Source organism: Hemitrygon akajei, chromosome 25 (assembly GCF_048418815.1).
Source record: "Hemitrygon akajei chromosome 25, sHemAka1.3, whole genome shotgun sequence".
In the NCBI taxonomy this organism is placed as follows: Eukaryota; Metazoa; Chordata; class Chondrichthyes; order Myliobatiformes; family Dasyatidae; genus Hemitrygon; species Hemitrygon akajei.
This window is the reverse complement of record NC_133148.1, coordinates 17,122,023-17,194,111: the sequence shown is the minus strand read 5'-3', so window position 1 is coordinate 17,194,111 and position 72,089 is coordinate 17,122,023. Positions and strand designations below refer to the sequence as shown.

General features: G+C 42.6%; 1 gene segment (V, D, J or C); it reads right to left on the bottom strand.

The window, feature by feature from the left end:
• Positions 1-36,683: 36,683 nt before the first annotated feature.
• On the bottom strand, positions 36,684-54,218 carry LOC140716385 (Ig heavy chain C region-like). The segment is given in 6 exon segments: positions 36,684-37,388; positions 37,561-37,881; positions 41,785-42,102; positions 43,793-44,095; positions 45,122-45,442; positions 54,112-54,218. Coding segments are annotated over 5 exon segments (1,557 nt in total).
• Positions 54,219-72,089: the final 17,871 nt, after the last annotated feature.

Sequence of the window (72,089 nt, the reverse complement as noted above, 5' to 3'; positions counted from 1 at the left end):
GCACACGTCCACCTTCCTCGGCTTCCTCTTCCCGACTCCCTCAAAAGACCGCGACAACCCCCCCCCCACCAGCTCCCAGACCCACAAGACAAAATAACATTCCCCATTGGTTAACAAATGAATACAATCCCGATATCACCAAGTCTAAAGCTAAACAACTGCGAGAGAAAGAACTTATTATAACAAATAAGCATTCCTACTCGTAACAAAAAAAAAGAATCCATTTTGATTAACATACACAGTACATTGTACACTCAAACAACCCCGCTTGGCACCAGCAATTAAATGCCACGGTCAAATTAATTTAGATGACTTTGGCCCTGACCTTGGCCCTGAGATTCATTGCGTTATTGAGACTCAATAAGGGACAAGCTACAGGCAATGGAATCTGTTCTGAGTGAAGTTACAGAAACAATGAGGCAGGTAATCTCGTGCTGACAAACCCGGACTCATCGGGAGGATTAACCCTAGCCACAACGGTTGAACAGCTCACCATAGACAATCGGAATCAGGTGTCTGCGATTTGCGCTCTCACGGCCGCCGTCCACGAGCTCACTGTGGACATCCAGCGTCAGATGACAGCCGTTAACATTCAATGCAATTCAGCAGCCTCTGCCCGCTCAGTCCTTCTCCCAACATCTTGCAGGTCCTCCCTTTTCTGCTGCCCCGACAACCTTCGCGACTAATGCTCACGTTCCCGCGCCGGGACCGGAACCGAGTTCTTTCAGACTCCACGGATTCCCGCGTCCTTACAGGAACCGAGTATTCCACAAGCAGGCAGATATTCTGGTGATCCCGATTGATACAGGAATTTTATTACTCAATGTGAGCTGACATTCCAATCCCAGTCAGGTCGTTTTGGTAAAGATTTACGAAAACTGGCGTACATGGTCAATCTTCCAGATGGATCTATTCTCAATCTGTTCAACGCTTTACAGGAGTAAGGATACCCCGCAGCCCAATCGTTCCGACATTTCGTGGCAGAGTTAAGAAGGGTTTTTGACCTTCCAAGACTGGGTCAGGAGGCTGCCCTCCGACTCTTGGACCTGCGCCAAGGCAGAGGAGCGGTGAGTGCCTACGCAGTCAAATTCTACACTCTTGACGGGTTGGAATGAGAGATCACTCATCACTATCTTTCAGCGTGGACTGAACGCTGGGTCCGGGACGAGCAGGATGGTCTGGATGATCTGATTAATCAGGCTATACGAGTTGACGACCGAGTCACCGAGTGGCACAGTGAAAGAATTTTTCAAGCTTCCTACGCCCTGTCTGATCACCGTCTTTCCTCGCCCTCTCTCCGTCCGTCACCTCCAGCACCCAGTCCACAGAGGAGCCTATGCAAGCTGGGCAAATGCGCCTCTAATGCGGTGATCAAAGGCACTTCCAAGTTGCAGGTTTCAAGCGTCCGGAAAAATAAGACACGCGTCAGCAGGGAGGGAAATCCTGACGCGTGGGTTCTCTCTTCATTCAGCCTTCCCTAATTGTGTAATGTTCGCAGCTACTCTGTCGTGGAGGTCTCAGACCCATGAACATAAGGCGTTTAGTGCAGCTGGGAATCCTATGGCCATCTCTGTAGCTCAAAGACGGGGAGTTCCGACTCAGGAATTAAGAGAAAAGCCCAACGTCAAGACGCTGGATGGTCGACCTCTGGGCACCGGCTCCTCCAACGTGTGCTCGAAGTCAACCATCATGAACAACCCTTTCTATCTGGTTAATTTGCCTGAACTGCCACTGGTACTGATTACAGCTGAATATGCTGTTCTCCTTGAGGTCTTCAGTTAAAGGAAGGCCACCTGCTTGCCCCCACACCGGCCATACAACTGTGTCATCGACCTCCTCTCTAGCACGAGTCCTCTCTGGCTATTTTCCCTTTCTCGCCCAGAAATGGTAGCCATGGAGGAATACATCAAGGAGGCATTGGCTATGGGGTTTATCCGTCCGTCAACCTCGCCGGCAGGAGCAAGCTTTCTTTTTGTGAGCAAGAAAGATGGCAAGCTCTGTCCGTGCATCGATTATCGGTCCCTGAGCCGCTACCCTCTTCCCATGCTGGCGTCTGTGCTTGAATATCTCCAGGGAGCAACCATGTTTTCCAAAATTGATCTACGCAATACTTACAATCAGGTTCGCAGAAGATAAGGGGTTAAATGGAAGACAGCTTTCAACACCTCTAATGGCCATTGTGAGTACCTGGTGATGCCTTTTGGTCTGTATTCCAGGCCTTGATTAACGATGTGCTCAAGGGCATTTTGAACAAGTTTGTGTTTGAGCTTTTAGATGACATCATTATCTATACTCGCTCTCATCGGGAACACGTCCGATATATCCAGAGAGTTCTCAGACAGCATTGAAAATAACCTGTCCGGCATGCCTGAAAATGTGACTTCTAATAAGACAAGGTATCGTTTTTGGGCTATATACGTACCCCACCCAGTGTTCATATCGACCATAATAAAGGTCAGGCAATTCAAGAATGGCCCAAACCATCTACAATAAAAACAGTTACGGCGCTTCATGGGGTCTGTGATCTATTATCGCCGCTTCATCCAGAATATCGGCTAACCTCAAGACATAGTGTCTGATCATGGATCACAGTTCACTTAACGCTTGTAGAAGGCTTTCCTTTCTCTTGTAGGAGCCACGATCAGCCTCTCGTCTGGTTTCCATCCCCAATCCAATAACCAGATAGTGAACCAGGAGTAGGAGGCAACCCTGCTCTGCCTTGCCTCTTCTAAGCCCACGTCCTGCTGCTCCCAGTTGGTTTGGAGAGAGATCACCCCGATAACTCCCCAGTTGTCCTCCACGGGTAGGTCCCCCTTGGTATGCCAGAAGGGATTCCAGCCGTCGCTCTTCGCTGAGCAGGATATCGACGTCGTAGTTAATCTGCTGAACAGCTGATCCAGCGCTACAAGCGCACCTGCACACAAGCAAGGACTTCTCTGCTGCGTGCCCGGAAACAACATGCCCGGCAGGCTAATCAGCCCCGGCCGACAGATAAGGCAATTCAAACCAAGGTAGGATGTCTGGTTGGCATCAAGGGATCTTCCCCTGAAAGTCGAAAGCCGCAACTTTGCACCGCACTGTGTTGCACCGTTTGTAGTGGAAAATGCTTTTAACAAGGTGTCGTACAGATTGCGTTTTCCAGCATCACTGAAAATCCACCCAGCATTCCATGTTTCCCAGCTCAAGCCGTTAATTACCTCTTCCCTGGCCTCAGTCCCCACACCTCGCCCTCCTCCCCGCTAGGTATATGGTTCCTGGTCTTTACAGTGCGGCGCCTCCTGAGATCTTGCCAGGTACGTTGTAAGGTCCAGTGTCTTGTGGACAGCGAACGGTGATTAACAATGCAGAAGAATGTTCTTGTATACCGGCGGAGGACATTTTGGACAATTTCCTCATCCGGGACCTCCAGCGGACACAGGTCTGTGGGGTCTCAGGGTCTGTGCCTAGAGAGGGGTGCCCTGTTACAACCATAGATTCGGCAGCGCTGAAATACAGCAATTGCGCTCCTGAATATGCACTTTTCAGCTAATTACTATTTCATGGTGATAGTATTTAACTTCATTCTTTTCGTCGTAGTGCTTATCGAGCCTTGCGCAAAGCACAGCAACATTTTGGTGTCTGCTTGCATTCGGCCTTGCCTGAGAAATTGGCGAAATTGGACTGTCGGGTCAACTAACTCGAAAGACTAGCAATATTCATTTTATGTTTAGTTAATCCTTTCAGCCGCAGTATTGGTTTTGTTTGCTATTCCAGAGTTTTAGTTAACGGCCCAGTTTGGCCTAGCGTTTATTGGTTTCTTTTCCCTCAAACTCTGTTGGCATTAAAGTCTGTGGACTATCGACCTGCTTCAGTATCTCTCGTTTCGCAGCTGGGCAATATCCGAACGTAGTGACGCAGTGGGTGTTTGACGGTCTTGTCTTGTGCCTTTCTTTGTTTCATCGCTGTCTCTTAGGAGACGAATCCTAAGGCTGTAAAATGTATACGTAGTTTGATAATGAATGTACTTTGAAGATTTGAATTTTAGATTGATTTCAAAGATTTAGATAGATTTGCATGGGAGAGCATCCAGCAGGCAGAGAAAATAACTACAGGACTGGAATGCTTTTATTTGAACTCAACAAGTCTAACTCGCAAGGTAAATGAACTGATGTCTTTATCTCAACAAGATTCTCAACTCTGAAGCGCGACATTATCAGTAATTTACACAATTTAGCTCACAACGCTGCCCTTTCACTTTAATGAAAATAAAGTTAATTTTATGTCGTGCATTTTTATTGCAATATCTGTGAGGACAGTTGCCGATTATATTTCTTTGTTAGTAAATAATGAATACATTACTCAAACTGATTAACTTTGTTGCAAAGGCACAGTAGCAGCTATCCTTTTGTAATAATCATCATTCAAATTTATTTCAACGGTGCAATATTTTTGGTTACTTCAGCGGCATGCCCAATTCTTGGCAAGATGATTCGATTGATCCTTAGTCTTTAGGATGTTAGTTTTACTGTTGCATGCATGAATTAAATTGCCGATTTTACTCATGTTACTGCACTGACGGGATGTGCTCTCCACCAAACACATCTGCAGGATGTGTTTTCTCCAGTCACTATGTAATTCTGGAAATTGAAAGAGTGAACAAAGAAGAGAAAAAGCCATGTTTTTACTGCTAGATGTTAATTACAATGTGTGTTGGTATGTAATTCTGGAGTCACGGTAATGTCTTTTATTACCCACGGGGGAACACCACAACCTATGCCCATCATGTGATTCTGACTGTTATCAATATCCGGAAAAAAGCTTGAAGCTTTTGAGTCCAGGACGGTCGAGAAGCATGGTGGGACTATTTCCATTGAAAGCCTCAGTAACATCCTGATAACAGTTTTCGTAGAGAAAACACTATGCAATGTAACGCGTTGTGAAATGTATCACAATATATCCGTTGCTAATCTTTTGCCATCATCTGCTTATGCTCTACCAAGGCACACGTGGATCTCGTCTATTTAATCTACAATTTCTCAGCATATATTTTACATTGGAATTACTTTAAAATACAACTTATTCTACATTGACCAACTTCTTCATAAGTCAGCGAAGCATTTAGGTTTCATGTAGAAAATTTTTTCACAACTGGAGAATGGAAGTCGCAGCTGGGATGTGTTACTCGAGGTCTTTTATAGAAATGATGTGATTCTGTAATACCTTGTGCGTGAGTGCGAGAAAAGTTTTGGGAAGTGTCAGTAACACCGACACTCACAAATTGCTGCTAAGAACAAAGAAAAGGAACAATTAATACATTTTTTTCTAAAATACCACGCCAGAGAAGGGCTTAAATGGGATCATGTGGTTACTTCACAGGAAAACTAAGAATTCCTGAAATTACCTTCGCGTATCAAACTCTATTTTCATAAGTAATTACAGATGCAAAAATAAAACTAACTAACGGAAGAACACATTAAAACTCGATGACTAGTCATTTCTAAAGATTACTTGTTCTGTGTCTTTGAATATTAAGAGAGGTAGCCTTTCAAACATGGGCTTTCTTTCAGAGTGCGAAATTACAATGCTGTACTTAAAGGATCATTGACGTCCTTCACAATAGAAACAGTTTCCAATATGTTCCACGAAAATTTCCAGTCAACTTTTCTTATTATAAAGGACATATTTTGCTGTTATTGACTTAGCACTGTTATTGTAAAAGTCGATCCAACAGCAATTGACAATGCCATATCAAAAGTTTGGGAGAAAGTGAATCAAAGTCGTTATAGGTTTGCAGAAGCGATGTTTCAGTGTTTAGCATCTCTTCTGGTTTAGCATCCAGTAGTTCACCTGCAATGAAAGAATACCACCTGTGAATCACAGTCTGAGGTAAAGAGACAACCAGGCGGAATGGTCAAAAGCATGAATTAACTCATAATTTTTGTTTGTAAATCATTGGGTTCTTTCTCAGTTGCAGACATTTCTGTTGTGGTATGCACAATTGTCGAACCATTACATAGATACAGTGGCATGCAAATGTTTGGGAATCCCTTGTCCAAATTTCTGTTACTGTGAATAGCTAAGCGAGTAAAAGATTAACTGATTTCCAAAAGGAATAAAGTTAAAGATTTTAATATTTTCTTTAATATTTTAGCAAGGTTACTTTTTTTATTTCCACATTTTACAGTTTCAAAATAACAACAAAGGAAAAGGGCCCGGAGCAAAAGTTTGAACATCCTGCATGGCAGTACTTAGTAACACCCACTTTGGCAACTATCACAGCTTGTAAATGCTTTTTGTAGCAAGCTAAGAGTCTTTTAATTCTTGTTTCGGGAATTTTCGGCCATTCTTCCTTGCGAAAGGTTTCTAGTTCTGTGAGATTCTTGGGTCGTCTTGCATGTTTCTACTTTAACTTCATCAGTCCACAGGACTTGTTTCCAAAATGCATCAGGCTTGTTTCGATGTTCCTTTGAACCTTTTGAATAGAACTCCTTGGCCGCAATGAGCAGAGGTATGTTTGGAGAAAAAAGGGTGCAGAATTTCATGAAAAAAACACTTCTCGAACTGCTAAGCACGGGGGTGGATCGATCATGCGTTGGGCTTGTGTTGCTGCCAGTGGCATGGGAAACATTTACTGGCAGAGGGAAGAATGAATTCAATTAAATGCCTAAAAATTCTGGAAGTAAACATCACACCGTCTGTAAAAAATCCGAAGATAAACAGAGGAGGGCTTCTACAACTGGATAATGATCCTAAACACACCTCAGAATCCACAATGGTCTACCTCAAGAGGCACAAGCTGAAGGTTTTGCCATGGTCCTTACAGTCCCCTGACCTAAACTTCATGAAGAATCTGTGGATAGACCACAAAACAGCAGTGTATGCAAGAGCACCCAAGAACTTCACAGAAATAGAAGCCTTTTGCAAGGAAGAATGGGCGAAAATCCCCCAAACAGGAACTGAAAGACTCGTAGCTGGCTACGAAAAGCGTTTACAAGCTGTTACACTTGCCAACGGAAGTGTTACTAAGTACTGCCATGCAGAGAGCACAAACATTCGCTGCTTCAGGCCCTTCTCCTTTTTTTGTTATTTTGAAACTGTGAAAGATGGAAATAAAAAGTTTTCTTGCTTAAAATATTAAAGAAATGTGTCATCTTTAACTTTATGCCTTTTGGAAATCAATTCATCTTTTACTCTCCTAGCTATTCACAGTAACAGAAATTTAGACCGGGGTACCCAAACCTTTGCATGCCACTGTATGCAATTGCAATAATACAGGGAGATGCAAGGGCTTTATTCTGCAATAACTCCTGCGTGAGCGTGAGAAACATTTTGGGAAGAATTTTGGGAACGTACTTTGTACGTTTTCAATCAGCATCTGATCATTATATCTCAGGTATAAAGGAGCTGATGTATTTATCACTTCATCTGAATGTCGTGTCATTTGATGTAATGTTAACCTGGAGTTTTACTGTCACTTCACATCATTTCTATTTAATCATATTCAGGCAACACTTAACCTAAAATCAGATTATCATCATCCATATATGTTCTGAACAGAAGGGAACAAGTCCGTCACCATCAAACCTGACAGTCTCCAGTGCACCTGAATCTACAGACATCAAGACGGGTGTAAGATCAGTCTTCCTGGTATTGTCCCTAAACCTGTCCCGAGATCTTATGAGGATCAACTGGTCGGCATACTTTCAAACATTTTAACCCCTCCCTGTTCCAGGTTGTGGTTCCCTCCTGCTTTAAGAAGACACTATCATGCTAGTAACCCACCTCTGCAAATAAAAAAAAACCAAAACAAAAACCCCCAAAAATCAGCTTAACGGACCTTAACAACTGTTATCGATGAGGTCTGACCATTACACGTTTGAGTGGCTTCTCAGGCCACCCAACATCTCCGAATTTGACAGTCAACCTCGACTCACTGTAATTTGCCTACTAAGCTACATCAAACACCACCACCCTGGACCTAAACTAATCCCTGGAGCATCTGTACAATGCACATACCTACGTCAGACTAAGTTTATTATGAACAGCTTGTCTTCCATGCTATTATTCCAAAGAAATTCAACACCAGACTCTAGACCCTGGAAGTCAGAGCTTCGCTCTGGTCTGAGACTGGATACTTAGAATTCTAACCAACAGACCACAGCTGTAAGGATAGGCAGCCACATCTCCGCCATGATTATTCTAAACACGGGTGGCCAACAATGTTGTGACCTCAGCTGCTTATTGTATTCCGTGACTGCTTAGCCAGATTCTGTTCTAACTACATCTACACGTTTGTAGATGTTACCACTGTGGTGGGTCGCATCTCAAATAACGATGAGTAAGAGTCCAGAAATCTGAATCAAAGTCAGAATTTCGTTTATTAACATTACCATATGTCGTGAAATTTGTTGTTTAGTGGCAACGGAGTTGTACAAAACATAAGAAACTAAAAGTGCAAAAGAGACATAGTAAGACAATGTTTTTAAGTTAATGGGCTGTTCAGAAATCGGATTGAGGAGTGTACAAATCTGTTCTTAAAACCTTGAGTGTGCATCTTTAGGTTCGTGTACTTCACCCTGATGTTAGTAATGAGAAGATGTCATGCCTCGACGATTAGAGTTGACAGATGGAGTCTTCTCGAGATAGTCTTTTGGAGATGATCTCAATGGCAGGCAAGCTTTTTCCAATGATAGAGCTGACTGCATCTACAAACATCTGCAGCCTCTTTCGATCTTGTGCATTGGAGCCTTCATCGCACCCGGTGATGCAACCAGTCCTAATGCTCTCCACAGTACAAATGTAGAAATTTGCTCGAGTCTTTGGCAACTTTACAAATCTCCCGAAACTCCTAATGAAGTATGGCCGCTGGTGTGCTTTCTTTCTGATTGCAATACTATGTCGAGACCCAGAATAGATCGTTGGTGATGCTGACGGTCAGGAACTTGAAGCGGCACTCTGAGATTTTGACGTCCTAGAACATGAAGGAGATAGACAGCATAGTGGCATGGAATCATGACAACATTTCCCTCAATAACAACAAAACAAACGAATTGGTTATTTACTTAAGAAAGGGAGAAGGGACATGCTCCTCTGTACATTAACTGCTCATGAGACAGTTGAGAGGTTTAGATTCCGAAAGGATTACATTTCCAATAGACTTCCTGGTCTAACTGCCTAAACGCCAGGCCAAGAAAGCTCAGCAACACCTCTACTTCCTCCGGAGGAGAGAGGAATTTGGTATCTCCACGTTCATTTTGCCAACTTTTATTGAAGCATTATAGAGAGCATGCTGGCTGGATGTAATGCGGCTTGGAATGGCAACGCTCTACATGTGACCTCAAGAAACTGTCGAGTCCTGGACACAACTCAGCACTTGACGTTAATCAGCCTCCCCTCTTTGGACTCAGTCCATACGTCTCACTCTCTTAGTAAAGCAACCAACGTAATCAAAGAATCTACTCCATTCCCGCCCCCCCCTCCCCCCACCATTCAGACATGCTATCATCTCCGTTTTCCCACTGGGCAGCATATACCAGGTTCAAGAAGAACTTCTACCTCGCTGTTATACAACTGCTGAATAAGATGGACTCTAGATCTCACTATCTGCATCTTTGCGACTTTGCACCTTATTTATTATAGACGTTCTGTGTCTTGCAACACTTTTTCCTGCACCCCTTATGTTTTACTTTGTATTGGCTCAACACACTGTTGCAATGAATTAATCTGTATGGACGGTATGCTCCACAAGGTTTGTACTGTACCTTAGTATATGTGGCAGTAATAAATCAACTTTTCGTTTTACCAATTTAATACGATGAATTATACTGTACAGTGCTTCACGCGTTCCTAGGGCAAGCAAGTGCTATCATCCATGTGTCTAAATACCAAGCTTGAATCGTGCTTTGAAATTATCTAAACTGTTGTTTTCTCGTTCAGAAATCTGAATGTGGAGGGGTAGGAGCTGTTCTTAAAAAGGGGAGTACAGGTGTACAGTCGAATGGACCTCCTAGCCTACGCACGAGGTGTGATTAATAAGTTGGAGGCCTAAGGTAGAAGGAGATGGGTTATACAGCTCTCTTTACATGCAGATGCAGTGCAGCTCTTTGAGTGGTGAAGCAGAAAGTTTGTTGTAAACTCATAAGGCGTGATTGAAAAGTCCATGTCCTAAGGTAGAAGGATATGCGTTATGAACTTCAAACTTTCTGCAAAATCACCCGAAGAGTTGAGTTGCATGTATATGTTATGAACGCTGTATAACTCATTTCCTTCTACCTTCGGCCACGAACCTATCAATCACCAACCTGTGGTCACTTTCTGGACGTCCAAGATCCGTATGCTCCACGACCTCTGAACTAACTGTGTAAATGTAGAGGGGACTATGCTGAAAAATAAACGTGCTAGGTTTTCTAAAATTGCCTTAGGCTAGAAAATATCAATACCCCCTCGTAACACATACAAAATGCTGGAGGACATCAGCAGGTCCTTTATCTTGTCCACCTATCACTTCTTCGTTTCTTACTCCTCTTCTTTTACCTTCCTGTCCACCGTAGCCCTCATCTGTTTTCGGCTATAACCTGCCAGCTTGTACTCCTTCTCTTTTCCAACTTCGTTATTCTGGCTTCTTTCCTCCGTCGGTTTGAAATATCTATCTTGAACGCTGTCCGGCTTGCTGAATTCCTTCAGCATTCCGTGTGCACTGTTGGAAAATTGTTTTTCTTTCTCATCACAGAAAACCACTGAGGTCAAACGTAACATTTTGGAGATCTGTTACAAGGTTATAAAACTGGAATGTGATTCATACGACCGGACTTCAGTGTTTAGGAAGATGTTGGAGGCCATAATTAAGGATGAGGTTCGGGTATTGTAGGCACATGATAATATAATGCCAAAGTCAGCATGGTTTTTGAAAGGGAAAGCTTCCCTGCCAAACTGTTAGAAAGCTGCACCGCACTCTAAGAGAAAGCTGTATAGCAGGTGCTGCAAACCTGTCCAGGCACTCCTTGTTAACTGGATGACATCATTGTTACCGGTAAAGGTGACAAGGAACATCTCCAAAATCTCAAGAATGTGTTATAAAAATTAGCCTCAGAGTACAATGCTACAAGTGTGAATTCTTTAAACCAAGCATCTCTTTCTGTGGTCACACCATCAATGCAGAATTAATACGCAAATGTGCTAATAAAATTCAAGCAGCTTTGGAAACCCCAGGGCCAAAGGAGCTGTGACGGTTGTTAATTACTGTAATTAACTACCAAACATGGCTACTGAGCTCCATCCGTTGAACTCATTACTACCGATCAAAGAGTGGCAATGAACAAAGCAATGTGAGGTGGCTTTCCAGGGGGCCAAGCTAAATGGTGACGTTAAGAACAGTACTCACATATTACGGTCCACATCGTCCAGTGAAGTTTGTTTATGATGCCTCGCCTTATGGTATAGGTTACGAGTGATGGAAGTGAACGCCCCATAGCTATTGCATTATCTTCTCTGCCGCAGCAGACTAACAGAGAAGCCTTGAGTCTGGTTTAAGGTGTAAAACTTTTCAAATGTTAGCCGTAAGGGAGAATGTTTACTCGCATTGCTGCTGATCAATTACTGGTGTCATTTTCAATACAAAAAAGGGCGTTCCACTAACAGCAACAAGCAACAGCACGAATGCAGAGATGGTGTCTGTTTCCTGGAGGACATGATTACAAGATCGAATTCAAGAGGACAACTTATCAGGGAAATGCATTGTCCCGTTTACACTTGGAAAAGGAAATATTTGAAAATTTTACAAAGGAGGACACTCCCCTTGATATCTTCTCCCAGATACAAATCGAAAGTCTCTCCATTATGGCAGAGATGATCCAAAGGGTGACCACAAAAGACCTCACGTTGTCTCAGGGAAACTTAAAATGATTGAAATGTGCCCCAGAAATTTCAATTCCCCCATTTTGTGCTGGATGAACTATATACTATTAATCAAAATTAGATTGTTGGCTTGAAGCTTTTATCTGGTGGCCTGTGATTGATGAGTAGATCAAGCAGCTAGCCACACACTATCCGGAATGTAACACATCCAAAGATACCCAGGGTAGCTCAACTCCATCCCTGGTAATGGCCTGCATTGCCCTGGGAGAGGATTCATATGAGGTCTTCCAAAGTGCCCAAAAGTTCTCCTAATAGCCTCCATTACAACCTCGAATTGTTCACAAGTTGAACTCTTCTCAAGAACTGGTGCTCTAGAGCCCTTTGTCATTGTCGATGAAGCACAGTTTGTTGCAGAACATTTTCAGCCGTTCCAGAAAATGATTGGAATAAGACATACAGGTATTACATCTGTGCCCATCCACAAATTGCTTGGCAGAAAGCTTTAGCCAGAGACTAAAGAACGACCTGCGAGCAGTGTCAGCAGAACACAGTATACTGTATCAGCAGCTTGCCAATTTCCCCTTTGCATATCGCAACTCTATACTGTTCCTTGGTTGTCCTTGCTCTTACACTTGGATCTCCTCAAACACAATCTCAGAAGGAGTACGCAAGACAAACAGCTGAGATAAATTGAGGGCTCCTCAAACAAGGAGCCCAGAACCTGAGATTCTTTATATATAAGCTAATATATGTAATATAATATGTAAGGTGACTGGAGAGCAATACGTTACACATTTGAGTTCAGATGCATTCTATATCATGTTCGAGTTTATAGCTAGGCAGGGATGAATGTAGTGTATTTAATATTTCACTAATATTAGAGTAATATTGTAAATATATTGATTAATTGAGCATTCTTTCTTTGTTCACATAATTCAATCTGTCATATGTGAAAGCCTCGCAAAAATGTTTAAAAAAAATATAAGTAGACAAGTATCCTTGCCCTTGTATTTTCCTTTCAATTATGATTGTGCAGTACAGAGCATAATATCTGCCAATTCTTTGTCCCACCCAAACCTTAAGCCCAGCAGATAAAGAGATCGAGAGAAAATGTGGATTTGCTTTGTCACATGGAGTTTAATTTTGAAAAGTACTGGAAAAAAATAATTATATGTTAGAGAAAAGTGAACCTGAGTCCTTAACTCCTGATTTCAGTAACTATGGAACCAAAACCATATTGAGGTATCCATTTTCAGAAATAAATAAACACTTGTTGGAAGATATATATAAATACATACATCGCAAAGTTACAGGTGGAGGTCGTGGTAGTGTCAAGTTTGGACATATAAAGTATTGGCAGACAGGTATTACTTGTGTCGAGTTTTAGGTGAATGAACAATAGCACATTTGTATCCAATTTAGCATATTGTAATAGGTGCTCATGGTATAGTCTCCTGTGCATTTGCAAGCTAAATGCTAATTGTGTAATCGTTTGGCAGAGCAGATGGTGTTTGCTGGAATGATCACGAGCTTCCACTCGCCTAACGGATAATTCCATATAAGTCACATTCAGAGCTCCGCTTGCACACTGTTTTGAAGATCGGCAGCTCAGCTTTAGGCTTGAAATTGAGCAATTTCAGGTTCCGTCCCAATATTCCAGCTCAAATTTCAGCTTTTTTTTTTCTCTCCCTCTAATCCACTGTACCTTCATCTGGCATGCCCTAATTTCAATAAGACATAAGACCATTAGACATAGAAGCAGAATTAGGCCATTCAGACTGTCGAATCTGCTCAGGCTTACATCAGGGCTGATTCCAGATCCATCTGCAACCCACACACCTACCTTCTTGCAATATCCTTTGATGTACTTTGATTGGGAAAAGATCAACTTCCGCCTTAAACAAGATATTAAAAGGAATAGGTAGAGTGGACAGCCAGCGCCTGTTCCCCAGGGCACCACTGCTCAATACAAGAGGACATGGCTTTAAGGTAAAGGGTTGGACGTTCAAGGAGGATACTCAGAGAGTGGTTGGTGCGTGGAATGCACTGCCTGAATCAGTGGGGGAGGCAGATACACTAGTGAAATTTAAGAGACTACTAGACAGCTAAATGGAGGAATTTATGGCGGGGGGCGGGTTATATGGGAGGTAGGGTTTAAGGGTCGGCACAACATTGTGGGCTGAAGGGCCTTTACTGTGCTGTACTATTCTATGTTCTATGTTAAATATATGCCCTGACTTGGTCTCCACCGCAGTCTGTTACACAGCATTCTACAGATTAGCTACTCTCTGGCTAAAATAATTCCTTCTTAATTCTGTTCTAAAGGGTCGTCCCTCAATTTTGAGGCTGTGCTCTCTGGTTCTGGATATCCCCACCAGAGAAAACATCCTCTCCACATCCACCCTATCTGGTCCTTTCAGCATTCGGTAGGTTTCAATGAAATCGCCCCACATTCTTCTAAATTCCAGTGCGTACAGGCCCAAAGCTGCCACACGCACCTCATTGTTAACTGCTTCATTCCTGGATTCATCCCGTGAAACTCCTCTGAACTCCTCCTAATGACAGCACATACTTTCTGAAATATGGTGCCCAAATCTGTTGATAATAGACTAAGTGCGTTTTGCCTAGTATCTTAAAAAAGGCTCAGCATTTTCTCCCTGTTTTATATTCTATTCCCCTTGAAATGATCGCCAACATTGCATTTGCCTTCTTTACACCAAGCTCAACCTGAGAATTGATCCTCTGGAAGCTTTGCACCAGGACTCCTAAATCCTTTTGCACCTGTGATGTTTGAACCTTCTCGCACTATTGTTCCTTTTACCAAACTGCACTATCATAAATTTCCGAACACTGTACCCCATCTGCCACTTTTTGCCCATACTTCAATTTGTCTATGTCTTGCTGCAGTCGCATTGCTTTCTCAGCATTACCTACCCGCCCACCTATTTACGTATCATCCGCAAACTTTGCCACAAAGCTATCAATTCCATCATCGAAGTCATCGACAAACAATGTGCAAAGCAGTGGTCCCAATACTGACCCCTGAGGAACACCACTAGTCACTGGCAGCCAACCAGAAAAGACCTCTGTTATTCCTACTCGCTGCCTCCTGCCTGTATCCGCTAACCATGCCAGTATCTTTCGTGTAATGCCATGGTATTTTATCCTGTTAAGCAGCCTCATGTGCAGCACATCATTAAACGCCTTCTGAAAATCAAATAAATGACATCCCCTGCCTCTCCTTTGTCCACCCTGCTTGTTACTTCCTCGATGAACTCTAACAGATTTGTCAGGAAAGATTTCCCGTTTAAGAATGGGACTTCCTGTAACCCATGAAGATTCTGAATTTTTTTAAAATCATTAGTCTCCAAGTAATGCAAAACCTCATCCTTAACAAAAGACTCCAAACGTTTCCTAACCACTCAAGTTAGGCTAACTGGCCTGTAATTTCCTTGCATTTGCCCCTCCCTCCCCACCTTCTTAGAGGAGTGACACTTGCCATCTTTCAAGTCCTCTGGGACCATGCCAGAATCTGGTGATTCCTGAAAGATCGTGACTAATGCATCCGTTATCTCTTCAGCAACCTCTCTGAAGACCATCTGGCCCAGGTGACTTATCCACCTTAAAACCTTTGAGCTTGCTCAGCACTTTTTCCTTAGTAATAGCAATTACACTCACCCCTGCTCCCTGATACTCACGGACTACAGGTACACTGCTAGTGTTGTCCATAGTGAAGACACATGCAAAGTACCCATTAAGTTCATCTGCCATTTCTTTGACTCCATTACTACCTTACCAGCACAATTTTCCAGTGGTCCAATATTAGCTCTCACTTCCTTTTTACTTTTTATTTAACTGATATCTCCTGCCCAGCATTCCTCTGCTAGATGCATCTTTACCATCAAGTTTCTACTGCTAATATCTTTCAAGGTGTCATTGTGTCCATCCAGTCTACGCAATTTCACTTAGCTTACTTTGTTACTTGCCCTTTCTTGGCAATGTACGAAATTAAAGCAATAGCACGCTCTACCATTCAGTAGGGTCATAGCTGATTCTTTTCCTCTAGAGCATATTCGTGATTACTATCAATTTAGTCTGGAATATTCCCATCACCTGAACCTCAACGACTCGTTTGGACGGAGAATTCCAAGTAATCCCTACCAGTTGTTTGAAACGCATTCGATATTTTTTAAACAGAAGCATCATCAAGTCCTAATTATTCCGTGAAGCCCCACGTGGTTTCTTGTACCACCAACGCTGTGCGTCACATTTTCTTTTATTTTAGAGAGAGTTTTTCTAGTATCTTATCAGTCGACTCCCAACGTCGCCTCGCCAACTAGCGACTGATGCTGAGAAAAGACATGATGTACACCAATTATCCAGGAAATTGACAGAATGCTACAGTTTATTATCGAGAAATTTGAAACAAAATAAAGGAGATTTGCTACAGTTTTATTGGACGTTGTTGAGATAACACCTGGAAATCTGTTTACAGTCATATATTGCTTCTTTGGAAATAAAGGCTCGCTGAATTGATAGATGTAACGGGGCGGTTGGGTAACCTGTCTTAAAATGGAATTTTGAACAGGTTGCGAATGCATTCTCTGGGGTTAGGGTTACGGTGAGATTATGCGGGCAGTGGGCGAATCAGCCCTCTTGTGCTTTTTGATCTCGTCACTTGAGATTCAGTTTCACGCGACCCTGCCACTTTGATCTGGCCCACGCTTCATTAACCAGGTCCAACACTTGCCTTTGTTGAATCTTGCCCCTCTTGACATAGGATATCCGGTTTGTGGGGTTTAGCAAGGGTTAATCGGGGTGTGCTTAGGGTTTGTGGGGCTGAAGCCAGGGTTAATCGGGGAGTGCCTAGGGTTTGTGGGGATGTGTGTCCCTTTTGGACTTTAGGATTAGGTTTGAGTGTTGGACTGGTGGATGTATATGCTTGGCTGGGTTAGGTTGAGATTATGCGGGCAATGGGCAAATCAGCCCTCTTGTGCTTTTTGAGCTCGTCACTTGAGATTCAGTTTCAAGCGACCCTGCCACTTTGAACTGGCCCACACCTTCATTAACCAGGTCCAACACTTGCCTTTGTTGAATTTTGCCCCTGCTGACATAGGACTTCGGGTTTGTGGGGGTTTAGCAAGGGTTAATCAGGGTGTGCTTTATCTCAACCTAACCTTACAGTGACACGCTCTTCATTCTCCCGGTCCACGAAGTGCCAATAAGAAAGCCCAGATACACACAAGGCGAGGGAGAACCAGCAAATTAAACCCAAGACGGGGCTCAGAAAAGAAGTCATTGCTATAGGAAGCAACAATTGAAAAAAAAAGTAAGATCCCGATGATATTTGACAATATGTTCGTGAGCATGCCGTGTCCTGTAGGAGTTGGATGTAAATAAAGATTGCTGCTTAAATTCGAGAATTGGTAAATTGACATCCCCCCCCATTCCTCTCTCTGTCAGTCTGTCCCCCTTTCACTGCTTCTTTCTGCCTGTTTGTCCCTGTTTCTCACACAAATACGCAGTCACACAGATCGTCTGCCTCTCTCTCATCTCTCTCGCTCTCTCTCTCTCTCTCTCACACACACACACACACACACACACACACACACACACACACACACACACACACACACACACACACACACACACACACACACACACACACACACACACACACACACACACACACACACACACTCCAAAACAATCTTTCATTGTTAGCGTTCACATTTCTAATTCGAGGTTATCAAATTCAAGTGTTAACATTGAATCTTTCCTACAGATGCAGCGAGCTGCTGATTATTTCCAGCGTTTTCTGCTTTTGAGTTCAGTTGTATCTTACAAATCCCAACTGTAGGAAAGTTTCATTGCTCACCACAGTTAATACAGCAAGCATTCACAAATGCTGAATTTCACGGATGCTGGTAAACATAACCCTTCGCAAAGTAACAGACATGTATGTCTGTAACACAAAACATGTCAGATGGTACTGCGCCTGGAAGAGGCACAAAGTTTTTTTGTGAACCATGGTTCTTCTGAGCTGTGCTTTTATTTATGACAACATATTCCTTGGGCATTCGGTGCTGAATTGGTGAAATGATATCGGTACCCAAATATGTAGGAAACGGAGAGGTCCATTGTCTTCTCTGCTCTTCATTAGAATAAGAGTGATTGCATTGAAGTGTGAAGTGTGAATAAAATTTATGCTAAAACAAAGGCTGGTGTGGGATTCTATAAAAGGATATGAATAAAATGAATGAGATATGAGTAAAACATCCTATTTTTTCCCCTCACAAGTTTAAACAAATATTGCGTAAATGTTACCTGTGAAATTTTGGGTAGGCTGAGGCCTATAGCTTTTAGTTTTTTTAGATGGACGTGTTGATATTCATGAGATAAGGCGGATAAATGGATTTAGAACACATAAATTTTGAACATGATGAATGCTTAAATCTTGTCTTGGTATACCAACAATGATCACAAGGTGGCAGTTATGGGGTCTACCTGAACTGAAATATATTCCAGTCCATAAGGTAGAACTGGAGATTTCAAATTCAAATTCTTATGGCATTTATTTTTTTAATGTCTGGTTTCAATTACAATGGATTATTATCTTTCTAAAGAAGAGGATCCTAAATGTTTCGTGATTATGGTCAAGAAGTTCAGTTCGTGACACTGGAGCCAGCTGGGGAAGGAGAAGAGATATTCTTTCCTACAGAGCATGTGCGAGCAAAATTAATTTTCTTCCTGTGTTCTTAGCTCATGCCTTGTGATGTGCCAAAGCTAACTTTAAAATAAAGCCATTTATTTTTAATGAGATGATGATCTCAAATTCTCGAGTTGTCGTGGTTGGATTCTAACTCATATTGCTGGCTCTAAGTCTAATGGCATATAGGTTTTGAAATTAACCATCCGTTCTATCAAAGCTCACTCATTTTTCTTTCCTTCACCCACTTTTACAGCAACATGCCCGAACTTTATACCGGCAATACCGACTGAATGCTGAAGGAACTCAGCAAACTCGGCAGCATCTGTTGAAGGGAAATATCTACACGCTTTTCTTTTTCCTTTTCCTGGTGCAGCCCGTCTTCCTAAATCCATTTCTATTCTCTTTTCCATGCTTTGCGACCATACAGCATGCTAGACCATGGACTCATCTGTCTAACGAGGGCGACGACATCTAATTAGATGTTATTGCCGCGACTTTCACTCATTGAAGGAAATAAATTCAAGTATTCAAGAATCCCCCCCCCCCATTAAATTCACTCTCAGTTCCAGCATGTGTATTTTCCTTGTTACCTTTTCCCATGTGATACTGGGTGTTAATATTGCCCAAATGCATCACATCCTGCTGTCCCCATTCTGTAACCAGCAACTTTCTGAGAACCCTTTACTTTCACATAGACGAATCGAGACTGATCTCAATAATTCAAAAACATCTTTTTATGGAGTTAAGTCGTGGATGAATTTACAACCTTTTGGTAAGGATGATCGCAGAGAAACGGGACTCTACTTGGATGTTCATATGGCAACGTGCATTCACCTGGAAGAGAAAAAGGGAGTACATCGGTTGGCAGAGCTGATGGGTTATTTGCAGATTTTCTAGTCTCTGTTGAAGTTGTCAAGTGTTTTTATTTTCTCCTGGTCGTTTTTGACATTTCCACGCTTGAATGCTTGAAACCTCATTGAGCAAAAAAATTCATAATTCATTTTCTGCTTATTTCTCGCCAAATATCAGTGATATTTATGGACGCAAACACACACAACAGACGCTATTAATACCTATTGGCTTTAAGCACGACGCTGTGTTAAGCGGCCATTTCCCCATCCAGCTCTTTGGAGCTTACGACAATGTTTTACATCATTCAAACCACCAGTGTTCGTGCCTTCTGCAAACTTACTACCCAAGTGATGCACCATCAATAACTCACGCTGAGACTTAGGAAGTGAGATATCGGCTTCTATTGACTGGAAGAATAAACAGCACTACATCCTGGGGAAAATGACGGAGAGCAGCAGCCCACAGTCGCCTTTATACAGGGGTCTGTGGGAGGAGCCACAGGAGCAGTCAGACAGGTATATCTAGTTCACCACACCAAGCCTTCCAGTTCCTTATCAGAATCATCTGCAAATTTACTAACTCACCCTTCCTCTTCCTCATCCTGATTAATGATAAAAATCACAAAAAAATAGGCGGTCACAACAATCCTGTCTTCTATGGGAAAACCGATTTGAGTCAACGCAGTCAAGTTTCCAAAGATCTCACCCCTCACGTCTGTGCGGAAAAGCCTGTCATTGGTAACCTTGCCAAACACGAATCTAAAAACACGTGCACCACGCTACCTAGCTTCATCAATTTGTTTGGTCACATTCTCTAAACACCGAGTAATGCTCAGGAGGCGCGATCTACCCCGTACAAAGTCATCAAGATTTCGTGAGCTAAATTCTAGTGCATCTTGGTGTGAGCAAACCTGTGAATCGCAACAGGAACATTTTAAATGTCAGTTTATTCGCTCATGTTAAAATTTTGTAACTTGAATTATACGATACTATTTGATAATCGTTTCAATGAAAGAAAACTATTTTGACGAAAGTCTTCCGATATCAAATAGTACGAGTATATTACGAAGCACATCGCCTTCAGCAATGTATACTTGCATTATTTATTTCCCAACTGCTACTCGTACACTTTAAGTATGTTTAAATTTGACTTAGTTGTTCTTGAAATGATTTAAAACATTTGTTTGGAAAGTTAAGTGAACAATTAATTAATATTATTAATGTTAATGCTAACATAGAATAATTGAAATATCTTTGTACTAGTTATAATTAAAATTAATTACACCAGTTTAATCATTTCCTTTTGATTTGCAACACGGCAAATTTTCCAGAAGATTATCTGATTGATCCTCAGCCTCAAAGTACGTTGCTTGTCTGAGTTAAATCTTCCTTATTTTCTTTACTCAACACGTAGGTTTAATTGATTTTGTGGTTCAGTTTTATCAATAGTCAGTAGATCATAGTAAAAAAATAGAATATTTTAAAAAGAACTCGTAGGCATGTGCAATTTAAATCAGAGATCCCAGTGGCAATAAAGCAATCAATGCGCATTTTATATTGTATTGCATTCTCTTTGACGTTATTCTGACAAAAAAGTCATATAATGTTGAAATGTCTCACAAATAAGAAGCACATAGTATTGGCCAACACAGCGATAAGCATAAAATCTTTTAAGGATATTATGTAATTTCCCTGTGATATTAGGATTTTGAGTGATTCAACCCGTTCTGAATTGATCGCCAGAAACATCAGATTTTGGCGTTTTCCAGCTTTCTCCAAGGATGTAAGGCTTAGATCCTGACATAAAGGAAATGGGATTTCAGTCCCGTTACTGTGGCGAGAATATGCGTTCTCCATCGGGTGATCTTATTGTTACACTCCAAGCGCCCACGCAATGTCTCCTTTCACGGTCAATTGAACAATCTCAATGTTGTCACACTTCCGTTAAATTTGCAAATCAAAGTTTGCTACCAATGTAAGTCAAGAACCGAGTAATGCATGCATTTACAGCTCCATTGTTTTTCAAATGTGAGCAGACATGCACCTTCCGAATTCCGGTAAAGCAACTTTCTGCCCTCAGTGAAGTAGCAGAACTCGGTGATTCCCATCTGTGATGACATTTCAACAAGGAAGATTGCAGCCTTTGTTTTCAGCCCAGCAGCTTGGTAGGATTCTTTCAATTTCCATGCTCACTGATAGGAACTGCAGAGGCACAGTCTCCCGGATACCTCCTCTCGTGATAGAGAATCACTAAGCAGAAACATAATAGTAATCAATATCTATCCTTTGTAAAATTCTACTCCGAGAGAAACACGTAAATGGTATAATGTCACTCCTCCAAATGCAAATGGTTAAGATTGGTTATTCGCAGAATTTCTTCATAATAGTTCCACAAGGCTTGCTAATAATGATCATGCGCTCTCCACCCCAACTTTTTAAGGCAAGGCAACTGATTAGGATACAGGACACAGAGAATTATAGTTTAGTTAATTCAATTGCACTTTCTTAGTGCCGAGTCTTGAGTATCAAACCTTATTTTTGAGCTTGGTCAACGGAGGAAGATACGAAGACTGATTTCTACACAACTTATTGTTTGTCGGTGCATATGGATATTAGGAGTGGGCGCCCCTCATGATGTCAAACTAAGTTAATTGTTTCGTTCAAGTTCAAAATTAGAATGCTAGATTACAAGAATTGGGAAATATGACAGTTCACTGTTCTCTTTCTTTTTGTTCTTTCTCTCTCCCCCCTCATCCCTCTCTCTATCTCTCTTTTACTGCTTCTTTCTCAGTCTGTTTGTCTCTGTTTCTCACACAAATACGCACTCATACACACCGTCTGCCTCTCATCTCGCGCGAATTGATCAGTGAAGGCGTGATGGAAACGGGGAGAAGGCAGGACAATGGGGTTCAGAGCGAAATGTACCAGACATGATGAAATGGTCGATCAGACTCGGCTTTTAATGGTAATGATGAACATGTGTTCGTCTTTCGCTGTCTCCTACACACACACACATACACACACACACACACACACACACACACACACACACACACTCTCACTCTCTCTCTCTCTCTCTCTCTCTCTCTCTCTCTCTCTCTCTCTCTCTCTCTCTCTCTCTCTCTCTAAAACAATGTTTCATTTATTCCACACTTCTAATTCGAGGTTATCAAATTCAAATGTAACATTGAATCTTTCCTACAGATGCAGCGAGCTGCTGATTATTTCCAGCGTTTCTTGCTTTTGAGTTCAGTTGCATCCTATGGAACCCAACTGTAGAAAAGTTTTATTGCTGACCACAGTTAATGCAGCAAGCACGTAATTCAGCAAGAATTCACAAATGCTGAATTTCACGGATGCTTGTAACTCTTCGCAAAGTAACAGACGCGTATGTCTGCAGCACAAAACGGGCCAGATGGCACTACGTCCGGAAGAGGCAGAAAGGGATTTTATTGTGAACTATGGTTCTTCTGAGCTATGGTTTTATTTATAAGAATATATTCTCTGGGCATTGAGTGTTGAATTGGTGAAGTGATATCGGTGGCCAAATGTGTACAAAACAGAGAGGTCCATTGTCTTTTCTATACTTTATAAGAATAAGAGTGATTGCATTGAAGTGTGAAGTGTGAATAAAATTTATGCAAAAACTAAGGTTCGTTGTTGGATTCTATAAAAGGATATGAATAAAATGGTGAGATATGAGTAAAACTTCCTATTTTGGGAAATTTTGGGTAGGCTGAGACCAATAACTTTTAGTTTTGTAGATGAACGTATTGATATTCATGAGATAAGGCGTATAAACAGATTCAGAACACAGAAATTTTTAAAATGATGAATAATTAAATCTTGTCTTAGTATACCAACAATAATCACAGGATGGCAGTAAAATGGTCTACCTGAAATGAAATATACTCCGGTGCATATGGTAGAATTGGAGATATTACATTCAAATTCTTATGGTATTCCAGTTTTTAAAAATGTTTGGATTCAATTACGGTGGATTATTATCTTTCTAAAGACGAGGATCCTAAATGTTTCCTGATTATGGTCAAGAAGTTCAGTTCGTGACACTGGAGCCAACTGGGGAAGAAGAGATATTATTTCCTACACAGCATGGGCGAGCAAAATTAATTTACTTCCCTTTTTTTAGCTCATGCCTTGCGATCTGCCAAAGCTAACTTTAAAATAAATCCATTTATTTTTAATGAGATGATGATCTCAAGTTCTCGAGTTGCCGTGGTTGAATTCTAACTCATATTGCTGGCTCTCAGTCTAGTGGCACTTAGGTTTTGAAATTAACCATCCATTCTACCAAAGCTCACTCATTTTTCTTTCCTTCACCCACTTTCAAAGCAACATGCCCGAACCTTAAACTGACAATACGGACTAAACGCTGAAGGAACTCAGCTAGCCAGGAAGCATTTATTGAGTGGAAATATCTACACTCCTTTTCCTTTTCCTGGTGCAGCCCTTCTCCCAAAATCCTTTTCTATTCTCTTTTCCATGTTTTGCGACCATACAACATGCTATATTGCCATGGACTCATCTGTCTAACGAGAGCGACGACGTCCAATTAGATATAACTGCCGAGTCATTCACTCATTGGAGGAAATAAATTCTAGTGTTCCAGAATCACACCCCACTCCCCATGAAACTCACCCTCAGTTCCAGCACGTGAATTATCCACACTGTCTCTTGTTACCTTTTCCCATGTGATACTGGGTGTTAATATTGCCCAAATGAATCTCATCCTGCTGTCCCAATTCTGTAACCAGCAAACTGTCGATAAATCCTTATTTTCACATAGACTAATTGCGACTGACCGCAATAGTTGAAAATCATCTTTTTTTATGGAGTTAAGTCCTGGATGAACTTGCAAACCTGATAAGGATGATCGCTGAGAAACGGAACCCTACTTGGATGCTCATATGGCAATGTGCATTCATCTCGAAGAGAAAAAGTGAGTACATCGGTTAGCAGAGCTGATGGGTTATTTGCAGCTTTTCTCGTCTCCGTTGAAGTTGTCAAGCGGTTTTATTTTCACTCCTGGTCGTTTATGACATCTCCACGCTTGAATGCTTGAAAACTCATTGAACAAAAGAATTCAGAATTATTTTTCTGCTTATTTCTCGCCAAATATCAGTGATCTTTATGGACACAAACACACACAACAGACGCTATTAAAACCTATTCGCTTTATTACTGTTATAATAGTTCCACAAGGCTTGTTAATAATGATCATGGGCTCTCCACCCCGACTTTTTAAAGCAAGGCAACTGATTAAGATACAGGACACAGAGGACTATAGTTTGCACTTTCATAGTGCGGAGCCTTGACTAACAAACCATATTTTGGAGCTTGGTCAATGGAGGAAGGTACGAAGACACATTTCTAAACAACTTATTGCTTTGTCGGTGTATAAAAATACTCGGAGAGGGCACCCCTCATGAAGTCACACTAAATTAATTGCTTCGTTCAAGTTCAAAAAACAAGAATGTCAGATTGCAAGGCGTATTGATTTTTTTTCACATTTGTGGTAGACTCCAATCTCTCACTGTTCGACAATATTTTAATCCCTGTTTATTTTACAATATTTAGAGGAATATGCTTGGCAATCTTTCTGTGAATTTCTAACTAAAACAGATACTTCACAAAGCAGAAATCAGAATCAAATTGATGGAAGAAAGGGAAACAAAGTTGCAATTTCACAAGCACCGTATCGCAATTAACACAAATGATACAGAGAGTAGTGGTCTATTATCATCTACACAAGAGATTCTGCAGATTGTGGAAATCCAGAACAACACCCCAAAAGCTGGAAGAACTCAGCAGGTCAGGCAGCATCTATAGAGCAGATAAAATTCGACGCTACAGGCTGAGATGCTTCATCAGGATGGTCAACATTCGTCAACATTTAACTTCGGGTCCATTAAAACAAAAGCTGGAGCTGCGTCTGCTTCAGTATTCTCTATTTCACCTGTAATGACAGAACACGAACAGAGAATCCAGTGAGCAGCTGAGAGAGGCAAACAGACAAAGCGACCGAATGGTCGAAAGAGCAAAGTAACAAAATAAAATTTTCTTATATTTTCCTTATAAATTGTTAGATTTGTTATCAGCTCCAGGCTGCATCGCCAGCCTATATTTCTGTATGCCCCATTAAAGGTACTTATAAGTCGTAATTATACAGGGAAATGATTGGTCGACTGGTTTATTTCCAACCAACATCTGATTCCGCATATGTCAGATATGAAGGAGTTGATGCATTTTGCAGCTTTCTACTTGATCTGTTACCTCATGTCGCGTGGTGTACTTTCGGACGAAGTCTGACCTTACGTATTTTCTTATCCCGTTGCAGTGAGCGGATATTCTAAAATACACTGTGCGTAATTTTACGTATTATTTCGGCCAACAAGAAGCACCATCCATGTTAAACACCAAGAATAAATTCTTCTTTGCCCTGGTCTGAACTGTTGTGTTGTTGGTCATAGTCCCTGGAGGTAAAAGTGAGAATGCTGCCGAGCAAGGTTGCAGATCATCAGGGTGTTTTATGGCTCGTCCAGCTTTATTGCACAATAAGTGGAAGTCGAAAAGTACAACGTCAGGCTAAGGGCACTCTTGGAATTCTATCGATATTTCTAGTCTGCATACTAAATGTCAGAAATTTGTATTGAACGCACTACAGTAAAGGTTTGTAGTTTATTCGTTTATATGAATAGCTTGTCTCAGGAACGGAAGTTGGAAAAGAAATGCAAGTATACATAATAGAATTGAGAATCACGTGCGTTGATGCTTTGAAACAAAGAAAAATCGCATTGTGAATAGTAATCATAAATACTTTGAAAGTTTCCACGTATGTGACATAGAACTAAGAGAAATAGAAACAACATGATGGCGGAACTCACAGACTGGTCAGTATCTGTGAGGAGGAATTAGTAGTTGCCGTCCAAAATGGCGACTCTTCATTCCTCTCCATAAATTCTGCCTGGCCTGCTGAGTTCGGTGAGGATTTATTGTGCGTTGCACTGGATTTCCAACATGTGCAGAATGATCTGCAGCTAAGAGATATAGTTTCAGTAGAAAGAGCAATGAAGTAAAGATGGTGATAGGGAGGAATATTTAAGACCGTTTTACAGAATACATAAAATATTGCATCTTTATCGATAATATTGCGCCGAGTGATTAGATTGGCCGGGTCGAGGCGAGTACGTTGCCTGTGTAGAATACAGACAGGAAGACTGTGTGTGAGGCCGGTGTTCTGTGCTCACTGTCAGATGTGGGAAATCCGGAAGACGCCCAGCCTCCCAAACGGCCACATCTACGCCAGGTGAGTCGAGTTGCAGCTCCTTATGGACCGCGTGAGGGATCTGGAGATGCAGCTCGATGACCTTCGTCTGATCAGGGAAAATGAGGAGGTGATAGAGAGGAGATAGAGGCAGATAGTCACACTGGGGCCTCGGGAGACAGAAAAGTGGGAAACAGTCAGGAGAGGGAAGAGCAGGAGTCAGATGCTAGAGAGCACCCCTGAGTCGGTACCGCTTGACAATAAGTGTTCCTGTTTGAGTACTGCTGGGGGCACGGCCTACTTGGGGAAAGGAGCAGAGGCTGCGCCTCTGGCACAGCCTCTCGCCCTGTGACTCAGAAGGTTAGGGAAAGGAACAGGACGGCAGCACTGATAGGGGATTCTATAGTTAGGGGGTTAGACTGGCGATTCTTTGGACGCGGGAAAGAAGCACGGATGGTAGCTTGCCTCCCAGGTGCCAGGATCTGGGACGTTTCTGATCGCGTCCTCGATATCCTGAAGTGGGGAGGAGAACAGCCGGATGTCGTGGTACATATTGGTACCAACGACATAGGCAGGAAAAGGTAGCGTGTCCTGAAAGCAGACTGCAGGGAGTTAGGAAGGAAGTTGAGAAGCAAGACAACAAAGCTATTAATCTCGGAATTACTGCCTGTGCCACGTGACATTGAGTATCGGAATCGAGTGAGGTGGAGGATAAATGCGTGGCTGAGGGATTGGAGCAGGGAGCAGGGAGCAGGGATTCAGATTTCTCGATCACTGGGACCTCTTTTGGGCCAGGATTCACCTGTACAAAAAGGACGGGCTGCACTTGAATCCCAAGGGGACCAATATTCTGGCGAAGGCTATTCGGGAGAGGATTACTAGGGGGTTGGAACCATACTGAAGGGACGGAGGAAGAGACGGTTGGCTCACAGAGAGAGATTGGAGACAGAACGAGAGGGAGTATAGGCAGGTGATAGAGAAGGGACGCGCTCAGACCGATAATTTGAGACGTGTCTATTTTAATGCCAGGAGAATTATAGACAAAGTGGATGAGCTTAGAGCGTGGATCAGTACTTGGAGCTGTGATGTTGTGGCTATTACAGAGACTTGAATGACTCAGCGGCTGGAATGGTTGCTTCGAGTGCCAGGCTTTAGATGTTTCAGGAAAAACACAGGGAGGGAGGCAAAATAGGTGGAGGAGTGACACTGTTGATCAGAGATAGGGTCACGGCTGCAGAAAAGGAGGAAGACATGGACTGGTTTGGAGACTCTGTGGGATGAAGTTAGGAACAGGAAGGGTCAATATCTCTACTGGGTGTTTTTATGGAGCACCCAATAGTAACAGGGGTATCGAGGAGCAGATAGTGAGACAGATAGTGGGAAAGGGTAATAATAACAGGGTTGTCGTCGTAGGAGAATTTAATTTCCCAAATATCGATTGACATGTGCCTAGAGCGAGGGGTTTCGATAGGGTGGAGTTTGCTAGCTGTGTTCAGGAAGGTTTCTTGACACAATAAGTAGATAACCCTACAAGAGGAGAGGCTGTACTTGATCTGGTATTGGGCAATGAATCTGGTCAGGTGTCAGATCTCTCAGTGAGAGAGCGTTTTGGAGATAGTGATCACATTTCTATCTCCTTTACCATAGCATTGGAGAGGGATAAGAACAGACAAGTTAGGAAAACGTTTAATTGGAGTAAGGGGAAATATGAGGTTATTAGGAAGGAACTTGGAAGCATAGCTTGGGAACAGATGTTCTCAGGGAAATAAACGGAAGAAATGTTCAGGGTAAAAATGCGTTGAGTTCTGGATCGGTACGTTCCAGTGAGACAGAGAAAGGATGATAGGGTACAGGAGCCGTGCTGTACAAAGGCTGTTGTAAATCTAGTCAAGAAGAAAAGAAGAGCTTGCGAAACGTTCAAAAAGCTAGGTAATGATAGAGATCGAGGAGATTATAAGGCTAGCAGGAAGGAGTTTAAGAAAGAAATTAGGAGAGCCCGAATGAGCTATGTGAAGTCCTTAGCGGACAGGATTAAGGAAACCACAAGGCATTCTACAAATATGTGAAGAGTAAGACGATAAGACATGGGAGAATAGGACCAATCAAGTCTAACAGTGGAAAGGTGTGTATGGAACCGAAGGAGGTAACAGAGGTACTTAATGAGTACTTTGTTTCGGTATTCACTATGGAAAAGGATCTTGGCAATTGTAGGGATGACTTACAGTGGACTGAAAAGCTTGATCATGTAGATATTAAGACAACTGGAGCTTTTGGAAAGCATCAAGTTGGATAAGTCACCAGGACCGGGCGATATGTACCCCGAGCTACTGCGAGAGGAGATGGAGGAGATTGCTGAGACTCTGGCGATGATCTTTGCATCGTCATTTGGGACGGGAGAGGTTCCGGAGGATTGGAGGGTTGCTGATGATATTCCATTATTCAAGAAAGGGAATAGAGATAGCCCAGGAAATTATAGCCCAGGGTGTCTTACATCAGTGGTTGGTAAGTTGATGAAGAAGATCCTGAGAGGAAAGATTCATAAACATCTGGAGAGGTATGATATGATTAGGAATAGTCAGCCTGGCTTTGTGAAAGGCAGGTCGTGCCATATGAGCCTGTTTGAATTTTCTGAGGATGTGACTAAACACATTGAGGAAGGAAGAGCAGTAGATATAGTGTACATGAATTTCAGCACGGCATTTGATTAGGTTCCCCATTCAAGGCTTATTGAGAAAGTAAGGGGGCATGGGATCCAAGGAGGCATTGCTTTGTGGATCCAGAACTGGCTTGCCCACAGAAGGCAAAGAGTTGTTGTAGACAGGTCACATTCTGCATGGAGGGTGGTGACCAATGGTGAGCCTCAGGGATCTGTTCTGGGACCAGTCCTCTTCGTGATTTTTATAAATGACCTGGATGAAGTACTGGTTAGTAAATTTGTTGATGACACAAATGTTGGGGGTGTTGCCGATATTGTGGAGGGCTTCAGAAGTTACAGCAGGGCATTGACACGATGGAAAACTTGGGTGAGAAGTAGCAGATGGAGTTCAACCAGATAAGTGTGAGGTGGTTCATTTTTGTACATCAAATATGATGACAGAATATAGTATTAATGGTAAGACTCATGGCAGTATGGAGGATCAGAGGGATCTTGTGGTCCAAGTCCATAGGACTCTAAAATCTACTACGCAGGTTGACTCTGTCGTTAAGAAAGCATAGGGTATATTGGCTTTCATCAATCGTGGGATTGAGTTTAGGAGCCCAGAGGTAATGTTGCCGTTATATAGAACTCTGGTCAGACCACACTTGGAGTACTGTGCTCTGTTCTGGTCGCCTCACTACAGGAAGGATATAGAAACCAGAGAAAGGGTGCAGAGGAGATTTACAACTATATTGCCTGGATTGGGGAGCATGCCGTATGAGAATAGGTTGAGTGATCGCGGCCTCTTTTTCCTTGGAGTGACGGAGGATGAAAGGTGACCTTATAGAGGTGTGCAAAGTGATGAGAAGTATTGATCGTGTGGATAGTCAGAGCCTTTTCTCCAGAGCTGAAATAGCTAGCATGTGAGGGCACAGTTTTAAGATGCATGGAAGAAGGTACAGAGGAGATGTCAAGGATATTTTTTTTATGCAGTGAATGGTGAGTACATGGAATGGGCTGCCGCCGATGGTGGTGGACACGGATACGATCGGTTCTTTTAAGAGACCCCAGGTCAGGTACATGGAGCTCATGATAATAGAGGGCTACGGGTAATCCTAGGTAATTTCTAAGGTAAGAACATGTTCTGTATTGTGCTGTAGGTTTTATATATTTCGATGTTTCTAACCGATCATGAGTTCACCTGTGATCTCAGTGAATAACATTTCGGCGGTCTGAATAGTCTACCCCTTTTTCTATCTTGTCTGCTCCTTTTTTTTCTCTTCTAAGATATTTGGTTGTATTCAGTTTCTGAGCCTTCTGGTGAATGTTTCAACATATAATTCATAAAGGCGTAGTGGTTAGAAAAATGCTTTACAGTAGTAGCTAGCGGGTTTAATTTCTGGCGCTGTCCTGTATGGTTTTTTTTTACATTCTCCTCAGTGACTGCATGGGTTTTCTCCGTGTGCTCAGGTTTCTACGTGCAGTTCGGTTAGCAGATTGATCGACTCCACACGCAATTCCGTTGGTAGATCAATTGGTCATTGTAAATTGTCGCGTGTTTTGGCCACGTGTTACGGGGCGTTGCAGCTGGAAGACTGATTTAAATTTAATGAATCAGGTTCCGAGGTTTAGATAATAACTTCTCTTTAGAAATAATAGAACTAAATACCAAAATATGCCAACATCACAGTGAACCTGAAGTATACTCCAGCTGCCTTGCGTACAATTGGAAGAGCTGTGGGGTCTGTGATGAGACCCACAGAATCAAAGTGACTGGCTGCTACGATGATGGGAATCTATATTTTGGTGCGAATTGGAAAATGTAAATAAAGACAATAATGAAACCTAATTCCTGTACTTCCTTAGAAGGTTGGCGTCATTCAATGTTTGTAGTGAGATGCTGAAGATGTTCTATAGGTCAGTTGTGGAGAGCGCCCTCTTCTTTGTGGTGGCGTGTTGGGGAGGCAGCGTTAAGGAGAGGGACGCCTCACGTCTTAATAAGCTGGTAAGAAAGGCGGGCTCTGTCGTGGGCAAAGTACTGGAGAGTATAACATCGGTAGCAGAGCGAAGGGCGCTGAGTAGGCTACGGTCAATTATGGAAAACCCTGAACATCCTCTACATAGCACCATCCAGAGACAGAGAAGCAGTTTCAGCGACAGGTTGCTATCGATGCCATGCTCCTCAGACAGGATGAAGAGATCAATACTCCCCAATGCCATTCGGCTTTACAATTCAACCGCCAGGAGTAAGATATGTTAAAGTGCCGGGGTTAGGACTCAATGTATTTAAGTAAACTACTTAAGAACTTTTTAAAAGCTATTATTAATGTTTTTTGAGAGGGTGATTTTAGATGCATATCATATTTTTACTGAGTTAAGTATTGTATGTAATTAGTTTTTGCTACATTAAGTGTATGGGACATTGGAAAAAAATGTTGAATTTCCCCATGGGGATGAATAAAGTATCTATCTATCTATCTATCTATCTATCTATCTATCTATCTATCTATCTATCTATCTATCTATCTATCTATCTATCTATCTATCTATCTATCTAATAGCACATATATCATTATTAAAAATGAAATTTTAGAGAATGTTTCGAGTAAAATTATAACTAATAGATTTAAAATGACGAAATGTTGGACGCACTGAGCAGGGTACGTCCAGCGACGCATACCACTAAGAAGCTAACGTTTTGAGTCCAAAACCATTTCCCTAGGTGGTGATGAATTGGTTAACGTGAGAGCCTGCAGCCGATTGCGCCAACTTGCCATGGTTGTTGCAAATGGCACGGCCGTAGAATGTCCCCAGCAGGCTAGGCTGTACTAATGGTGAGAGAAAATTTGAACGAAATCACAGATGGATTACTGATAGAAGTTATCAGCTCTGATGCAAAGTAAATAAAGTGCGAGTCACATCAAGCTGGATAATTTGACAGTCCAGGCACCAGAGAAGATGATAGAGTAGAAAGGGTGGAATAAGTGTACTTTGTCTGACAGTGTTGAATAATATTGTGTTTACGTCCAGACAATACGAACAGAAAACGAAGGAAGGAAAGGTATGAAATAAAAGGTTGAGTTCTAATGCACAGAAACGGGCCATTCCGTCCACTTTGTTCTAAAAGAACCACCTAGACGTATCCGACATTTGTCACAGTAGTTGCACAGCATGCGGCACCTTGTCTGTTCAAGTGATTGGCCAGATGTTTACTGCACGTTGTTGTTTAATGTCCTCCACCACTTCCTCTGGAATTCTCTTCGTTTCCACGTTAAATGTCCGTCCTCTTCCATACAACAGAACATGTCATTCTAAATAACTACCCCAAACATACTTATCATATTTCATTTGATTATATATCTTTGAAGCCAGCCTCCTTCGCTCCAGGAAGAACAAACCAAACCTATCAAATTTCTTCTGACAAACTCCAGTCAAGGGAATAGAGAAATCGACAAATGTCTTTTACATTCTGTTCAGCGCGATCAAGTGATTATCATATAATGGTGACCAGTACTGCTGAGAATACTCCAACCCCGGCCCAGTGAATCTTTTGTGAATCGGAACCACGTCGTCCGATCTTCTTTAATCTATACTAGTCCAGTGAAGAAAACTGCCACATCCTCTTTTGATTCCGCCTACAGGGAACAATTGACTTATACACCAGTGTGTTTCTGCTCATCAAAATTTCGTAGTGTCTTATCCTGTCCCGCATATGCTCTAATCTCAGCGTATTTCACGTTCCAAAATTCATCCCCTGATCTGTCACAGGACTAACTTGCTTCTGCCAACTCAGCTCTGCTACTGATATCCTACTGCATCCGTTGATAAACATTTTGGGCAAACTTACTAATAAGATATTCTACGTCAATTTCCAGTCATTAATAAATGTCACAGTCAACAATGGTTTCAGAGGTGACCATTGTGATGCACCACTCCAGAGATTTACAACCCTATAAAATTTTCATCTTCGTGCATGGTATTTTAGTTATTTTATGCAGTGTCATCACATTCATTCGCGTTATTAGGTATGGAATGTAAACACCAGGGAATCTTCACCGAAACCCAACCATACATTGGGGAAAACCTGAATTGCTTATGTTAGAAGAATCAATTCACAACTTGCACGGCGATAAAATGTGAAATATACGTCAAACATTCTAATATGTTTGCTTCGGCTACTGGACCATTGAAAGTTGTTACTACCTTAATAGTCGTTGTAAATGCGCTGTACATCATACTCATCATAAAGAGGATCATAAAGACGAGAAGCGTTGAAGGAGAACAAACATCTTCATCTAAGTTTACGAATTCTTCTTCACCACCTGAGTAGTGATCCAGGTCTACCGGAATTTCATCGACATCTGAAATCGAAATATATGTTTTCTTAGGAAAGCAACATACACTGATGACCCACTTCCCTTGAAGCACTTGTTTATCAGACCGTTCTGAACTTCAGGTTTCAATTTAACATTCGTTCAATGGCATTTAATAGGTACTGGATTCCAAACTTAATTCGCAGCGTGTATGACTCATTTGGTTAGATCATATCCTAACTAAAGAATAACTAAAGGTCCTTGTCAACTTTACTTGATGTGTTTTTTTTTAATTACTGACCACGTATCCACTTGATCCAGATTTCGGATAATGCAATCCCAGACGGTGAAATCCCTTTCTCTAGTTTAACTTCTGGTAAATGCCTAGTGCGTAGAATTGGAGTTGGAATTCATTAGGTGTTGAGGAAGTGGAATTCATCTCCCACATATAGGAAGTCGATTATATTCATTTGATGATGTAGAGTTCTATTTATCATAATTACAGTTAAATTCATGAAAGTGACATCAAATGTGGAAGAGCACTGTTCCAACAGGCTTTTGATAATATTGACCTCCCACCCCTAACTTATTCCGAGCAGTTGTCTCGGTAGCCCATCCCCATAGAGTAAAGGAAAGAGATAATTCAATAATTACTGTGATATTCCTTTTTTCTGGCGAGCTTTGCTTTATGTAGTTGCTGCTTGACTTCCACTTGAGCGTTTTATTCTTCTAAATGCAAACTTAAACTTCGATATTGGTGACTGCTTTAGTCTGTGATATTTCCGTAATCTGCATGCATGAATTTCCTTCTTCTCTTTCGAATATCCACGACTTCTAACACGCTGTTGTTTTAAATATGTTTTTCACTTACCCTCTAAACTCAGCACCTGACACTTAACAATATTTGCTGGAACATAGCCCATTCATTCATTCATTCATTTTCCTTCGTAAGATCACATTGTATAGAATGCTAGCAATATTATAGCCATCAGTCAGTTGCACTTCTGTATACAGTGAGCTGAGGGGTTAATAATTGAGGAAAGGAGTGCTAAAGGGAATCAAATGGGCCTCACCAAGTAAGACCATATAATCCTCAAAACTCAGTACCTGCAGCCGAGCCAAGATAATAAGATACTGACTTATATCACCACTCTAGATGCGAGATGAGAGATATCACATCTCCAGGAGCATATTAGGGTTCATCTGGAATTCATAAGGACCGATACAGTAACATTGGATTGATTTCAACGGCAGATGACACATCGATACTTACATAACTACAAGTTGCATCTCCTTGAAAATCTATTAACTATAGACATGCGATTGTCCATTGCAGCTTTAGACTGTGCTTTCTTTATTTTTAGCACCGTTGGCGCTTTCGAAATAAATTTGTTGCACATTATTTTAAATGTATTCACCAGTATTTTTCAGAATTATTGCAAGGAGTTGAAGGTTCCTTGCAAGGAGTTAAAGGATACCAGCACAGGGCAGAAGTAGGACTATTAGGATAGGTCGCCAGAGATCCAATTGCCCGTTGATGTTCTATTTGTCTCGTGCAGCAAAGGAAAGTGCAGGGATTAGTGGAGCAGTTAGATGGATGATAGTACTCACTAATTTGTAGTTATTTAGTATATCACAGTACCATTCACCGAAAAACATCACAGGTAATATTTAACAGCAAATACCCTGTGGTTTTAAAATGCATGATCTAAATGTCGAGATGTAAGTAGCATATCAATAGAAATAGATGAGAAAAGTTGCAAACAGTTTTTGAACTATTTGCAATGTTTGGGACTTTCACGTGACTGCCCAAAAAGTGGCTCACCTTGAGATATTTGGTCGGGCACAACAAGATTGAGAGGACAAGGAGGAGGCTGTGAAGCTCTGAATTTCAAGACAAATATGTTCACAGAGAGACTTTGGCAGATCTTTAACCCGTGTGTGTCAATATGCATAGGGAAGATAAGCCAAATACCTGTCTGCTGGAACACGATGACACACTCTCTGTTGTATAAAAGGGCTCTCGGGAGTGAATTGCCACAGTTGTGGATGCTCAGAACTAATGCAAGGATAAGCTTGTAGTGGCAGTTCAAGCTGAGACAGACGTAAAAGCAGGTGTTGAATAAGTGCACGTTATAGCGAGCATGGATATCTATTTCCGTTTCAACAATTGCAAGGAATAGGGATGGTTGCAGGCGAATGACTTTTGTATTCGCTGATGTCGAAGGCTTCGGTCTTCTTCATTCTCTTGAGCACTGGATGAAGTATACTCAGCGTCAAAGGTCAAATAGAGCTTGGACGACAATGCTATTTACTTAGCATCAGGTATGTTTCTGCTTGAAATCAGCAACCAATCATCATGTACTGTATTCACAAATATTCCCCCGGAAACGGTAGAGATATAATCCGAAAGTAAGAAGAGATATTGCGGAAGGAAACTTCTTGGCGAATTCTGGATAGACTTACGTGAAATCTAAAAGAACAGCAACTCAGTTAATCTTTTCGAATGAGATTTTGGCATAAATATGATTTAAAAATTTGCCGATGAAACTGCTCTCGGCAGAATCTCAGAGTGTGTTGAAGAGACGTACAAGAGTGAGATTAATCAGCTGGTTAAGTGGTGCCACAACAATAATCTTGTTCTCAACATCAGTAAGAGAAAGCAATTATTGTTGTAATTTTTTATAAGTTTGCTGTATTGGATTGGGCTGATGCCGCAAAATTCACGACATATGTACATGAAAATAAACTTGATCATCCATATTCCTAGCTGTTGTATGTGGTCCTTTTGCTTTCAAAGTTCAGATGAGAGGTACAGATGCACGAACAAGTCCATCCGTCAAACTAGATCACGAATCTCATCTCTACGAACTGCTAGGATCTGAATAGCCTCAGTAGTTTCCCGTACATCGTTGCCTGCCCCGTCTCCCTGTCATATTTGCAACATGTCAGAAGGAAATAGCAGTATACCAGATGTATTAATGAAGCTAATATATAAAACCGAGTCAAGGATTACTCTTAGTTGCAAAGATAAGAGAACACACCTGGAAGGTAAGAGGTTTTCATTCTGAATTTATTTCAAAGTAATGTGGCATACAGAATAAATCACTGTCTGCTATCTATTCCGTGACTTACTAACATCTCCGAAGTACGATATTTTTAGAATCACTGTAAAGCTAAAATCATTCTAATGTTATCGAGAGCTCATCACAATATTACCGAACAGATTACATTATTGGAATATTTCCCTTGTGGGATAATCTGAAGAGTGAATACTATGCGTGGTCTTCTGCGAATCCGCAAAACGAAAACTCAAACAGCTACGCAGTCAGCAAGAAATACTTCCAAACTATTAGTCATTGAATCAAGCAAAATTAGACGCACGATTTAAAGTTGTCAGTTAGTACAAGTGACACGTTAACTAAAGTAGGTTTACCGTGGGATTTATTAATACTTCTGACTAAATTTGTTGGTAGCGACGGATGTCCAACCAAACAGCTATAGGTGGTTCCCTTCTCCCAGTCTTCTGCGCTGATCCTCAGTTTGCTGGTGACTGAGTTAGAGCCGTTTTCCTTATCGCTGTTAAACTGGATTGAGTATCCCGAATGCAAAAGGGTGTCATTAGCCATCCAGCCGATATATATATCTTCCGGATAAAAACCGGTCGCGAGGCAAATTAGGGTAGCTGCTTCCTCGGCTTGAATCTCCTCAGCTGATGGGTACAAGAGGTAGACTTTCGGACGGTGCACTTCAGTAACTGGAATAGAAAAATATATGCTCAATTAGTTTTGTCTGTGACTTGCTGATTACTCCGTAATCCTCCAGATTAGAGATTTTATTTACCATTCTATTGACTGGTTCATGAATGTCACTGTCCAACAGTTTATTTAATGCACTGTGGCCTCAACACGGGGTTTAATTGCGCTTACCCTTGTTTTTTTTGGTAGCGATTGTCAGTGGTGTTGGCAGATCATGGTCTTCTACGAAGCAGAGGTATTCGGTTCCACTGTTCCACTCCTCTACACTGACTTTCAGTTTGGTGACGATGACGGATTTACTTCCCCTCCTCTCCGGACCGTGAGTCTCTACTCCGTTCATTCTTCGACTTCCATTTACTCGCCAGGAGACTATGACATTCTCTAAATCTGCGTAAACCACTTCGCACACAATTGTTGCTCTCCGAAGCGTCCAAATCTCTTCAAAGGAAGGCTTTTTTATGATGACATTAATATCAGCCTCATGGCAGTCTTCTGGCAAAAAAGTGGGAATGGTTATTTTCATTTTATGATACTTGAGATGTGGATTATATCAACTGTAACCAGGCCACAGTAGCTCATAATCCCACTTACTATGCACTTCTCTGTTTTATTTTCTGCTTCGCAAATACCGTTTCTCCTGCCTTATCAGATTGATTCCTCTATCTTCTTTAGGTGATATCCTAAATAATCCTCCCGTTTATTTATACCACAGTGCAAAGATTACATTGATATGAATTTAACCGTAGCTGCATTCGGGAATGCGAACATTCACCCTCAGATCAATAGAATACTGAGGGAAAACGTGGCTCGTTGGCCTGAACGTGGCTGCATTGGAAGAGATTCACATAAAATGAGAAAAACGTTTGCCTTTCAGTTTCTATTGTGATGTTGAAACAAATTGACCGAATAGGATAATTAAGTGTAAAGCTATACTCAGTAAAAAGTACAAAGTTTGAGAGCATTGTCTCCATTATGTACAGAGTAGAATGCTGTTCAAAATAAGGAAACAAAATATAAAATATCTATGAATCCTAATAAGAGCGCTGTTGTGTGTTCAGTACACCTGCAATTTATGAACCCAGTACTGACTGCTTTCTCCTCAATACTTTCCATAATATTTTTGCTGGAACGAGTCCACTATAAATAGGAAAACATGCCAGTAAAGTGAAACCGAAGTGGCCACACTGTCTGTGTAGGTTACCACATGCCACAAGATATAATAGAACCACGTGTTCACAGCGAGCTCTTGCCACATAATTGATCTTGAAAATTACCAAAGTCTACTGCAATGTTTGAGCCGACAACTGCAATATTTACGATATCACGATATCTAGTGTTAGGGAAATACTGTTAGAGTAGCTTAGGTGAATAAGAGCAGTCCATTTTGTGCATGTTAAACGGTACACCAATCATGTAACAGAAGCGACTGAAATAAGAGTTTACGGACGTTAAAGCAGCGATTGGTACTGGGGCCTCGGCTACTCTTAGTCTATTTCAATGATATAACTGTTGGATATGCTGTAATATGTCTGTTTGCTGGGAATACAAGCTGGGCGGCATCGTGATCTGTGAGAAGGATTCCGGGAAAATTTAGAGGGGTGTGGACAAGAAAATAAATTGCTAATACTTAGCTGATTGATTGTAAGGTGGAAAACGTGAGGATATCAACTTAGGAGAAATGAGTAGAACGGTAGTGCAAACACGAGGAAATCTGCAGATGCTGGCAATTCAAACAAAAACACACACACAATGCTGGTGGAACACAGCAAGCCAGGCAGCATCTATAGGGAGAAGCGCTGTCGACGTTACGGTCCGAGACCCTTCGTCAGGCCTGACCGAAAGGAAAGATAGTAAGAGATTTGACATTAGCGGGCTGGGGGTGGGGGGGGGGGGATGCGAAATAATAGGAGAAGACCGGAGGAGGTGGGACGAAGCTAAGAGCTGGAAAGGTGATTGGCGAAAGTGATACAGAGCTGGAGAAGGGAAAGGATCCAAATTGAGAAGCTCGAAAACGGATCCTGAAGCCAACTGGAGTCAGTTGGCGGCGGAGACACGTTCCAAGGAAGGATATATGGCTGTAATAGCGGGTCTGGGTCAAAATATGATGGAAAAGTTGAATGGCCAAAGGAATTATAGATGGGGAGCAGCAAGAGAGGGTTTCACTGAAATCCTGTTGAAGAGAGGATTTAAACTTCTTCAGTGTAGACATCACTGGCAGAAGCTTCGCAGTAGAATTTAAAGAGCAAACACGAGGAAATCTGCAGATGCCCGAAATTCAAACAACAATACACACAAAATGCTGGTGGAACACAGCAGGCCAGGCAGCATCTATAGGGGGAAGCGCTGTCGAAGTTTCGGGCCGAGACCCTTCTTCAGGACTAACCGAAAGGAAAGATAGTAAGAGATTGGAAGAGTTGAGGGGAGGAGGAAATGCGAAATGATAGGAGAAGACCGGAGGGGGTGGGATGAAGCTAAGAGCTGGAAAGGTGATTGGTGAAATCTGAAAAGTGTTGGGGTTCATCGTGGTCTGCGTGCTCTTTTACGTAAAGAATTGAATATCAAGAGCAGGTTGTTGCAATTTTTTCTGGAACTAATAATCGTAGAAATTCCACTTTCCCTTGCCACATAGATCATCCCGCAATAATAAGTTAACAGCTTCATTTGATGAGGAGTTGAGATTAGATTTGAGCAACATACATTCATAAGCAACCATCTGTCCTTATCATGGAAAGGAGTTAAAATTCATGAAGTTCCTGAAGGGTATTTAAGAACTGCTCTGACAATCTAATACAATGATGTCCTTGTGCCTGTATAATGATTTTCATAGTTTCCTTTGGTGCAATTTATGACTCCAACCAACAACACGACGCCAAGGTAGCGCAGAAGTAGAGCGACGTTATTGCAGGTCGGAGTGTTCTGGATTTCGGAGTTCAATGCCCGTGTCATTCTGCAAGAAGTCTTTAAGTCTTCCCCGTGGCATGTATTAGTCTTCTCGGATGCTCCACTTTCCTCACACAGGCAAAAGACCGACAGGCTAGGTTAATTAGTCATCGTAAATTGTCCCATGATTAGGATAGGGTTAACCAGCGTTGTGCAGCTGCTGGGGCGGCGTGCCTCGAACGGCCGCAATGGCCTACTCCGCGCTATAGCACTAGGTAAATGTATTGTACTTCGCTGTATAATGGGATCTAATTGTCCAAACGATTGATGCAATTATGTTGACTTTGCATTTTCCTGTAAACTACATTCCAGCTTTTCCGTTAAAGCGGCGATAGTCTGAACTCCCTACAACGTGGAATGAACAGTCCCCGTAGACATCCGTGGATATCATTGTGCGTTGTTGTGAGATCAGGGCCGAGCATCATCAACAGCATGCGAGATAAAAATAAACAGGCCATAAATGAGGAATCACTTTCCACACCGAGGGGCATATCTACTTTCCTGTTCCACGGAGGAATGGTTTGCATGCCAATATTTCAATGTAACATAAGTTCAAAAAAGAAGGGATGTGAGAACAGTTTCAACTCAGACATTGCCTCACATGTCCTGGTCGGATGGCTTCTAGTGGTGTGGACGATTTCAATACTTACTTAACACCAGTTAGTTTGGCTCACATTTATCTATCTATCTATCGATCTATTTAATATGCAGTTATTTATTTACTTACTTACTTATTTAAAGATATATGTAGCGTACGCCCTTCTGACCATTTGGACCGCACCACCAGAAACCTCCGATATAACCCTGGCCTAATCGCTGGACAATTCAGAATGACCAATAAACCAAATACACGGTACGTCTTTATACTGTGGAAGGAAACCAGAGTACCAGGAGGAAACCCACGTATTCTATAGGATGATCTACAACTTCTTACAGAGAACGATTCTCACCCAATTATTCACGCCGGCCATGTCGGAGACTTACCAGTAAAGCACCACTCTATCACCTGCGAGGTATTAATATGCTAATTCATGTCTATTGATCATATTGCACTTGACTTTAAACAAACCTGTTTACAAGCGTGGTCCATTGGTGTACGATCTTAGGGTATAATTACAAACGCCAAGAATGGCTCCGTTCATATTGCCATTCATCAATTCATATTTGCACACGTTCTTCCAGCTTTACCCTATTGAGGTCCTATCGGTGAGGTACATTAACATTATAATTCAGTTTGTCTCCCCATGTTCAACAGAGATTCGATTATATAACACTAATTTTAGTTGACGCTCACATATGTTACCTTATCGGACCGACGGAGAGGTCTGATTACTAATAAAGTACTACAGTAATGATCATTTCAATCTGCTCATTGCCGACCTTTGTGTAGTTTTATCTCTTGACTGGGATGTAAAGCATGGAATGGATACTTGCCTTTTGACAAATTGTACTTACTTCTCCGGGTGCTGATGTTTGCTTTCACAATAGATTGTGAAGGTGGGTGCGTGACGACACAGGTGTATGTTGCGTCCTTCTTCCAATCGTCTGCAGTCAAGTAAAGGAGGCTTCTCGTGCTGAAGGTCATGTCCTGTTGAAGTGCAGTTGGGAGGCTGGTTGCGTTCGAGTGGAATGCGGCTCTGTCCTTCTGCCACAAAACGGTTATGTCATCGGGGTAGAATCCCGTTATCATGCATGTGAGCGTAGCGATACCCGCAGTTTGAATCTCCTCTGGAGACGGGGACAAGATGCGTACCCTTGGTCTCACTGGTTTGGCTGCAAGAGAAGGTCAATCAGTCTTAATCTCCAAAACAAGCTGGACAAGGTTCCTAACTATGCGCTGGACAAGTTGTTTAAGAATCCATGGTGAGCGGTCTACTTGTTATCAGCTGTTTAGGATAATGGTGGTGATAACTTTCTGCCCGGAAGTGTATCACGAGCGGCGTACCACGGTCCCAAGAGCTATGTTGTTTGTGATATAACGATATGTATGTGCATATAGAAAATATAATTTCTGAGTTAATGGATAAGACTAAACTTGGTGGTGTTTTCAAACGCGATGATGGGTATCAAAAGCTGTGGCAATACAGATCAAATATAATGTTAGAGTTTGCGGATGCAGATTGAGAAATGCGTGTCGATGCAGTTTGGGAACTGAAGAAGGGGTACGCCATGAATAGAAAATATTTCATTATTAAGGAATGTTTATGAACAGAGAGATATTGGGGTTTAAGTCCATAGTTCCCTGAAAGTAGCAGCACCGGTAGATGGTGTGTTTTCAAAGGAACATGGCATACTTGCTTTCACAGGTCAAGATTAGCATATGAAATTTGGGACGCTCTGTTTTAAATTTACCAAACACTGGTGCACTAGATTTTGAAATATCTGGTCGCCTCGTTGTAAGGTAATGGCATTGCGCTGGAAAGAGTGCATAAGAGATACAACAGTATGTTAACTGGGTTGGAGGACGTCAGTTATGGGGAGCAATTAGAATCGCTGGGCTTGTTTTTTCTGGAGTGAAGGAAACTGAGTAGTGACCCAACAACACCATGCAAAATTATCAGCAACATGGGTAGGATAAGTAGACAACAGCATTCGTATGTCTAGACTATGAAATCCAAAGATGGCATATGCTTAAATTAAGTGGGAAGAGCTTTAGAGGGCACCTTAAGGAAAGGTAGTACAAACGAGACTGTTGATATTTTAATCACGCTGGAAGTGGACACGCTCACTGCATTTGACAAACATTTAGACGATCACTAAAATAGTAAAGACATTCAAAGACTTTTTTCTGTTGCTGAAAATTGGATTGAGGTAGATATGAAACATCTTTGAACATTGGGTTCGGAGGACCAACTGTATTTCTGTGCAGTATGATTTTATGACTACAACTTCTCAGAGGAGTAGTAGAAGGATACAATTATTAGAATGCCTGCTGCAAGTCTCCAGAAACCTGGTTTCGGTCATAACCTGCTCTACTGGAGTTTATTCGGTTGCCGTGTGGCTGTGCGCGTTTTGTTTTAGGTTCTCCGATTTCCATACCGAACAACATGCCGGTGCTTGCCAGGTCGACTTACCATAACTTACTCTTCAGCAGAGTAGAATCTGCGAGGAATTGTTGAAGCTACGAAACAATAAAATCGATTCAAGTGGAAATCGTTGAATGAGTGTTGAAGCGGGTTTGGATTCAGTCGACCGAAGGGTCTGTTCCAATGCTGTCGGGCCCTAAGCTTTCAACATTTCATTCGACGAACTCTTGGGTGGAACGCTATCGGTGCACCATTTGTCAGAAAACCTGTCTTGCCCTGAATAAGATTATACATTATGATTCTAGCAGAGGGTAACTCGTTCACCATCATGCCTGTTTTCCCTGAATACTGCGGCCTGGCAGTTTCTGCTCCTCTTTCTGCATCTAAAAACAGATTATTGTTTTTAACAACATTTTGATTGTTGGTATTGCACCCACCTTTTGCGTTTCGTGTCCGTTTTGATAACGGAGCAGCTGATTGATTTTCCTGCACCGAGCAGGAGTATTCTACTCCGCTGTCCCACTCGGCCACGCTGCTGGTCAAACGGCTGACTGTCACGTACTGGCTCCCGATCTTTGCTGCTTGTTCTGTCTGAACACCATCAGCCCGTTCCTTTCCACCCACTGTCCAAGAGATGGAAACCTCAGCTGGAGTCGTGGCGATCACTTCACACACCAGTGTGGCAGTTTTGTTTATCCACATTTCTTCAACGGTAGGATCTCTGAGAAATAATGCGAATTCTAGAAGATATAATTGAAAGGACTCATGACGAATCTGAAGTTTAGCAAGGATTTCAATATAGTAATTACCTGCTACACGTTAAGAGCTTAAGGTGGAATTTGTTAATCATGCTTAAGTCGTCATTTCGTGCACCCTTGGGTCAGATCATGACCACACACTACTCTTCCACACTGAAAGAAAGGAAAATGGTTGAAAATGAATAACATATAGTCATTCATAGATAAGTGTGGCGAAGGATAGAGAGAGAGATGCAGCCGGCCATACCCGGAAAGGAGGACAGTGATAAAACACCGGTGTGGGGAAGGGGCAGTGGCTTGTGGCAGAGCAGTCAATGGGTTTCAGCGAGACAGAGAGATTGACTGAGGGAGGACAGAACACAGGAACATAGAAGGTGGAAGTGAATGTTAGGTGGAATGAAAGGCTAAATAAATATGCAGTATTCAATCTATTTATGCAAGAATGATGGACCAGTTTAGCACAAGGTTTAACTGTTTGATAAGTCAAGTGGTTGCCTCGACTACTTTCTTCCTTTCATTTATCTATTTTGCAACATTTTCATTATTGCATGCTGATACCAGCCACAGATATAACATATCAGTAAAAATTAACGTGCTGTTAAAATTGAAAGTTAAAGGGGATCACGGAGGATTTTATATTACTGCCCCTTTCCTATGCTTATTTTTTAAGATGTCCGGATTCCTTAGAATCAGTTCAGAAATATAAACTCTATTCGATGCATTAACATGATCAGAAATCAATATTCACTGATGCGCCATGACGTCTGCTGACTACACTTCGCAAGATTTTCTTGTAATTCTTACCTCTGATATTTAATGTTTGCTGCCTAAACATTCCGATTCACACTCCTATCTTTCCCTTGTCCAAACTTGATACTGACACGCATCTCAATCTTTAGTAGTCTGGTTATTTTTAAATCTTGTCCGTAGATCATAACAGCCCACCAAATGAAATATTGAGGAGGAAAGTGGAAATACTGCACCTATGAATTGGGAACTCATTCTTACCTGACTCAGCTCGTATTTCTTTGCGGATGTTGCTGCTGGTTGCAGAGTGGGATACACTACACGAGTACACAGCACCACTGGCCCATTCGTTTAGAGGCACTTTGAGCACACTTTTTGAGGTAAACGTTTCGTCTGAACTTTCAGTGGAAGAAGTGGTGGTAAACCCGGACCGTACGGCTTGTCCGTTTCTCTGCCAGGTCACTGCAATGTTTCCAGGTCGGTATTCGCTCATGAGACAAATCAATTCCACAAAGCCCTGTGATTTTTGTTCGGCAGTTGCAGAATAGGCAAGAATGATGTTTGGCGGAGTCGGTTGTTTTGCTAAAATTAACAAAAACAAAAGTCTTTGAAATGATTGAATCATGTATACGTTGTTCTTCTGACAATCTGTAAGGCATAAGACAAGTACAATATTCCTTGCGTCATAGGAATCTCTACACGTCAAGAGCTACGTTAGCATTTCTAAGACCTTTTGGCTGAAGGGATGACTGAAGCTGAAATATTTCCTTCAGCATAGTGGTATCACAGCTTACGGTTATTTTATTTTTATATACCTTGAATGGTACTTCGAAATTTCGCCTGATTATTCTTTGTCGTATCAAAGCTGCCGTTGGCCATACGAATTGACTAGAGGAGAGAGATTTAAAATCTAGCTGTCAGAATAAAATCTCTCACTCAATGTCAGCAAGACCAAGGAGCTGATTATCGACTACAGGAGGAGAAAACCGCGGGTCTATCTGCCGGTCATCTTCTAGGGGTCAAAGGTGGAGAGAGTTAGCAACTTCACATTCCTCTGCGTTATCATTTCAGAGGATCTATCCAGACTCCAGCTGGTAAGTGCCATTAGAAAGAAAGCACGGCAGCGCAACTACTCTCTTAAAAGTTTAAAAATATCCGGTATGTCATCTAAAACGTGATAAACTTACGTAGATGTGCCGTAGAGGGTATACTGACTGGTTGCATTACGGTCTGATATGGAAATATCAATGCCCTTGAACGGACATCCTGCAAAAAATGATCGTGAATACAGCACAGTTCATGACGAATGCGACCTTCCCTGCCATTAACCCCATCTATACGCCGCGCTGTCGCAGGAATGCAGCATTTATCTTCAATGACCCTTGGGTTCCAGGCCACGCTCTCTTCTCGCTGCCGCCATCGGGAAGGAGGTACCGAAGCCTAGGTACCCAAACTAATTGGTTCGGAAACAACTGTAACCCCTTCAACATCAGCTTCTTGAACCAGAAGGAATACCTTCACTCAACTTCATTTCCCCAGACGTTGAACTGTTCCCATAACCTATGGGCTCAGTTTAAAAAAATATATATATATTCATCTCATGTTGACGATATTTATTGTTTGTTTATTTTACTTGTTTTTTCTCTGTTTGATTTGCACAGTTTGTCTTTTGCCATTTGGTTGTCCGTTTATATGTGTGCGGGTTTTGTTGATTCTATTGTGTTTCGTGGTGTTTGCTGAGAATGCCCGCAAGTAAAACAATTTCAGGGTTGTGTATGATGACGTATATATACTTTTAAATTTGATGATGATGATGATGATGATGATGATGATGATGATGATCTTAATGATGATGATATGTAGGCTTGTTAAATGGTAATCGTATCTGAAACGTCAGCAGTTTGTCCATATTACAGAATATAGTATTTAATAGTCTGCACAATTTTAGACTAGGTTTACCTGAACGGGACAAAAGTTATCTTTCAACTTCAGCACGTTTCCATTTTTCTCAAACTGCAAGTTGCTGTTGATGATTGCTGAGGTGCACTGAATGTGGGAATCAACAATGGCAAGTTGACAGTGTATCTACACTGATAGAGCAGGCAATAGATAGCATGAGTTTATGACATGAGTTAAGCATGAGTTTAAACTGATTTGGCAAGGGGAAGGAAACCAGGGTGTTAGGGTCGACGGAGAGGAAAATAGAAATAAGTCAAGGAAGTCCTGCTGTTCTGGAGCATTTAAACTAATGTGGCAGGGGGATGGGAACAAGTGCAGAGAGACAGAGGGGTGTAAAATGAGAGTAGAAGCAAACAGTAGTAAAGTGAAAAGTAAAAGCGGCAGGCAGGCAAATCTAGGGGAAAAATCAAAAAGGGCGACTTTTCAACATAATTGTATAACGGCTAAGAATGTCGTAAAACAAGCCTGGAGGCTTTGTGTGTAAATGCGAGGAGCATTCGTAACAGGGTGGATGAATTGACTGTGCAGATAGTTATTAATGAATATGAAATAGTTGGGAACACAGAGACACGGCTCCAGGGTGACCAACGATGGGAGCTCAACATCCAGGGATATTCAATATTCAGGAGGGATAGACAGGAAAGAAAAGAAAGTGGGGTAGCGTTGCCAGTTAGAGAGCAGATTAACATAATAGAAAGGAAGGACATTAGCTGGAGTATGTGGAATCGATATGGGTAGAGCTGCATAACATTAAGTGGCAGAAAACACTGGTGGGAGTTGTGTACAGGCTACCTAACAGTAGTAGTAAGGTTGGGGATGGAATTAAACAAGAACTTAGAAATGCGTGCAATAAAGGAACAGCAGTCATAATGGGTGACTTCAATCTACATATAGATTGGGTGAACCAAATTTGTAAGGGTGCTGAGGAAAAGGATTTCTTGGAATGTATGCGGGATGGTTTTCTGAACCAACATGTCGAGGAACCAACTAGAGAGCAGGCCATTCTAGACTGGGTATTGAGCAATGAGGAAGGGTTAGTTAGCAATCTTGTCATGCGAGGCCTGTTGTGTAAGATGGATAATATGGTAGAATTCTTCATTAAGATGGAGAGTGACATAGTTAATTCAGAAACAAAGGTTCTGAACTTAAAGAAGGGTCGCTTTGAAGTTATGAGACATGAATTAGCTAAGATAGACTGGCAAATTATACTTAAAGGGTTGACGGTAGATATGCAATGGCAAGCATTTAAAGATCGCATGGATGAACTACAACAATTGTCCATCCCAGTTTGGCAAAAGAATAAACTAGGAACGTAGTGCACCCGTGGCTGACAAGGGAAATTAGGGATAGTATCAAGTCCAAAGAAGAAACATACAAATTAGCCAGAAAAAGCGGCACACCTGGGGACTGGGAGAAATTCAGAGTCCAGCAGAGGAGGACAAAGGAATTAATTAGGAAAGGGAAGAAAGATAATGAGAGAAAGCTGGCAGGGAACACAAAAATTGACTGTAAAACCTTTTATAGATATGTGAAAAGAAAAAGATTGGTTGCGACAAATATAGGTCCTTTATAGTCAGAAACAGGTGAATTGATCATGGCGAACAAGGGCATAGCAGACCAATTGAATAACTACTTTAGTTCTGTCTTCACTAAGGAAGACATAAATAATCTTCCAGAAAAAGTAGGGGACCGAGGGTCTAGTGAGATGGAGGAACTGTGGGAAATACATGTTAGTAGGGAAGTGGAGTTAGGTAAATTGAAGGGATTAAAGGCAGTTAAATCCCCAGGGCCAGATGTTCTGCATCCCATAGTGTTTAAGGAAGTAGCCCAAGAAATAATGGCTGCATTAGTGATAATTTTTCAAAACTCTTTAGATTCTGGATTAGTTCCTGAGGATTTGAGGGTGGCTAATGTAACCCCACATTTTGAAAAACGGAGGGAGAGAGAAACGGGGGAATTATAGACTGGTTAGCTTGACATCGGCGGTGGGGAAAATGCTAGAGTCAGTTATCAAAGATGTGATAACAGCACATTTGGAAAGCTGTGAAATCATCGGACAAAGTCAGCATGTATTTAAGAAGAAAATCATGTCTGAAGAATCTTATAGAATTTTTTGAGGAGTTAACTAGTAGAGTGGATAGGGGAGAACCAGTGGATGTGGTATATTTGGATTTTCAAAAGGCTTTTGACAAGGTCCCACACAGGAGATTAGTGTGAAAACTTAAAGCACACGGTATTGTGGGTATGGTATTGATGTGGATAGAGAATTGGTTGGGCAGACAGGAGGCAAAGAGTGCGAATAAAGGGGACCTTTTCAGAATGGCAGGCAGTGAGTAGTGGGGTACCGCAAGGCTCAGTGCTGGGACCCCAGTTGTTTACAATATATATTAATGATTTAGATGAAGGAATTAAGTGCAACATCTCCAAGTTTGCGGATGACACGAAGCTGGGCGGAGGTGTTAGCTGTGAGGAGGATGCTAAGAGGATGCAGGGTGACTTGTATAGGTTAGGAGTGGGCAAATCTATGGCAGATGCAATATAATGTGGATAATTGTGAGGTTATCCACTTTGGTAGCAAGAACAGGAAAACAGATTATTATCTGAATAGTGGCCGATTAGGAAAAGGGGAGGTGCAACGAGACCTGGGTGTCATTGTACACCAGTCATTGAATGTGGGCATGCAGGTACAGCAGGCGATGAAAAAGGCGAATGGTATGTTGGCATTCATAGCAAGAGGATTCGAGTACAGGAGCAGGGAGTTTCTACTGCAGTTGTGCAAGGCCTTGGTGAGACCACACCTGGAGTATTGTGAGCAGTTTTGGTTGCCTAATCTGAGGAAAGACATTCTTGCCATACAGGGAGTACAAGAAAGGTTCACCAGATTGATTCCTGGGATGGCAGGACTTTCATATGATGAAAGATTGGCTCGACTGGGCTTATACTCACTGGAATTTAGAAGATTGAGGGGGGATCTTATTGAAACGTATAAAATTCTAAAGGAATTGGACAGGCTAGATGCAGGAAGATTGTTCCCGATGTTGGGGAAGTCCAGAACGAGGGATCATAGTTTAAGGATAAAGGGGAAACCTTTTAGGACCGAGAAGAGGAGAAACTTCTTCACACAGAGAGTGGTGAATCTGTGGAATTCTCTGCCACAGGAAACAGTTGAGTCCAGTTCATTGGCTATACTTAAGCGGGAGTTAGATTGACCCTTGTGGCTAAAGGGATCAGGGGGTATGGAGAGAAGGCAGGTACAGGGTTCTGAATTGGATGATCAGCCATCATCATAATAAATGGCGGTGCAGGCTCGAAGGGCTGAATGGCCTACTCCTGCACCTATTTTCTATGTCTCTTATGTTTCTACATTGAACATAATACCACTTTAATTCTCCGAGTTCACCCTGCCAATTAAGGATCCATTTTTATACTACGAGAGAAAATTTGCTGTACCCAGTTAGATGATTGATTGATGTTGTGTAGTTGGATTTTCAGAAGGCCTTTGACGAGGTGCCACTCATGAAGCTGCTGAACATGCTAAAAGCCCATGGAATTACAGGAAGATCCTAGCATGGAAGCAGTGGCCGCTTGGCAGGAAGCAAAGCAAATCTTTTCTGATTGGTTGCCGATCACTACTGGTGTTCCACTAGTGTTGGGATCGGTTCTGTTTTACGTTATATTTCAATGATTTGAATAATGTAATTGATAGTTTTATTGAAACGTTTGCAGATGATACGAAGATTGATAGAACGGCAAGTAGTTGTGAGGAAATAGAGGCGCCACAGAGCGGCTCTAGACAGATTCAGAGAATCGGCAGGCGAAGAAATGGCAGTTGGAATACAGTGTCGAGAAATGCATCGTCATACACCTTGGTCGAAGAAATGAAAGAGTTAACTATTTTGTAAATGGGGAGAAAATACAAAAAAAAACTGTGGCGCTAAGTGACTTGGGAGTGCCTGTGCAGGATTCCCTAAAGATTAATTTGCAGGTTGAATCTATGGTGAGGAAGGAAATGCGATGTTCGCATCCAGCTCAAGAGGACTAGAAAATAAAAGCAAGGATCTAATGCAGAAACTTCATAAAACACTGGTGAGGCCTCAGATGGAGTACTGTGAGCAATTTTGAGCCCCTTGTCTTCGAAAGGATGTTTTAAAACTGGAGAAGGTTCATAGGAGGTTCACAAAAATTATTCTAGGATTGATTGGCTTCTCATATGAAGAGTGTTAAATACTGGCTCTGGGCCAGTATTCGCTGGAATTCAGAAGAACGAGGCGTGACCTCATTTTTACCTATCGAATAGTGAACGGCCTTGATAGAATGGATGTGGGGTGCATGTTTCCTATAGTGGGAGAGTCTAAGACCAGAGGACACAACCTCAGAATAGACAGGCGCCCTTTTAGAACGGAAATGAGGAGGAATTTCTTTAGCTATGGAGTGGTGAATCTATGGAATTCTTGCCGCATGAAGCTGTGGAGACCAGGTCTTTATGTATATTTAAAGCTGAGGTTGATAGATTCTTGATTGGTCAGGACACGAAGAGGTACGGGGAGAAGACAAGAGATTGAATAGGAGAGGAAAATTGGATCAGTCATGATGAAATGGCGGAGCAGATGTGGTGGGTCAGATGGCCTAATTCTGTTCTTATCTCTTATGGTCTTATGGCCTTATGGAATGAAATGGAAGCAAACTCGTGAAATGAGCAGTTTGCGTCGAATCCATTGAGTCAGGAAGGTGCTGGGCAGCCCGCAATTGTCGCTACGTTTCCAGCGCATGCCCAAATCCACTAATCCTAAGGAGACATCTTTGGAATATGGCTGACATTGTAATAGGGCAATGCTGCTCACTAGAATCACAGGATAGGTGTTTGGGTCCAGAATGTTTATAATTAGTCTGAAAGATATTTTGGCGAAGGCAACATGAATATTTGGAAAGAGCTATGGAGAAGTACAAGACACACAGTAGCTTAGCCATTAGCGCAACTATATCACAATTCGAAGAGTCAGCGTACAATGTTCAATTTTGTTGCTGTCTCTAAGGAGCTTGCTTGTTCTCCCCATGACCGTGTGGGTTTCCAAGGAACTGCCATTTAATTCTATAGTCCAAAGTCATAAAAGTTAGTAAATCGTCCTATGATTAGTCTAGGGTTCCATAAGTGAGTTGCTATAATTCTACATTAATCCATTTTGGTGTATTTTACCCACAACCACATCAAGTCCTCCATATTCTATCATTGTTCTATGCACTGTGGACAATATTCAATTGCCAGTTAGCTAAACAATTGAACGTCTTTCGGATGTGGGAGGAAAATGGAGAATAAATATGGGATTCCCCCTTTAGGAGAGTGATTAGATAAAGAATTCTTTTCTTTTACAATGTATTGCAAATGTTGAAATTATTCAAATGTAGAATTAGGAAATTGGCATACTTAATGCAGAGATCGTTGCGGACATGCAAAGCAAAAGGTAATCACATATTACAGAAGGAGGGGAGATATAGAGTTTATAACAAAACTGATGACGGTGAAGTGAAAGAGTAGTCCAATACACTTTATTGGACTGAAAAACAGATTCCCTTCGATTGGAAATAACACAGTAAAATAGAAAGGGTGTTGATGTAGTTTCTAAGTATTTAATACATTCACCCTCTCATACTCATCTCAAATGCTGATTCCTTCCCAATTTCTCAGTTAAGTGCATGAAATAGGCTGTGCTTGACTTCTGAAAAGTTCCTTTCCCAATGGGATCAAAACCCAAGGGGATGATCTGCATTAATTTGGGAGAAAATGGGCCGGGCAGACGGAGTAATACTCCACAGCGCTATGCACAAACAAAGACGATGTTGTTTACTTGCCTATTTAACAAACACACACACACACACACACACACACACACACACACACACACACACACACACACACACACACACACACACACACACACACACACACACACACACACACACACACACACATGTGGAATTGGACTGGATTCCCACAAAAATCCATTAAGAACGAGATTCAGAGGACTTTTAAACACGACTAAGCTCGGACAAAGGAGCTTAACAACATGTTTGAAACTAAGAAAGATGAAGCAAACAAACAATAATAAGTTCAAGTAAATTGGACGAATGATAGATATTTTTGCGAATTGCTTCGCTGACATTTGTGGATCCCATAATATTGTCGGAGGTCTGCTTTAATTTAAGTTTGTTTTAGGAAGGAACTACTTGTAAACGCTATCATTCAATTGATTGATGAAAATTAAAACCCGTTTCGCAGAAACGTTTCCGTTGCAACCCATATTTGAGCATACTGCTTCAATGACGACAGTTTTATATTTTGTACCATAGCACGGTCAGTTTAACAATGTAAACCTTTATAATTGGTGTCTTGAGCGACACTGACACATCTAGAATGTCATTCATTAAGATCTGGAGTGTAACTTTTAATTAAATGTAGCGCCCTGCCAATTGACTAAAGCATTCAGCGAGATGGTAGAGACTTGATATTTATTGTGCTCTTCTTTCAAAGAATACATTGATTATGTTGACCTTCATTCAGTATCTCTTCTGGCCTTGTGCACAGACCTTTTGCCTCCCTCTGCCCTCCCTGAATATTCTGACGATTGACACTAAAATATAACCAAAGTTATATAATTCCAACAATTCTGACAACAGAAAATATGTTTAATCCTGATCGTCTAGGCGCTCACTAAATGTATGGATTTGTTAGAGCATGATATATGTTTCTAAATAGAAGACATTTTTTCTTCTATTCCAGCTAAATGACAGGTTTTTTTTCGCAACGAGTATATGTTTTAACAGCCCCTCGAAATATCAAGTTATTAACCTGAACTGAAACCTATTTCATCTTCAAAGTTCTTTCCTACTTGGGTCTGTGACCATTGGGGAGTAAATCCACACTCAAATATGCAAGGATATGAGGACCTCGCACTTATATCAATACAGCAGGTAATACTTTAAAGTAACCATCGGACGGGGTTGGGATGTAGCAAGTCGAGGGTAATTTGTGCGCTTCGATTTGTAAAAATATTCCAAGTTCAATTTTCGTCTTTTTAAACGAGCGGAAGTACAATCTTGGGAGGATAAAAGCGTGTACTTAAATTCTTCTGGGGTGTCTTAATCAATAAACGTGTTTCTAATGAAATGCTTATACTCCAAAAATACATTATAATATTGCCCTTTTCGGTTTGCATCATTTAAACGAGAATATAATTATACTTTACTTCGGGGAAAAGTACGTGCTTTCTCAAAATGTATTAAAAAAAATCACTTACCCGGTTTCACAGTCAGCTTGGTGCCAGTTCCGTCATAGTAAACAGCCTTGGCACATTAGTTCACATGAGCACAATAACCTCCTTGTTGGAAATAGCGTATAAATCCGTCAGAGAATCCCATACGTCCATGATACGATGGTAGGGGACATAAATGAAATGGTTGCACTGGCCTGTTTAAATCCCGTCGATAATAGCTCTCAGTCAGGTAGATAATATCAAGGCTTTGTTATTAATATGATGATCACATATGCACTGCAATTACACAAATATATAGAGCAAGGCTTTGCTTTGTGTACCAGTCTCTGGCAGAGATAAAGAATGTTTGTCTGAAAGCAGTTTTTGTCCCTAAAGGAATATCTTGCATTAATTTTGCGTTAATAACTGTCGAGGTGATTTTTGCATGAAGGGGACTGAAGATTCATCACTGTGTCCCACCCCCACACACAGTCTTTGATACTAGTACTAAAAGGTTCTTCTAAATTAATACAAGAAACCGAGGTCACGGCGGTTGCAATTACAATCTCGCTTAATTTCGCATTATTCTATACAACTTATTTTATAACCAATAATCCTTCGAAAATAGTGTACAGTTTTATGCATTGTATATCTGCATTGTACAGTTCAGGATCGGGTTAACATTGACTTTAGTGCATTAGTGGTTTTTGAATTGCGGAGTCCGAGCTTTGTATCACTGTGACAGTCGTCTTCAGCTTTGCAAAAATACGTGGCTGTGTCGTAATCAATTAGGTTTCTGATCTTCAGGGAAAAGGACTTTGCTGGCTTGTTGACTGATTCCGCATATCGTCCTCCAATAGATAGCTTATCCCAACTCGATCGACCCGGTCTTTGGATGAACCATGATGTGCTGTACAGGCCATAGCTAGAAACTCTTAAAACACAGTTGATGGTCAGAGTTTCGCCTGGTCGTTTTGTTGCTTCTCTTGGTGTCTGTTCTACAAATTGACTGAAGGCATCTAAAGGGAGAAAAACATATTTAATCATCGCATATCTGAAGCAGCACAGAATTTAACATAAAATGAAATTTGTGGACGCAACGGCAAGATAGTAACCATTATTCTCTTTAAAATTGAACTGCACGTACTTGGCAACCAGGTTAAAAATATCGAAACACATAAAATATGCATTGTTCCTTCACGACCTGAAAGCCTCTTTAAACAGAGAAGGTTCCAGACACCAGCGCAGGCTGTCTGTGCAACCTTGTGGAGAAGCAAAGACTTTATAAGCCTCGCGAGTCTGGCCTCATTTGCATAATGCAGAATGAAGGCACATCACTACGATTATAGCTTGGATAATGATATGCATTATATCCGATAATTACATCGGTAAAATATATGACGCATTAACGTGAATGTATAGATAGAAATTTAGAGAAAGTTCTTCATTGCTTCCTTCCATCGTACTGAACGTATTTCTCTCTGCTCTGTTATATGGAGAGAGCTCCGCAAAAATATGTTAAAGGTCTAAAGGTCATTATGACACAGAAAATACTCTGAGAACAATTCAGTTTATCACCACGATTAGCTAAAGATTATTCCTATTGATGCAGACCAACTGAGCATATCCCTGTCTCCCTATCTTGCTTCCTCTATTCACCATTGGTAATCAACATGAATCTGATGCTATCCATAGTTCCATAGTAACAAATTCTGAGGCGAAGTTTATTTTCATTTGTAGATTCGTGACTTCGCTTGCAATGTGCGTGGATAGTAGCAAAGCAAAACACAAGATACTGGAGGAACTCGACTAGACAAAAAGCATTACGATGAAAAAACTCAGATCTGCCTAATTGACGGTAGTAATCCGGGTCATTTCTGATCAGAAGACAGAAAGGAGATGGATTTAGGGACGAAGATCGTATCAGGTTGTTCATTGTGAAGGGATTTGTCAAATTCGAACTACATGGGAAACTGGGAACCACGTTCCACAATGAAGTCAAAAGGAGAAGAAGATGGGCAATGAATTTGAATGGAATACATAACTTATAGGGAAGAGTGAATGGCGGCAGACGTGACAAATTTAGTCAAGATGATAAAGAAAGCATGCTTAAGGTTTAGGGAAATAAAATCCAACGGTGATACTGAAAAAATATAAATAAGCCAGAAAAGAACTCAATAAGAAAATTTGGAGAGTGAGAGTGAGAGTGAGAGAGAGAGAGAGAGAGAGAGAGAGAGAGAGCGAGAGAGAGAGAGAGAGAGAGAGAGAGAGAGAGAGAGAGAGAGAGAGAGAGAGAGAGAGAGAGAGAGAGAGAGAGAGAGAGAGAGAGAGAGAGAGAGAACGAACCATATTTTGGCAAGTCGGATACATACATCAAGAGACTAAGATAACGCGGCAGAGTATAGAACCACTCAAGGATAAAATACGAAGCATACTTTTGGAGAGCGATTCTGAGCGTTCAGTCCTAAAGTGTACTTTGCATCGGTTTTTACCAAGGAGAGAGAATTAATGGGTAGTGAGACCAGAGTGGACAATGCTAATTTACCAGGACATTTTGAGATTAGGAATATCTTTAAAATCATTCATCTTGAAGTGTTTGCAGGGCCTATTGAAGTATTCTAGAGAAAGGCGAGGACGGTGATTGTTGGTGCCATAACCAACATATTTGTACAAGTTCAAGTTGAAGTTTGTTTATTGTCATTTGAGTGTACATATATGCAACCAAACGAAACAACGTTCCTCTGGACGACGGTGCAACCACACAACATATATCACACACAGTACAAAGAAAAAAGCAAAGTATTATACTATAAATAAGTTAGCAAATTCTAATTCAAAATGTATGTAGTAATGCGCAGCACAGGTAAATAGTAAACAGTACAGTAAGCAGTCCGCTGTCCTAGAGAAGATACATAGGTGTTGGCAGGGTATTCCTATTCTCACACCCTGAGGGAAGAAGCTGTTGTAGGGGACAATGTTGTTTCTTCGTTCAGGAATGGAAATGGCGTTATTCTGGAATTAATAGATTGGTGGATCTTATTGTTAGTGGTGGGTATATTAATGTAGTGGATACTTAGAAATAGAATTTATGAGCATTTGGAAAAGCATAGCCGAACTAGGGATCATCAGCATAACTTTGTGCGAGGCAGGTCATCTCTTAGTATCCGTATTGAAGGTTTCAAGAAGGTGATGAGATGATTGATGAAGGTAAAGAGTTAGAATATGTCTACGTGGGTTTTCGGGAGATATGCGACAATGCACTCATGGGAGACTCGTACAGAAGATTAAGAAGCATGCTATCCATGGTGACCTGGCCGTTTGGATTCATGATTGTGTTGCCTACAGAAGATAGAGTGCAGTGCTTGATTGATGGTTCTGTATACGTCACTAATGTTGTTCCGTACCAGAACCTCCAACGATTGTGATGATATATATAGTGGCGAGCATTTGGTCCACAATGACAGACGAAACAATGCTCCTTAAACTCGTTTAATCCAACAGCCGATTTTATTGGGACAAGCGCAAAAGCTGATCGGGCGCCATGACCCGGGGAGAAACACAGTCAGTCACCTGCAGACGGGGAGGTGTTTATTACATACCCTGGTTACAGTTACTGTGACCCACAAACACACATGCAAATAACTGTACGACCTAAGCTAGTCCCAGCCGGTCACGGTTCAGTACGACTGCATTCGGCCACTCAAGTAACAGCACACGGTATACCACATCGGAGATGCAGTCGAGCAGCTCTCCCGGTCCCTTCTAATGGCTTATAAACTTGGGGATAGTCCCTTCTTCCGGCTGGGGTAGTAGACCCAAACTGGGGTCTCCAGCTGGTACTGCTGCATTGGCGCCCTAGACTGACTCCAGCTCGTTCTGGGACGTGCAAGCATCTTTGCAGTGCACGAAAAACTCCACGTCCTGCCTGTCCACTGGCCAATAGAAGTGTTCGGGGAACTTTCCAAACGTCTTTGCGACCCCGAAACGGCCTGCCCCCACAGCCCGTGCACGGAGCGTAACATCGTGGCCACCGCTAGAACTGCAGCCCGTCCCGCTTCTCCAGCGTGCCCACTGAGAGAATAGGGCTTTAATCTCCGGATATAGAGCGGAGACCTCTGTCCACTCCGGCCATCGTTCCACGCTCAGCGATCCCCTTACCCGGTTCAGCAGAGGATCGCTCACCTGCTCGCTGTAAAGCTGCAGGTCAATGGTGGGGAGGTCTACATCGCTGCCAGCTGCCACCTAAAGCGCCGCCTCAACACTTGCCCCTAGTGTCGCTGTGTTGCCTTGGGCCACCTCACGGTGTGCTGCACTGTGGCGGATCGTGGTGAGACCGTGCTGCTTTTTGCCGCCCCCGCCCGATCCGCTTTCTGAAGGTGCCCTGCCGGAGAACCACGACTTAGGTGCCGGAGTATTGCCCCACTGTACATCTACGCGCGCTCCCCAGCGGGACAGCAGGTCCAGGCCAATGAAGCAGGACTCCCGGATGTCAGTCATACGGACCTCGTATTCTGCTGTGTTTTCCCCACTGCGATAAGAAGCCACCTCTTCCCTCACGGAGCCGCACCGTTGCCAGTAACCGTAGCCCGCTGGACCGGTGTGGTTGTCCACACAGGCAGGGTGGATGGGCCGTTTTGCGAGGAAACCTGGATAGATAATGGTGAGGATTGACACCGTGTCCACTAACGCAAGACCTCTGATGCCATCTACCACGCAGTCCACGCAAAATAATTGTTCTTCACCTAGACGTTTCACCCGGAGAGGCGACAGCCGAAGGATTCTGCTGGAAGTTTCGAGCAGCGCCGCCTGGCTGCGCTGGGCTATGGCGTGGCGCTGCTGCGGAGCAATCTCAGGCCATATGACTTGCCTCGCCATACAGTGAGCAAAGACCTCTCCGTGACACGCGACGGGGCCTGCGCGGTGCTGGTCAGAACTTTCATACGGGCTCCTCTTCGGCGGTTTTCTCCTCCACCTCGGCGACACAAGCCCAGGCTCCCGGCGTGCCGGGTAACGCTAGGATGCCTTGGGGAGTGAAGTTTCTTTGCCCTTCTGCCTCTGCCAGCGATGATGGTGATGTCAGGGGAACATGCTGCCGAAGACGTGCCGGCGTGAGCGCCTTTCCAAAGGCGTGGAGGGCAAGTTCTTCCTGGGCCGCGGAAGGGAACTGGGGTTAGACATGTCGAGCATAGTGGCGGAGATCTGCTGCGAACGCCCTGCCCAATTCTTCTCTCACTGTTTCCTCCAATGGCTTCCGCCCGAAAGGTAGCTCCTGCGTCGCTTGGATAGCGCTATAGTCATGCTGCTCAGCCAGCGTTAGGTCGAGCAGGGCCCGCAGGGTGTCCCCTTCTAGTTGCAGGACAAGGTCCACCGCCATTTTGGTGGGGCTCCACATTGTGCCTTGCGGCAAATTTGCCGCATCAGGCAAGGTTCCAGGCGGCTGATAGCATTTTATCTGAGGAGCTTCAAGGAAGCTTCATGTAACGTGAAAACTGAGGACTGGTGATTCTCCTCTTCCTCCAGCGGCGTCAGTGGTAACTGCCGTCTTCCCACTGCTGTGGTATCTTGGGTTCCCCCGTGCGGTCCCACGAGGAAGGTGGGTGGGTGGGTGGTGTGCTCTGCCATGTCTCCCGGGTTTAGGACACTGGGTACGCTCGCCCCGTTGGGGTTCCTAGGGAAAGCATAATGCCCAGTTCCCAGATCGTCCCTTCGGGTCGGCGTCCCATCCTCGGGATTTCAGCCCGGAGTAGAAGGTAGACATACTTCACAGTCCCTTGATTAATTCCCCGTGTTTTAAGGTGCTTCATCCGATGTCGTAGATCTTCAATCTCGCCGTCAATTCCTAATCCCACTCTTGACCCCAATGTGGCGAGCATTCGGTGACAGACGAGAACTGCTCCTTTAACTCATCAGCCGGCTTTCTTGCAACAAACGCAAAAACAGACTGGCCGGTATGACCCAGTAGCATACTGATGGTGGAGGTTATTATTACACAGCCTAGTTACAGTCAATGTGACCCACAAACAAGCATACGAATAACTATATAACCCAAGCTAAAACGTAACGATAAATGAACTTGAACTTCCCATCATAATCCTAAGAAAGCATTTTAAAACAAGAACAATAAATTGCTCTGGCCACTAGAAATGCTGGGGCGGGCTGTCCACCAGGCCCAGTTCGACCTCGCCCCACCCGCTGGAGCCCTACGATATATATTCATATTCAAGTACATTTGTTGAATATAGAAATTATACATCCTTTAGATTTACGTGCTTCCCGGTAGCCACAAAGCAAGAAATCTGAAAGAACACAATTTAAAGTAAGAAAGAATAAGCATTAAAAAAGAGACCAAGCAACGCACACAAAATGCTGGCGAACACGGCAGGCCAGGTAGCATCAATGGAAAAATTGAAACAGTCGATGCTTCCGGTCCAGACCCTTCATGAAGACATGTTTTGTGTATTGCTTGGAACTCCAGCATCTGGGGTTTTTCTCTTATTAACGAAAGACCAATACTCCGTGCACAAGAGCACGAAAAAAATACACGGCATGCGAACAAATGAAGCGCACGACAGCATTCTAAACCACAAATGAGTCCTCAGATCCGAACCCCGGAGTAGACCCAAAACTTTTCTTATCAGTTCATCTTTTTAGCGGGCACGGAGCACAGCAGCCGGAGCAGTCTTCATACCCTCAGCGCCATGGAGATGACCATGACGGAGAACGAGCAAAATCGGCTCTTGTCCCGACTGATACACTATCTTGTCAGTCTGTCTGGGCCAAGATTTAAATTGACCCTACGACAGAACAGCGAAATGCTCTGACGCCCTGGAGAGAGGACTGGACATAGCGGAGAGAGCGAAATCCGTTCTCGCCTCGGATCTGTGCTGGCGTTTTTAATTCTACGTCGCACTGGGGCCCAGGTACCGCTGACTTGAAAGGCTCTGGGCCAAGAGCACGCTGCCCCACGAATCGCTCCGGCCCTGATTTCGTCGCCCAGCACGAAGCCGCTCTTAACGTCTTCATGTCCGCTCGGCCTTTCCTCTGCCTTCCCCGTGATGGAAAACTGGCACATTGCTTTGAATCCAGGGACAGGAACCCTCCCCAATCTCCTTCCCTGCCCAGCCCTTCATGTGTACGTCGGATCTACGCATTGCCATTAATGTATCGACTCGCCGGCCGGTATTTCAGACAGAGCTCATTAGCAGACAATGCCGACAACCAGTGCCTGTGACATCCAATTTCGCCGAGGTCAGGATATAAGTGAATGGGTTGTTGTCCGTCCACAGCCCATTTCAATGCCAGGAACTCCAACTTGTGTGTGTGTGTGTGTGTGTGTGGGGGGGGGGGGGGGGGGGGGTTGGGTAGCTTCGCTCAGAGGGTGACAGACTCCAGCAGATGTCAACTCTGTGCCATGGTCCCGATACAAAACTCCCCTAAACCCTGTCTGCTGGCATCCGTGTGCAGTACATATGGCAATCGGGGATCTGCAAAAGCCAGTACAGGCTTTTTCGTCAGTAGCTCCTTTAGCAACTGAGAGGCCTCTTCACAATACGGATCCCATGCCGCTCCTAAAAGCTCCGAGGGGCTAAAATAATCTTTAGCAACTTCTGTTTTCGTCCTTCTCCCTTTCTTCTCCAAGGGTGCGAACAGCACAGAAGCTGATATAAGTGGTAACTCACTTTAGAGTTGTCCTTCACGAACCTCTGATAGTTCCCACAGAATCGAAAGAACGAGGACAGGGCGCTCACAGACTGAGGCATTGGCCATGTGGTCACCACCTCTATCTTAGACGGATCTGTAGCTACTCCATCACATGAGACTATGTGCTCCACATAATTGACAGACGTCCTGGTACTAGTCCATAGAAAGTTTTAACCTGCAGCTTTCAGGCAGCCCAGCACCTTTCAGTAGGCTAGCCTCATACTCCTTCAAGATGGACCGGAACACGGTGAGATCATCCAGGTACAGCAACACCTTAAGAAAGTTCATATTCCGCACAGCTTTCTCCATGCCCTGGGCTATCCTTTCAAACTGGAAGAATCCCAGTAGCCGTCTTCTCTTTGTCAGGATCACTCATGGGAATCTGGTAATATCTATTCCTCACGTCCAGCACACTGAATCACTTCACACCACCCAGGCATGCAAACGCGTCCACCATTCTCGGAACAGTATACAGGCCGGCAACTGTACGCCTGTTCGGAGTTTGATAGTCCACACACATCCGTACCTTCCTATTCTTCTTCCTGGCCACCGTTACTAGAGACGCATAAGGGGTTCTGGACTCAGAGATGATCCCAGCTTCCTTCAGCTTCTACACATGCTGCCGAAGGTCCACACCTCTGCAAGCGCCAGTCGCCGCGACCTGTCTCTGAACGCTGTGTTTTCTGTCTCCCGAATGGTGTGGCGAATGCTCTTGGAACAACCCACATCAAACTCGTCAGTGGAAAAGACATCTTCCAGCTTCAACATCTTCTCTATCAATCATCCCTTCAACTTCCAGGTACCGGGGAGTCCCCAGAGTTGAATGACTCGGCAGTCAGATTTCCCTATTTTGGAGAGAGTTTCTTCCCGACTTGTCTCACAAGAACACTAGACATTACCGTCACCGGAAAGAGGTGCGCCATTGACATAAGCCGGCTAAGGGTGCCCTCCCTCTCTGAGGTGTTCCTAACAATCACAGTCATCCTGTTGACTTGTGCAACCGAGGGCTTCTGCAGCTCGAATCTCATCAATACCCCAGCAGGTAAGGACGACTTTTCTTCGTGGTCTTCTGGAGCATCCACCAAGAGGTCCTTGACATCAGGCATTCCGGGAAATTTGGGGTTTCCCGTCACTTTAGCTGCTTCTCCAGGCCGTAACACGACTGGTTTGGATTGGGTGTACCACACAGTCCCTTTTTTATGCTCATCATCCAGCCCAGTGCGGCCACACACTTCCTCAAAAGCAGCACAGAACATAAGGTAAATGGACAATGTTCTCTGACAACTGTCTCCAACTTTCTCCTTGCAGTCTCCCATTAGCCTCCTCACAATAGGAGGATTCGTCACCACAAGAACTGAAGCTTCGGCCTTTTCTACTGGGTCCGGACAAACTAACACAAATGTATCAAGGACCTCAGCTACTCCCACATCTGCCTCCGAAAACTCCAGATTCAAGGACAAGTGACCATCATATGGGTAGTCATCCGTACTAAGCCTCCAGATCACTAGCGCACTGAATTGCGTCAATGGTAAATGCGTCAAATACTGGTTGTAAAACAAACGGTACAGCAGAGTAACTCGAGAGCCTGTGTCAAATATGGCTCCTGCATAAATACCCTCGATCCGTAGCGATACACTGGAGCTTGGCCCCACTAAGCCTTCAGGAATAGGATATTTTGCTTTAGAGTGTTCGTTGATATATTGATTGGAACGTATTCCGCCCCCTCCCCCGCCAAGAAGCCAGGCCGTTTCCTCACTGCGTTCTAAGTTTCCGACGTTTTTCTCCGCTTAGGTAGCTGGGGGCTCACTCTGGGAAGATTTCTCGGCCTTCACACTCCCGCCTGAAGTGTTTCTCTTCCCCACCGTTATCGCAGATAATACCTGTCGCTCCCCTTCTCGCGGGACTCTGTTCACTAGCAGCCCTCAGGGGGTTAGACTCCCAGTCGGCTTTGCCATGCGGGGTTGTCGCACCCGCAGATAACAACATGGATATCTCAGTTCTAAACTCTGCTACAGTTCCCTTATCATCCACGAGGAAGGGCTATCAGGGATCTCTAGCAACGGAAGCTACTACCGAGGAATTTACCTTGCTGACGGAGATCTGACGCGCCTCCGTCGCATTCTCCTCCTCTCTTAATTCTCTGATCAGCTCAACAAACGAGGGAGTGGGGCGTGTCTTCCGAGATATTGGGAGACCCCCAAGCGATCATGTCATGCGTCTGTGCGCCTTTCAGGTACAGAGCAATCTTGGAGGTCCATGTCCACAGCTCACTGAGAGTTGCAGCACAATTTGATAGGGTGGTAAAGAAAACGAATCTCATGTTTGCCTTTACTAGTCAGAGATATGTGTTCAAGCCTCAGGAAATAAAGTTACAATTTGATATGTGCAGAAGAGGTTTATAAGCATATAAAGTGCAGGAAGCCGAAATATTTTCAACAGGATTGAAATGTGTGATACTAGAAGGCTTGCATTGATGGTGAGAGGGAAATGTAAAAAGAGAGGTGCGGGCCATTTACTTTACATAGAGACTGATGTGGGTTTGGACACGTCGCTCGCATCCTCAGGCTTTACTTCATTATGAAATGGTATTTTCTGTTAATGGCAATCGAATGAATAAATTGGATAGACGAGGGAACCAAGGTCAGACACCATGTTTCTATGATAGAGCCATGCCTTTTCAGTGACACCATTTGTGGCCGAGTATTCCAACAAAAATACTTTATTATCACTTGAAAGAAACGTGCTATCCATGTCAGAGCAATAACCAAGTCGCAGAAAAAATTGAAACCAAATTGAAATCGATATTCATAATTTTGTCAGTCTAACAAGAGAACATATGACGGTATTGCCATGACTTTATGCATGTGCATTCGTACTGGCAGCTTAGGGTGATTCTTGATTCCCGGTACCATGTTATCATTGTCTGGATGTAAGGAGTTGGTGCTTAAAATCAGCTGTTGTGGAAGAATAGCCCAATCAAACAACGTAACGTGCTGAACGACGAGTAAGTGACCGTTGCGCCCTTATCTTAATTCGCCATCTATTATTGTCCATCTGTTGTTCACCGAAAACCGCAACATCTAGGGTCGGGTTTGCCCCGTGCTGCTTTTAGAAGGAGGCGTTCGCTTAATTTCAAGAAGTAAAACTATGGGATGGGACACTGAATACAATTATTGACAGATAGAATAGGTGGGTGGAGGCAGCAGTAGTTTTGTACAGCTGTTTCAGTGAGTTGAGTTGCCTCTGCACTGCGTTGAAAAATCAAAGCCATAAGCATATTCATTGGGCATTCACTTGGTGATGTTGGACGAAAGTGAACATCTGATTAAATTGAGTCTTTAACTTTACAATACACATGATTTGTACAGTGGCCTCAGAAACTCTTCAGATATGATTTTATAACCGATCACCAGTACGATTAATATACACAGATTCCCAATATTGCGAGTGCGCTTCAAGTACACGCTGATCAAAACATTAAAACTCTGTTTCTCTAAATTATTTTGGAATTAAGAATGGGAAACACCAAGACGGCAGATGATATTTTAAAAGGTATTTTGTGTCATATTTCGTCAGAGGCTACATTCCAGAACGAGTCAGAAGACAAAAATTGCAAAGAAGGAGGTCATTCAGTTCTATTACAATCGGCAGGTTAGTAGTACTGAGCCAGTTGTTGGAGCACATGATGGCAAGTCTCCGTGTTTGATAGATTCATCCAAAAGTCTGAGAAATAGTGGCTGCTAAGATGGCTTTTGACTTTCCAAACAACATTGGATTGTCGCTGTGAACTTCGTGAATGAACCTGATGTTCAATAATGGATTGCAATTCAATATATCACGTATATGAAGGAGGTAATCGCATTTGTTCAGCCTTTCTGATTTCTATATGACAAAACTGCTATAAATGCTGTCCTAGGCCAATCAACATCTCCGCTGTATCGTCAAGTCTTTGAAATGAGTCCCTGGTCCTATGGCAATTGATGGATCAGTGGTGAAACAGATAAGCAGCTTCAAGTTCCTGAGTGTCGTCATTTCAGCGGAACTATCTTGGCCCAATACCTCATTTGTAATGGCCACTATTCTCAAAAATCTTGTGCTGTGCAATTGTTTTCCCAGTGACCACATGTGCGCACTGAATAATTTCTTCAGTAAAAACAGTATAAATAACCCGTTTCTAAAATCTGTAGACAAATCATCACGTACTCCACGCTATCAACACCATTGATTCAGAAACCGATAAAGGAAACGTTCATGAAATATACTTAAATGCCAAAGAGATAAAGAGTAACAACCTTTTGTGCGCATTTTAAAATTCCTTTGTGCGCTCATAGCAAAAGATGCATTGGTGCGCACACGCGCATATCTTACGAGGAACATTGGCCAGCACATTGATGAAATTACGAATTAGGAATTTGCGGAGATTTGTGATATCACCAAATGCACTCACAAAATTCATCGGATGTACTGTGGAGAGTATTCGGACTGGTTGTTTCATCGCCTTGTGCAGAGGTTCCAAAGTGCAGTATCAAATGAGGCTGCAAAGGGTTGAAGGAAGACTCAGTCATCTGCTTCACAGACGTAACCATGCCACCAACACGAACATTTCAAAAGGCTGTCTCTCAAGAAGAAGGCATCCATCATTAAGTACTCTCAGCATCCGAGATGTGCCCTCTTATTATTGCCATCGAAGAGAAAGTATAAGAGCCTGAACACCCACCCTCAGCTATCACATTTCTGAATGGTCCTTGAACCTAGAAATACAATCTTCCGATTCCAATTCTATGTGTTTATTTATTGCAGCTTATGTAAATGTTATGTCTTGCACTGTACCTTTGTTGTGAAGAAACACATTTCACGACATATTCTTTGTCAGTGATAATAAAACCGTTTTAAATTCTGATTCGAATTTCAAACAGAGTGGAATTGAAACCCAACGAACGGAGCCTTAAGTTACATCCTGGTGTGCAAAAAATGTTTTGTGTTGCTGTCTTAAAGAGCCGTGATAGTTTTACAAAGCTCAGTTGTAATTGATCGGAGTGACCTGAAGATGTGGTCCGGCAGTCTGGAAAAATTCAACGAAGGAGAAATGAGAAGTCAGGGCATATATGTACTGAGTAAGATAAAATGAAGGGCTCCGATTTATAGATCAAACGTTCTGGAAAATTTGGAACAGATTCTGGTTATTGCCCAAATGCTGAATCTTGCAAAGCACAGTTAGGTAAAAAAAAGCAAAGGAGTTATTAAGGATAAAATTGGATAACACAAAAATGAGAAAATTTAATTTGTGCAGTTGTGCAGTTCTGACATGGCACCCAGTACCTGTGCTTAGACTTCTGACCGAACAAAGCATTCAAGTCCTACACTTCTTTCAACACCCTGTCTACCTGCGTCACAACATTCAGGCAACTATACCCTCGAAATGCATTACTTCGCACGTGTCTGAGATATATTCGACTTATTTAATTTTGTGATATGCCCAGTTTCCCAGGAAATCTAGAGAACGAACTTGGGTAAATGTCTTCATTTTCCATTTTGTGCTAATTTTCCTGTTAACCACAAGTTTACAAATCATGGCACCGATATTCTCATCCAAATTACAATCGACAACAAGGATATTGCTTCCTGAATACCCTTAGGCATATTTCACGGATGTTGCGCTGCTGATCATGCAAATCACCAAGAAATGTCCCCAACGCGCACCAGAAGCTCTGCAGGACAGATGCTGCATGGAAGGACTTGTTTTGGAAAGGCGATAAAAGCATCACGCACGCACTATTCTATGCACTGCGTTCACTTGTATATCGGTTTGCGATCACGTTAATACGCATGCTCTATGCGCTTAGCATATTGTGTGTACTCATTATAATGAAGTAACCGGGTTTTTTTTTTAGGAGTATTTGTGATAGAAAGATGTCTAGCAAATGTTGCAACAGCCGTGATATTTTCTGTTGCATTTGTGGCAAGTACACGTTTAAATGTCAAAGTCGGAGCAGGACTCCGCTTGTTAATAAGACATATAAGCTATACTTAGGGAATAAAATTCGTGATCAAGAGAAGGCCTTGTCTCCTCACATTTGTTCTACAACACCCGCTGTACTTTATAACTTGCCTCAGAGGCACTTGGAAGTCAATGGCGTTCGCTTTCCCGATGATATGGCGAGAACAGAAAGATCATGTGACAGACTACTACTTCTGTCTAACAATTGGGTCTGGTTTCTCTGCTAAAAATAAGAAATCCATCGAAATTCCCTGCAGCGGATAGTGAGGTCAGCTGAGAAGATCATCGGGGTTTCTCTTCCTGCCATCACGGACATTTATACTACACGCTGCATCCGCAAAGGAAACAGCATTATGAAGGACCCCATGCACCCCTCATACAATCCCTTCTCCCACCTGCCGTCTGGGAAAAGTCTCCGAAATATTCGGGCTCTCACGACCAGGCTATGTAACAGTTTCTTCCCCCAAGCTATCAGACTCCTCAATACCCGAAGCCTGGACTGACACCTTGCCCTACTGTCCTGTTTATTATTTATTGTAATACCTGCACTGTTTTGTGCACTTTATGCAGTCCAGTGTAGGTCTGTAGTCTAGTGTTGCTTTCTCTGTGTTTTTTTTACGTAGTTCAGTCTAGTTTTTTGTACTGTGTCATGTAACACCATGTTCCTGAAAAACGTTGTCTCATATTTACTACGCACTGTACCAGCAGTTATCGTCGAAAAGACAATAAAGGTTGACTTGACTTGAATACCTCATTCTCCCTTCAGCCATGTGCCGTATGACGAATGTCTTCCAGTACCGAAGCCACCAGAGACATGGAGTCCAGAGAAGGCAAACGAAGCTGCCACGGTGCACGCTCCGGGTATGGAAAAGATACTGATACAGATTTTGAACCTTTTCTGTTGAGAGAGCCTCATTTGATAACTCAATCTGAGTTAAATGTCCTAATCATAGACTTGAGTTTGTCATATACAAAAGCAGAATTACGGGGCTTAAAACTGCAAGGATAGAATCTGCTGTCATCAGATACAAATATTGCCTGAAGGATTTCGATATTTGATACAGATGATTCCCAGAATAACTGATGCGAAGATTAATGAAGCTTTTTTTTGTTGGACCATAAATCAAACAGGCCATCAATGACAGGCAATTCGGAAACAAACTTTTAGCTGGACCAGAGAGAATCGCATGGAAGGCACTCTAAGGGTGTTACTGAAAAGTTTCTTGGCAACTACGGTGCACCAGTGCTGACTGACATGCTTAAAACATACGAAACCATGAGGTGCAAAATGTCACTAAAGATTCCTTTTCTACATTCCCAGTTAGTCTTCTTTTCTGTATTCTTTTACGCTGTTAGTGGCAAGCATGATTAAAGACTTTTTGTGGGGCATTGCGGGCCAGAGAAACGGTATCAGGGCAAATGGGATCCGTCAGAGCTGACCGATTACTGTTGGGCACTTAATCGAGAATCCTCAGACGCTGAGTACAAACGAAAATCATCACCAAAACAGTGAAGCCACTTTCAATTCCTATGGCACACTAGTCAAAGACCTCTAATCTGAATAGCAACATTGCACGATCTTTTCATGCCTTCTACCCACCAAATCAATGGTACATCCATTTTCCAGTTCATACTTGATCCTATATGTTGAAACCAAACTTCCGGAGCAGTCTGACAGACAGGACCTTTTCACATTATTGCTAAATTCCGCGGAGAAATCATCTATTCTCAATCATCTTAGACACCTCCTCAAAAAGCTCAGTCAAATTCGTGATATACAACTTTCTACGTACAAAGCCATATGGCTAGTTCTGCAAATGAGCAGATTGATCAAAAGAAGGGCAAGTAAATACAGAATGTGGAGTTTGAAACTTTCTTGGTAGCCGAAAGGTATGTGTAACAGTGGATAGGAATTGTTCTTTGCTACCATATACCTTCCCCTTCAGTCCTGTGGCTCTTCCACTTATCTTGTCCCATCTTAACACATCATTGCCACTCTCCCATCCTCCTCACTGTTACTTCCCTTCCATCTCCCACCTGGGTTCACCAACCACACGCCTGTTTGTGCTTCTACCCTCCCCACAATGTTTCATGCGGCTTCTGTCCTTCTCCTTTTCAATCTTCATAAAGGTTCTGAAGTTTCGACTGCACCACACGTAAAATACTGGAGGAACTCAATAAGTCAGGCAGCATCTAGGCCATGAATAAACAGTTGACATCTCAGGCTGAGACCGTTCACCAGGACAGGAAAGGAAGAGGGAAGATGCTGAAAATGAAGGAGGAGGGAGGGGAGGAGAACAATAAAAATTGAAGGCAGCTGGGTGAGGATGGGGGATGAAACTGAGAATTTGGGAGGTGATACGTGCAAAAGGGAAAGAGCTGGAGAAGAATTTTGATGGAAGAGAAGAGTGGATTACGGGAGAAATGGAAGGAGGTTGGTCACCATGGGAGGTAATAGGTTGCTGAGGAAAAGCGGGAAGAGGCCAGAGTGGGGAATTGAAGAAGAAGGAAGAGGATAGGAATGAACTACCAGTAATTCCAAACATCGAAGTTCATGCCATTTGGTTGGAGGCTACCTTGATGGAGTACCTGTTTTTCGTACAACATGAGAATTGCCTCATCATGGTAGAAGAGCACGCCATGGATCAACGTGTTGGAACAGAAATGGGGATCAGAACTGAAATGATTGGCCACCCAGAAATTCCACTTTTAGCGATGTAGCTGAAGGGCTCACAAAGCGGTCCATCAATACGTCAGATCTCACCAATGTAGAATAGATCATGTCCAGAGTATCGGACAGATTAAACACCGATTTGCAGGTGAGGTGTTGTCTCAACTGGAAGGGATGTTTATGGCCCTGAATGGAGGTGCTGGAGGAGATCAATGGGCAGGTATTTCACTTCTGCCGTTTGCAGCGTAATTGCTACGATGGAGATTGGGGGTGGGGGGGGGGGGGGGAGGAATGAATGCACAGAGAAATCACGGAGGGAGTGATCCTTATGGAAAGTGGGAGTAGGGCGGCGGGAGGTCCAGATGTGTTTAGTGGTAGCGTCCCGTTGAAGATAGCTGGAGTTGCAGAGAATGATGTGCTCAATACGGAGACTCAGGGGTGGCAGATAAGAAAACTGCAATGATTATCCTGTCAAGGTGACGATAAGATAGGGTGAGCACAGATGTCCAGGAAATAGAGTACATAGGGGTGAGAGCAGCATTAATGGTGGAGGAAATATCTTCTGTTCACTACCCGCCATAGATACCACCTGAACTGCTGAGTTCCTTCAGTAACTTGTGTTGCGTTTTCTTCTTAACTGCCCTCTTCACCTTTCCTGAAAGCTCCCTAACCAGGAACGCAAAGCTTCCAGAGGTGTCATTTTTTACAGATAGGTATTATCTAAGAAATTATACGTCTTGTTTCCAATGTCGCAGCTCATATGCGTTTTTTACTATTTTCCGTGAAGAAACATAACCCATTTTTACAGAACAGACGGTAGTTTAATTCTGAAATGCAAAAAGTACAAAACAAATCATCAGTATTTACAGCAAATTACAAAATAAATCTTTTCAGAACCTCAATTTTCGTCCTCTCTGTATAATTTCAAGCTGCTAAAAATTGACAGGTATGCAGCCATTTTGATTCTGATTATTTTCATTGCAAAAATAAATCAGGGTCTGCCCCGAGGCCATATATAGCATAGAGCTTCCAAATTATAAAGGAACTAAAACAAGGAACTGGCATTTTCGCAGAAAGTTATTTCGGCATCCATTTCAGAAAACCTCAACAATTGGTCCAGAACAAGGTGTGTTATCTTGCCATTGACAAAGAATGGCATGATTCTTACAGTTATTCCATATTCCAGATGAGTTTGTTTAAAGTTAGTGAACTTGTAGGTCTTTGGTACAATTGAGAGCATAGGATTGCAGCCTAAATTTTGGGTGTTCCCACCCTTCCGAAAGCCCTTCTGTTAGAAACATTTCTCATGATAATATATCTGACGTTCATGTCAGGTAAACTTGGAGGGAAGTTAGGATATACCTTTACCAAACAAACCAGATCTGAAATTTCTTCCTGGCAAATGGGTACAAATAGACTTTGATGATCATTGACTGATGTTTTAAGAATGGATGAATCCCTTTCATGGATAAGACACGCCACTGACAGTCACAGATGATTAACAAATAGAATTTGGAATAAGGCATTCATCATAACCTCCAGAGAGCTAGTGAGCTTTTAGTATTAGGCTCTGGATATTAACATGACAGGACAGGTGGCTGCATGGCTCCAATGCGCAGTTACGTGCCACCAGCTACCACTCGGCCAGCTGCG